The 72089-nt window shown below is 35.5% G+C and overlaps 6 protein-coding genes across 12 annotated transcripts in view; 3 read left to right on the top strand and 3 right to left on the bottom strand.

The window, feature by feature from the left end:
- LOC108976819 (glutamate decarboxylase) overlaps nt 1–20789 on the bottom strand; it is a 41706-nt gene extending 20917 nt beyond the window's left edge. Inside the window, exons 1-2 of one of the 5 annotated variants that reach the window (XM_018946180.1) lie at nt 20717–20789; nt 6090–6158 (exon numbers count right to left, since the gene is read on the bottom strand). In XM_018946180.1, the coding sequence (XP_018801725.1) occupies nt 6090–6150 (61 nt within the window). In that variant the 5' untranslated portion in view covers nt 6151–6158; nt 20717–20789. Of the gene's footprint in view, nt 1–6089; nt 6159–6230; nt 6349–10768; nt 11053–11079; nt 11283–20168; nt 20237–20716 lie in introns of those variants that run through there. The other 4 variants (XM_018946182.1, XM_018946178.1, XM_018946179.1 and 1 more) reach the window with 4 other exon arrangements.
- LOC108976821 lies at nt 18243–33009 on the top strand. Of its 2 annotated transcripts, XR_001993986.1 has the most exons (5): nt 18243–18303; nt 27595–27984; nt 28450–28571; nt 32040–32416; nt 32862–33009. XR_001993986.1 is itself a non-coding variant. In XM_018946183.1 (4 exons), exons 2-4 carry the CDS (start codon nt 27617–27619, stop codon nt 32321–32323), a joined length of 774 nt encoding a protein of 257 aa, XP_018801728.1. In that variant the 5' UTR covers nt 18243–18303; nt 27595–27616; the 3' UTR covers nt 32324–33009. The 2 variants fall into 2 exon arrangements, 1 of the variants encoding a protein (XP_018801728.1); XM_018946183.1 differs by having other exon boundaries at nt 32040–33009.
- A 9153-nt stretch (nt 33010–42162) lies between these two features.
- On the top strand, nt 42163–44322 carry LOC108976718 (fumarylacetoacetase). Its single transcript, XM_018945981.1, has 5 exons — nt 42163–42421; nt 42822–42905; nt 42982–43115; nt 43194–43795; nt 43866–44322. Exons 1-5 carry the CDS (start codon nt 42335–42337, stop codon nt 44204–44206), a joined length of 1248 nt encoding a protein of 415 aa, XP_018801526.1. The 5' UTR covers nt 42163–42334; the 3' UTR covers nt 44207–44322.
- A 1639-nt stretch (nt 44323–45961) lies between these two features.
- LOC108976805 lies at nt 45962–58356 on the top strand. Of its 2 annotated transcripts, none has more exons than XM_018946161.1 (6): nt 45962–46260; nt 52960–53093; nt 53160–53408; nt 53472–53629; nt 53683–54088; nt 54969–58356. In XM_018946161.1, exons 2-6 carry the CDS (start codon nt 53039–53041, stop codon nt 57068–57070), a joined length of 2970 nt encoding a protein of 989 aa, XP_018801706.1. In that variant the 5' UTR covers nt 45962–46260; nt 52960–53038; the 3' UTR covers nt 57071–58356. The 2 variants fall into 2 exon arrangements, with proteins under 2 accessions (XP_018801706.1, XP_018801705.1); XM_018946160.1 differs by having other exon boundaries at nt 52960–53099.
- A 3205-nt stretch (nt 58357–61561) lies between these two features.
- Nucleotides 61562–63779, bottom strand: LOC108976694 (cytochrome P450 302a1, mitochondrial). Its single transcript, XM_018945946.1, has 6 exons — nt 63691–63779; nt 63156–63626; nt 62925–63100; nt 62201–62847; nt 61945–62142; nt 61562–61855 (listed from the first exon to the last, which is right to left on the bottom strand). The coding sequence occupies exons 2-6, from the start codon at nt 63545–63547 to the stop codon at nt 61721–61723; spliced, it is 1548 nt and encodes a 515-aa protein (XP_018801491.1). The 5' UTR covers nt 63548–63626; nt 63691–63779; the 3' UTR covers nt 61562–61720.
- Nucleotides 63780–65149: 1370 nt separating this feature from the next.
- LOC108976690 (UDP-glucuronosyltransferase 2B33) lies at nt 65150–68448 on the bottom strand. The gene is made up of 5 exons (XM_018945940.1): nt 68251–68448; nt 67604–68140; nt 67069–67508; nt 65837–65949; nt 65150–65771 (listed from the first exon to the last, which is right to left on the bottom strand). Exons 1-5 carry the CDS (start codon nt 68367–68369, stop codon nt 65313–65315), a joined length of 1668 nt encoding a protein of 555 aa, XP_018801485.1. The 5' UTR covers nt 68370–68448; the 3' UTR covers nt 65150–65312.
- Nucleotides 68449–72089: the final 3641 nt, after the last annotated feature.

The following is a 72089-nucleotide window of genomic DNA, read 5'->3' as shown; positions in this document are numbered from 1 at the left end:
TCGACCCTTACAAGGTCGTACAGCTGGCGCATAACGGTGATGCGGGAGTGAGAAAAATCATTCATCAAATTTTGGATTTCGCATTCTAAATTAATTTTTTTTGCTAGCTTAAACAGTGGCGAAGTTATTTTAAGAATTTGGTTTCCAACCGATATGCATGCATATGTTTATATATTTGTATGCCTATCATATGCAAAATATTTGTTGAAGTAGTCCAAGTTACACGAAAGGGGACAACAGATTCTATCATAGAGTATATTATCTTTTATTAATAAAGCCAGTTCCGGACTAGGGTTACTTCTCTTTCGAAAATAAATGCTGAGTAATCTAAGACACCAGGAAAACCTTTGTATGGAACTGCTGTTCCTTTTGTAGGACATTTACGGATCAATAGGGATCAACTGCAGCTAATTTTAGTATACGTCTTCTTGCTGGTTGAAAAAGAAAATATATTCTAGTGGCGTTAAATAGCATGATCTTGACGTCCATTTGGCTGGGACATTTCTTGAAATTAACTACTCGGTAAACTTTGCACCCAATGTGTATATGCTTAGACGTAGAACATGAGGCGGGTTGTTGTAAGTAAAGATCGTTCGCGTCATTTTCGCCAAATTCCAGGAAAAAGTTTGCTATATCGTGATGGTAACGACATTTCTTATTTCATTTCGAAAAAATAAGTTCAAGTATATTAGGCGGCACTCAGTTCGTATGATAGACGAGACTTCTCTCTCCCATTAAGTAATACTTAATCCGGTGGTTCCGTGGAAGTAGGTTAGTTTAGCATATTAAAGTTCCGTAATCCGATGTTTGCTCTTACTATAAAAAAGGCCTGATGATGTCGCCATACCACAATCCGCATAAGAGAGTCAAATTTTGATTGACGGGTTTTGTTGGTTGGCGAAACCAATACGCCGGAAATAAGCCTCATCTGAGATGAGATTTTTCATTTTAGAGTAGCCAGCGAAGAACGTGAATTTCTGTAGTAATTTTGGACAATTTCCAATTTAGAGTTAGCTGTAGATCTAGCCTAGATAAAAACACTCTCGCCTTAATTAGCTTTTGAATTTTGGATATTAGATAATAATTGCCGTCAGGATCTTTTACACCAAGTGTTCGAATGGCAGCTTAAGGAATTATTCTTTAAATACCCCATTGACTTCTTAAGTTCAAGATTTTGGTAAGATTTTTGGGTCTGAAAATTTTATTTAGTACAGAAATATCTTAATTTCTTCCTTCTTACAACCTAAGATGCGCTATTGAGCGGTAGATGAGTTAGGTTATATTGGCCAGTTACAACGCCGTACTGGTCTGTAGTAATGTTATATGTAAGGTCAGTTTAATTTGAGGTGAAAAATTCGTTACATATGACGTCAATGTTTTTTATGAACTTTAGGAACAACTTGATGTCTTCGTTTGATACTTCGTAAAGTTCTTTGAACTCCGAAGCTTCTAGATACTTGAGTCGAGTTGGCATTTATGCCAATCCAGCAAGCATGTAATGCTAGTAGGTTGTGACCCGTCAGTCCTTTCGAGATCGTGTGAGTAAGAAGCAAAAAAGTACTCCTAAGGTCGCTTGACCATAATCTTGGCTATTTTGTCTGATTTAAGGCATACCATCTCGTCCTGATTAGCCCTGGTAACAAAGATAAATCTACGTGTGAAATAGAAGTAATTAGAAGATGCTTATTCACAGTTATGTTCAGATTTCTTCACCGCATATCTTTATTTGCGGTATGTATTCGTCCTCTACTAAAACGGTCTAATTCCATGTCGGTCGGGTAATTCCCAAATAATTTCGTAATAAGTAAAAATCGGTTAAGTGACTGATTATGGGTATAATTACCATTCGGTGTGCCATATACACTATTCTTGTCTAGGATAGAGGCAAGATTCTTCTTATTTATTGGCGTAGACACCTCTTACGCGGTTATAGCCGAGTTTAAAACAGTGCGCCAGTCGTTTCTATTTTTTGCAATTTGGCGCCAATTCGAAGTAGAAAGTGATGCCAAGTCCTTTTCCAACTGATCTCTCCAACGAAGTGGAGGTCTTTCTCTTCCTCTGCTTCCCCCGGCGAGTACTATGTCAAATACTCTCAGAGCTCAGTGTTTTCATCCATTCATTGACTAACCCAGCGTAGCGACAGCCTCTTGATTCGCAGTACCATGTCAATGGCGTCATATATCTCGTACAGCACATCGTTCCATAGACTGCGGTATTCGTAGTTCCCAATGAGCAAAGGACCATAAATCCTTCGCAGAACCGTAAATAAATTTTAAAAATTTGTCCAAGGCTCTCGGCAGCTTGTATGTTTTAGAGCCGATCAGAAAAAAAACTGTAAAGTAAGCATCTCCAGGCTTCTCACAGTTTTAAATGTAGAAGTTAGAAAGAAAGTGAAGTCATTTTGATACCAATAAAACTGAATAACGCATTAAAACTTAGTGTTATCGCTGGAATTTCCATTAACATTCTCGAAATGAAATCGCGCACAAAATTAAAATTTCCCTTCACTAATCGACGGCAGTGATGTGTAAATTTAAAACGGTCTACGCACAAGAAATTCCAAGTTTTATACATATACTGAAATGTTTGCATTTGTTTACGCAGCTTTTTAAATTCAATTTAAAGCACGTTGATCGTCGCATTCGTTGCGCCACAACAGACAGAGTCAAGCACACTTACGCACTTATACACTTGTAGATAAGCATCGTTGTGTTGGCAGAAGGAAGAGAGGGCGGAAGGAAGACAGCACCAGCCGCTTAAACACACGTCAGCGACCAGCGGATAGACTGATAAGGCTTTTTGGATTAAAAAAAGCGCTCAACGCAACAAAGTGTAGCAACAAACTGCAATTTGGACGAAACTACCACCAACGCATTCCCACAGCAAAAACAGTATATTTCGAATAAGCGCTGCTCATAACCAGCTCTGCTCAGATGTTACCTTTGTATGCATGTATTAATGTGTATGTGTCAGTACGTCGTGCACGTTAAATAAACGGAATTCCAGTGACATGTAAACGAACGTAATATCCTGTGACTAAACGGTTTATGGCTGGCCGTGTATTGAATTTCAGCCGCACGCACGCACACCACAGCATCGCACGTCAAATGGCAGGAAAGGGGGTGATTTTGACTTCTTGGCCATGCTTTATGTTTGTATGTATGCCTCAACCAGATCTATTGTAGATTCCTCATACATACATACGCACACCCGCACTCATCACACACACGTGTGCTTGTCGAATCACTCAGGCGGAGCAGTGAGCACTGCGTGTCGGGTGTGAGTCGCTGGGCAATTTATCACCTCAGTGGACGAGTGTGTCCGACACCGGCAGCTTCTGGTACACACAACTCTGCAGTTTTTTCTCAATCTTATTCCTATTCTTATATATTTTGTATTTTTCTTGCGTGTAAACAAAGTTACGCATTTTGCCAGACTTTGGTAGATTTGTCATTGTTTGCGCCATTTGTTAAGCCATAAATCGCAAATACTCTTGCTGCATATGTCATTTGCCAAATGTACTTTTGACTGAAGTATTTAACCACTGCTTGAGCATATCAACAACACCCGTTATTTGCTTGAGCTCTCATACTCAGTTTGTGTGCTTGAGAAAAGTTAAAGTTGTTACACTCAGGCTCATAAGTTGAAATTTTTCCACGGAAGTGTGTGTGTATGTGGATATTAAAAATTTTGTTCACTATTTCGCTGGTAATACCAATTTGTAGGATTTAATGTGAAGAATGTAGTATGATGAGTCTTATTTCAGTACTTATGGACTTCCTGATAAGGCTGTTAATGCTTCTGCAGCTGTATATACATACGTATAGAGAACAGAGAGATTTATACCTATACATTCGTATCCGTTGATGAGTTTCTCTTCGAAATGAATATTGGAAACAAACTTCACTGTTTGTAGTTTGTTCAGAGACTGTGACTTTTAACTTTTCTATTAAACGCAGAAGGGCTTACAATTTTTTAGGTAACTCACATCTGTGAGAAAACAGAATTAGACATATACAGAGACTGGGCCGAAAAGCTTTTGGCATGACCGGAAGATCCTATTAATAATAAAACATTTATTTCTTAACTAAAAGTATTATTAACCTTTAATAGTATATTGATAAAGCCTCATGGCATTTTATTGAATCTTTCTTAAGTTATTGGTTTCAATGTTATTTTTATTTACAATGAAACAAATAAGAGCGACTAAGCTCGGTTGCAGCCGAAAATTGTATATTCTTGTAACTTGCAAGGATCAAAGCACAAGAAATATCGTAAGGTGCGAGACGTAAACTAGATGATCGGTATCCAATCAATTATATGCATACATACATAATCCATACACAGTCCGACATATTCAGCATAATGTTTATTAGAACAAGTAAAGAAAGGCTAAGTTCGGGGGCAACTAAACATTTTATATTGGTCGATATTTGGGGTACAAAGTCACCCCTAAATTCGAAATCTTTTTATTAAGTCTATGGAGGTTAAAGGTAATATTAGTCCGATTCCATTTTTGGCATACAGACATACGATTATAGGAGAAGAATTATCCCCTAATTTCAGTTATATACATCACACATTGACCGACATTTTCGATCAAAAGTCAATTGTAATTACCGGAGTTTAAATATTCGGTACCTATGTATGTATTGGCTTGAACAGTTTTTATTGGATATCAACAACTTTTGGTCATTAGGTGGCACACACAAAAGACGTTATACGTGAAAAGTTGTATTCCGTTATATCAATTGCTTCTCGATTTGTGTACTGGAAACTGAATGAATCAAGTGGAATTTTAGGTTGTGCTTTATGGGAAGTAGGGGTGAATGTTGTCCGATTTCCTCCATTTCCACGCGTTACACGTTACATAACAATGTAAGAAAAATATCACGTACGAAATTTTGTCGAAATCGGTTGAGAGATATGTGATTCCTAAAAAAAAGTGGAGCCACGCCCATCGTCCAATTTTCACACCGGGTACCATAAAGCTCTCTCATTTAATGTCTCTGGCGTATTCAGTTACTGATTTATCGCACCTTTAGTAGTTCTCAACAGAACAGTTGTATGAGGAGTGAGCGGGGTTATTCTTAAATGGTTTAGGAGATATGTACATTAAACCTGTTAGAGGGCGCGGCCACGCCTCTTTTTTTAATTTTTGCCCACAATTTTGTTCTCGGTTAATCGCGTTTTGTGGGCGTAGCAGTGGCCCGATTATGCCTACCACGAACTCGTCCTCCGTTTTTTGCCACGGAATACGCCTACCAACTTTCACTAAGATATTGTAATTTTTACTCAAGTTACAGCTTGAACGGCCGGACGAACGGACGGTCAGACAGACAGACAGTCACCCGGATTTCAACGTCTCGTCATCCTGATCATTTWTCTTACTCCATTCGTTTTAGGTGATTAAAACTATTATACTCTGTCCCAATATGGCGCAAGAGTATAAAAACAGGCAGTCGAATTCCTGGGCTGTAGTCGTTATATTGACTGGTATAAAAAACCGATTGATACATGGCCTTTGTCCTGTCTTCGAAAATTAGTTTAAATGTAACTTAAATTCCAATGGCTGCTGTTTTGAAACCAATAAAACGCGTTTTAAAGATAAAAAAAATGGCAACTTTTCTATAGATTTTTGCATCCCAGATTTTGAAGAGGATGAAAACCGCTAAGTAACTGTTGAACTATAGTCTCTGACGCGCTATTGATGATTTTTAATTGATTCGTCTGTCGAATGACATGATCTCCTAGAATGGTACTTATTTACAATACTCATACCTCCAAATAGTTATCGAAGTGATATTTCATAAAATATCGTTCCTAATATACCAACAAGTGATTATATACCAGTTGGTGTGAGACTTGTGTTAGTCTCGGTATTTAGTCAGAATTTCTACTATTGCATACACTCAGAGAAAGTGATTACAAGTAATGCACAGATTACCAATATCTTGGCTATTTTCGAGAGGTAGACAGTTCGTTGAGAGTATTCAAGCAAATTTTGCTTCAGTTAATATATTTAATAATTATATATGTAATATAATTATAAAATTGGATAAAGTTGATTAATATTTTTAAAAACTTACCATATGCCGTTAGACGAGCCGTTTTATCGGACAATTTATACCCGTTTGGATTGATCGACATCTTCTCCTCTGAAATAAAAACGAAAACGAAAATTTGATTAAAAAATTATAACAAATTATATTTCAAATCATTTAATTCACTTGAAAGCAAAGTAAATAACAGCTGCACCGGTATTTATGTATGTACACTCTGTTWATTGTTTACAAAACGCACTAAATTAGAAAACAAACAATTTGCCAATTTTTTCGAAAATATCTGAATACTTAGCAGCGAGTACGAAAATATATCTATCTGCCAATTCTGTGGCGAACTTCTGGCGAAAATATTCGATTAGACAAGCATTTAGTATCTTTGATTGAGGAAGCAACTCAAATTAATTTAGAGAACTTTTAATCATGCTGTGCTTATATGTATATGTGTACATGTTGTTGGAAGAAATAGTTGCCTTTTATCGAGAGATTGATTTCTGATCTACAAAAATCTCTGAGTTTGTAACTTAAACGAATCGAATGTATAATTGTATTTGTTAGTAATTATTATTGATTTTTTGAGTAGAAGAGAGAGTTTGGGTAGAACGCAACATTTCTAAAAAGTTTTGCGCATTTATTGTCCAAATCAGCGCTTGGCTACTTTGGCAATGGGAAAAGGTGTGTATATATTGAAGCTTTTCTGAGTTCTTCTCTCAATGCCAAGGTAATGAAAATTTCTGTTCGCGGTTATTAAGTTCGTCAAAAAGCTTTAACAGGGCTCAGTTAGCAAATAAACTTTGGATTTCTTTAAAAGATATGCCTATCTCCGCCTTAGAGAGCAGATATAACGGTAAAACCGATTCTCATGATGGCTACTTAGGCATTAAGCATTTTCGTGATATCTATATATTATTCCGTGATATATATTTTTTTCTCGAAGTGCCCGATTTCTGTTTATATATTTATATTATGATTTTATCCTTTAGGCACCACATTATTTTCATGAGAGTGTTCGTTTGTGATTAAATAATCGTAATACACATTTTTTGTACATTTGTTTGAAATATTTTCAATCAATTTTAACTATTCAAGAACATGTATACAAGAAGATTCTTTAAAATTCATATTATTTTCGGAGACATAAGTATTTTGCTGGCCTGACACACATAAAATGGTTCTTCCGTGAACTAGAAATATTCCCAATCTTAATTTTTACTATTTTTAAAAAGTTCGAAACAGTCAAAAGATGGGGTCCAAAGTTATGTTCTGAAAAAGAAGTTCAACTTTTACGTTTCTCAATTGCGACATTATTCGAGATTAAAAATTTTTTGTTTTCAGATTGCTAGCAGGGTCGAGAGTATTCTCTTGTGTCAATGTTGCTAACTTTTGACATTTTTGACATTTTTTACTTTTTTAATTTTTTCTATATTTTTGTAATATTAACAAATTGGTAATAAAAAAATATTGGAGCCGTATAGAAATTCAAGCAAGTAAAGAAAATTCCTTGAGCGTTACTTGGGAGTGGCCAGTAACGATTATTTTACATATGGCTCAATAAGCTCACGGCTTTCGGTCTTAGACCAAGTATCGTCTGGGTAAGAATGCTTTTTCTCCACAACTGACGCTTTCAAAGTCGGTGCCCATATCTTTATATAATTCAGTAGTTAACGCTGCGGATAAATTTTTTCTTTTTATAATAACAAGTTTATCAACGTTTTTTCTTCAAAGGAAGGCCATTATTTATCGTTCACATTTTTATTTTTTGATCATCGAGTTATGTGGGACACCGCCAATATTAGAGACTCTCCGGAATAATTGCTGTCATATCCGTATTTTGTAATATTTCTCCATCAAAATTTAACCAAAAATTCTTCAAATGTGATTCTAATTGAAATTGTAATTAAATTCATCTATTGTATGTACATATATTGCTAAGTTGGTAGAACTGTCCTTAATTACTATGCCAAATATGAGTGCGACCTGTCGACCAATTTGTTTACAGCAGCTGTTAAAACGTTACACCTTAGTACTGCGTTGCGATTTTTACAATCGATTTTTTTTCAATTTTTGTATTCAAAACCGAATTTCATTTCTTTAATCGTTGCGAATGTTGGCCAAGGGTTACGTTGTTTCAGTTTTATCAAAACACCGAAGCCTACAAAGACGGTCAAGAGGTCGTTAAAATCATGCCTTATTCTAGCCGACCTTCGACCTCTTCGACTGATGAAGATATTAAAAAGTGAAAGGATATGAAAAATCATCAGACAAGTAATGTTCCACATCTCCCGCGAGTTCGTTCCAATGATTTTGGTGGATATTTTGGGTATGAAACGCGTTCTTGCCTGAGTCTGCCCAATAAAAATGATTTTTTATTTTTTCAAAAAGAGTGCCGTAAATAGGTCTCTTTGGATATGCTTGCTCGAGCGAATTCCGATCCCACATTCATAGAGAACATTATAACTGCCGATCATAAATTTGCTTTGGAGGGACAAACGGTCAACAAGGAGTTTTATTCTGCCCCATTGAGGCATATGCAGTAGAACATATGTATGGCCGGAATTGTGGAAGAACAATTCATGAATTTTACGCGGGGATAAAACACAATCGCATCGATCCACGATTGTGTCGGAATTTAATGTCAAAATGCAATGAATACCATCGATGGAAAACCGTATTCACCAGATTTGGCTCCGTGTGGTTTTTTCTTGTTCCCAAACTGAAATTGTCGCTTCATGAAACCCGCTTTTAGTCGATTGAAGAAATAAATCAAAATTCGTTGAAGGAGCTGAAGGCCAGCCTAAAAAGTGCTTATGAAAAGATTTTCGAGGACTGGAAAAATCTTTGGCATAAATGTATTACATCTGGTGGGGATTACTTTGAAGGCAACAAAATAAATATGGATTAATAACTAAATATTTTGCGCTTTATTTACATTCCGGGTACTTTTATGTCAGTATGTATGATGTATCTTTGGTACATATTAATTGTTTATTCATAATATTGGGTCTCTTCCCCTCTGAAAATGGGTACCATTTTTCTTCCAAAAAACAATTAAATAATAAGAATTTAAATTAGATCGAAAATAAGAAGGTTTTAAAAATTATATATTTGAATAGGATGACAAGTTTTTATTTACAAATATACATATTTCATACATTGTTATGATGGTTAATTTATTTTAAAAGTCTATGATTCGGTTTTTCCGTCATTTATAATATGTGTACTTGTATATACATATATATAATATGTTTGGTTTCGGGTTTGCAAACTGCGCTTTCAAATTGGTTAAGTTTTTGAATTATGTAAGATGATGCTAGGCACCAAACAATTTGTCTATGACATGAAGGGGAAATGCATTAATTTATTTATATACTATATATGTGTTGTTGTTATGTACGTGTATTAAAAGTAAATATAATTAAATGTCAAAATACGAAGCAGACTAATTATACGCAGTTATATATATCTATATTATTTAAAAAATCAATGCAAACGCCTTGAGTTGTGCTGTATTGAAGGATAAATGAAGGACAAGCACGAAATGCGAGGAGGAGACATGCAAAAACGGCTTTAGCGAAATGGAGTGAGATGGAGCGAGTGTCTTTGGAAAATAAAACTTTACGTATTGCAAATGGCAACTGTGGGGCGGCTGGAAGACAAAAGAGGAGTGAGTGGCGTAGATGTGTATGTATAGATATGTATGTGTGTATATGTGATTGTCTATGCGCAAATAAAGAAGGTGTGTGTAATGAAATGACGCCTCGCAACTGCGCATTGGTAGCTGCGTCAAGCCGCTGCTAGCGGAAACTACCGAATTTTCAAATTTTCAAGGTACGGCTTTGAAGGACAACAATGATTATGCAATCGTAAAAATTCAAAAGAAACATGTTCAAGCTAATTTTAGAAGAAATGAAAATTTATCATATTTTACAAATTTTTTTATTACACAAATTTTTGTAATATAATTTTTTTAACAATTTTTTTTGATATTTTTTTTTAAGTTTTATTAATTATTTGGTTATAAAATCTTTTATAGCACTTATTTTATTTTTTATATTTCATAAAAAAATTATATTTACAAAAAATGTATACTGCATTGTAGGACAACGAGGCGAGGAAAATGGTAATACAAAAAATTTGGAACAAAATTGTAAGCCAAGTTTAGAAGAAAGGAAAGTTTATTTCATCTTACAAGATAATTTTTTAATATACAAAATTTTTTTTGAGAAATTTTAATTTTCCATAATTGTGTTTTTTTAATTTCTATTATTATAATTATTTTTTTTTTTTTGATAATTTCTGTTTGTTATACAATTTTTTATATATTTTCTTTTAAATACCGAATTTCAAGGTACTGCATTGAAGGACAACGATGCTAGGGAATTGTTATGCAATCGAAAAAAGTCAAAAGAAAAATTGTAAGCTAATTTTAGAAGAAATGAAAATATATTTTATATTACACTTTTTTTTTATTACACAAGCAAAAAGTTTTTGATAGTTTTTTGAATTTTCATAATTTTTTTTTTGAATTTTCATTAATTTTTTTTGTTACAAATTTTTTTTATTTTTTTTTTATTTTGTATTTTTTCATAAAAGTCTTATATTTACAAAAAATGTATTATGGCTGTCTGAGTAGTTATGTGTTTTTTTTTTACTGTCTGTCTGTGTATGTAATTAGGTTTGTGTGCGCTTTGGTGCAGTCTGCTTACCAATAATCTTGCGGAGGTCTTCGATGTATTGCTTTAGGAGAATCACTTTGACTGTTTAAATTTGATATGGATGGTGATGAAACAAGTGATTAGTGCTGATGACTGTTGGGGTGGATGATGTTTACGGCACGTTAGCTAATTACACTGATGCTACAACGCAGCCTTGGAATGTGTGAAGGTGTATGGCGGCCAACTACAGTGGAACACTTTTCAATATTTTTTTTTCTTTTTTACTTTTTGGTTAATTTTTCTAAGCTTTTACTACTACTAAGCGCTGTGAGTGTTTTCTACATTTGTTTTACTTTTCTTACAAAGTTCTTGCAATGGATAATGCAGCAACTAAGCGTTTACAAACACGACTAACTCGCTTCCGCAAAAAAATGACTGCGACCGAATATTCTGGGTTCTGTAAATTTTTTCCACACTCTTGAAGATTTTCAATTTAGAATTTAGCTGAGCGTTGAAACCACACGTTTAGCCAGCCAGGACGGACAGCACGCGAATGCAGCTTTACTGTTTGGCGATCTGCGGCGCTATGTGCCACAGCAGCCATGCGAGTCGGCTAAGAAGTACAAATTTTCCAAAATGGCTGCGAGGACACTTCGTGGCGACAATCGGAATCCGACAAACGAATGCAATGAAATTATCGATTCTGGTTTTTCTTCATAGCCAAAGCACCAAACCAACCACAGGCAAAGGCTCGGCGACAGCAGCAGTCCTTCGTAACACACACACACACACACATATATATATATGTATATCCCCCTCTCTCATACTCCATTTTCCATTGGGGAGCATTTTAGTTTTTTGCAATGACGTCATAGTTTCCATTTTGCTAGCGTAGGCGGAGCTAAAATGTGGCAGAAAATGGTCGTGTGGCGCTGGTGCTCAAGCTGAAACTTTTTGTGACCCCAAAAAATACGCCTTTTTGTTGTCACAGCACAACGCGCGTTGCGGCTAATGGCTGACATTGCATAACTAGTGGCTTTTCTCGTCCGAAAGGATTTTAAAGTAAAAATTGAAGAATTTCTGTTTTTTGAAGAAAACTTTATTAATCTGGCAGCCACGCAGCCAGCCATGGGAGCGCTTATAATGCCATTGCAATGAAATATTTTCTGTATGCACTGAGTCGTGCGAAATAAATTAGTGCAAGGATTGTTATTGTCAGGTCATCGTTGACCTCAATCAGAACTTAATTTGGACAGTAACGAAAGAATATGTTATGATAAGAAGAAAAAAAAGCTATTTGTGTGTTCTTTTCTGTTGCCTCCACTAGGAAGCTTGTGCAATTTGTGTGCAAAAAGTTTTTATTTGTATTTTTCTTTATCGATGATTCAAATGTCGCAGAGAAACAGTAGATTTGAGATAACCTCTTTTTCGGACACTTCTGACAACAGCAAAAGTTTTTAGTTTAGTTTCTTAGATGCAGTTAAGTGGAAGTAATTAAATGGGTTTGATGTGCTCTTTTTTATAAAAAAAAAAATGCGAAACAATATACTTTTCTAACTCGTGCCTAAATTAAATAACTTTGATTTTTAATATGCGGTCAAATACACATAATATTCGGGCAGCAGTTCCAATAAACTCAAGATTATTTGATAAAGAAAATTTTCTTACTTTAAATTCTCGTTTTCTTTATATACGAGTACTAGGGCCTGGGTAGAAAACGCCTGACTACATGCGGTCGACTTCAAGTAATAGCTCATTGCACTACCAAGAGTTCCGTGAGTAAGACCCAAGGGATTTGAGGAAGACTTCAGGTAATTCCTAAGATTTTTCTACCGCAGCTGCCTAATTTCTTACAGATTGTGACATTGAGAGCCGTAGAAGACATTACGTCTGAACTCGGTTTGTGCTTTTTTCTTGAGATTTTTATGTTAAAGATAGATATATGTTTCCCGTACTACAATTTGTACTACAAGGTCAGGAAATCATATAGCAGCATATACATACATATGGTATTCTGAAAGTTTGCAAAAAAATCAAAATCAACTAAAAAATAATAGAAATATTTAGGAGTGAAATGAAAACAAGTTACTTATATTATTACCTGAGGTGAAAACGGAACTGTTTTACACTATGTCTATGGGCGTTAATACAGGTTAAACAGGTAGGCTAATATGCCACGCATAGACCAGTTTGGTCTTTTGCGATACCTAATGGGGTTCACTTGTTGAGTCCAAGACGAAAAGTTGCCGTTTAGGATGCCTGCGCTTGCTGAGAATTTTAACAGACTCTTCGGCTTCACTGTTGATACCTCCTCCAGTGTATCACACTGTGGGGAAAACAGATGCCTACAGCATGGTCGTGCTAATGCGTAACAAGTGTACAAGAGATATCGGTGTTTGCCCAACCGCCATTACCCACCAAGCTATGCCCGAAGATTTTATATCTAAATTCTCCAGCAACCAGTAGCTGCTCGGAGTTGTTCTTAAAGCTCCAGTGGTGCACAGCGCAGCGAGCTCTAAACCCTTTCCATTGGAATGTCCATAGTAGTACTGTACCGTAGAACAGAATTGGTTTTGCTATAGCTGTGTAGCATCAGTGCGTGAGAGAGGGAGAGAGCACCCAAGTTATTCCGAGCATCTGCCTAGACACATATAAAGCTTTCCTCACTCTTCCTTCCACATTGTGCTTCCACAACAGTTTGCTGTCCGAGATTTCCCCAAGGACAAAAGTTTGAAGCGTTGGGTGTGTTCACTGCAATCCATCGTAGTACATTACACAAGGCCGCATAATTTGCATGGTTTCTTGAACGCTATTGTAGTACAGAACACTGTACTTGTAACAAAAACTTAAAATACGGTTAACGCACATATGATTTCTGTAACATAATACAATATGTAACATATGTCTGTCTCTGGGACTAAATCTTATTCTTCTTTGTTTTAAGTATTCATTCGAAAAGATTGCAAATAATCTGAACTTGGTTGTGGCCGCGAAGATTTTTTCAAATTTTAGTCAGAATATTACGTTTTCATAATCCGCACAGAGTATTCTAAGTTTGCCATGAAGTTTGTGACACCTACAAGAAACCGCGAGAATAAGTATATATTTATATACTATATATATATATATATATATATATATATAAACGATGAGATAGTTGAGCTGAGTCGATTTATCCATGTCTGTCGCTATATATTTGAAGTTGTCGCTCATTTTTTGAGATATCGAGTTGAGATGTCTTTTTCAATCAAAACCGTTTAATATCGGACCATTATCGGACATGGCAGCCATAGATTATTGGCAAAGGCAACACTACGATCTCCGATGGTTTAGAGTGCAAATATTTGTCATACAAATAAACAGCTAAAAATCATGTTCAAGGTGCAGCTGTAAAATAATTTGGATTATGTCTACACGACATGAACTGTTTTTTCCTGTTTTTAGTTTAAAACACTTTGATTCAATAATTGAATATTGTAAAGAAATTTTTATATAAGCTGTCCATAAAATTCAAAAGTAATTCTTCGAGGTGTTTAGAAGCTTAGAATGTTAGATCAGCTCCTTATTCATAACAAATAATTAACAAAATACATGGTATGTCTAACTCACATTGGATAATAATATAAAATTCAGTTGATGATTGACTGAAAATAAATTTAATAAATTAGACCATAACCTCAAAATATAGAAAATGCTTAATTATTCAAGGATTGATTTTATTTCAGAATAATATTGCGAGTGCCTATTCAAGCTTGTCTATAGTATTAATTCACTCAGAAATGAAATTCGTTGTCTTTTTGCCACCATCGGTATGGTCCAAAATTAAGTGGTAATTTATATGTTGCAATAATATTAAGAATTTAATGATCTGTATTACCCAAGAGTGCAGAAAAGTAATCATTTCAAAGAAATGTTCGCCAAAGTTCAAAAGGATTCGTGCGGTACTATTCTCATTCTACTTACTTCAGCAATTGACGAGCATCATACTTATATATGGATATATATAAATGTATAAAATGTTACGATTGAGAACTGATAGTGATGGGATTAACTTATAGGTTTTTTGAATGTAATTTATAAAAATATTCGTGTAACACTTTTCATAGTTAATGGCCTGATCTTAGATGCCGTATATAGTATATATAGTATCCGTAAGTCAAAGAAAGCGAATGGGCCAATTCTAGGGTAACCTGAAATGATTTCTTTTTTTAAATTGATTAGTCCTTTGGATTGTAATAGTGGAAGTAGTATTTATTTTATTTTATTAAAAAATCAGCACTCAAATGTTACTATTGTATTTTAAGCTCCGCTTGTTTGGTACAAAGCCATACTCATATTTAGAGTCACGTGACATACAGGATTTAGTACAGCTCTTATACTATATTTTTTATAATAAACAAAATCAATATATTTTTTAATGCTTATACTAGATAACCATGGGTACACAAGCACCTCTCACTCATAATAGCGCTTCAATATCTCTCCGTATAATCAGTTTAGCAGTTTTACCATCTCTGACACACCATTTTATCTAAACGGAAGCGAAAGTATGTTGAAGTAAATGTGCATATATATAGAAATTAGAGTTTGCAATTTCGATTTATCTAAAACCGTCGAGAGCTTATCGACGCAACTAGCAAGTGTTTCTAATGGTCCGTGGCCTCTACACACGTGGTGGGCAGAAAGCCCACAATTATCACGTAGCAACCAATAATACCTAATATAAATTAAAAAACAAGAAAAAACGTTATCTTCTGCTGCACCGAAGCTAATATACCCTTCACAGGTGAATTTCTTTTAGTAACAATGTGTCCAGTTTGTATGGCAGCTATATGCTATAGTAATCCGATCTGAACAATTTTTGCGGAGATTACATTTTTATCTTAGAAAATAACCTGCGCCAACTTTTGTGAGGATACATTGACAAATGCGAAAGTTTTCTATACAGGCCCTTGATTCCGATTGTTCAGTTTGTATGGCAGCTATATGCTGAAGTTAACCGATTTGAACAATTTCTTCGGAGATTACATTGTTGTCTTAGAAAATAATCTATTCCAAATTTCGTGAAAGTTTTCCATATAAGAACTTGATTCCGATCTCTCGGTTTGTATGGCAGCTATATGCTATAGTAATCCGATCTGAGCAATTTCTTCGGATATTACATTTTTATCTTAGAAAATAACCTGCGCCAACTTTTGTGAGGATACATTGACAAATGCGAAAGTTTTCCATACAATCCCTTGATTCCGATTGGAGTTTGTATGGCTGCTATATGCTATAGTTAACCGATCTAAACAATTTCGTCGGAGATTACATTGTTGCTTTACAAAATAGTCTGTACCAAATTTCGTGAATATATCTTGTCAAATGTGAAAGTTTTCCATACAAGAACTAGATTCCGATCGTTCAGTTTGTATGGCAGCTATATGTTATAGTGGTCCGATATAGGCAGTTCCGACAAATGAGCAGCTTCTTGAAGAGAAAATAACGTTTGCAAAATTTCAAAACGATAACTTCAAAACTTCGTATATATACAGACGGACAGCGGGACAGACAGATAGACGGACATGGCTAAATCGACTCAGCTCAACATACTGATTATTTATATATTATATATGCTTTATAGGGTCCCCGACGGGTTCTTCTGGGTGTTACACATGTTATCAGGGTATAACAAATGTTATCACTGATATAATATTTAATGCCGCTACCAAATGTTATTAACTGGATTTTATGTTCATCCTAATTAATGCATATAAATATGTTTGATTTAGGGTTATAGCCTTTTAGACTTTAATGAAAATTTTGACAAGTTCTATGAGAATTGAATGATAAGCCATTCTAGAGCTCAATCCGAACGTATAGTATATCGCCTTTTAAGTATGAAATTATTTCCTCTCACTGCTTTATATAATATAACCATCTATTATCAGTATTCAAATATATTTTTTGTCTTATATGCTTAAAATGTTTTTAAGAAAGTCGGCAGTTTCAATTATGTATCTCATGATCTCTGATATAATCTGTTATCTGTTATGTTAATATGTATGTAATTGGTATAAATTTCTAACCTCCGATATGAGTTGAAGCGTCTGGCAATTTCTAGACTAATAAAACACCCGGCCCGGACAGGATCCCATCAAAAATCCTGAAAATAATCGCTGCAGAGCGAAAGCTAGTAAATGGAAAACGCTTGCCTTGAGGCCAGAATATTCCTTGAATCCTGGAAAAAACAACGGCTAGTGCTAATTAGTAAGGAAACAGAAGATGCCAACTTGCCGTGAGCATACCTTCGTCTGTGCATGGTTGACACAGCGGGAAAGCTCTATGAAAGGCTACTGACACCCAGACTCGAAGCGACTATTAACGAAGCTGCAGGACTCGCCCCTACACAACATTGCTTTAAACCCGGCAAATCAACTCTAGGAGTTATAAAAAGCGTTATTGAAAGTGTAGAAGCTGCACAGCATGGATGCTATAAATACAAATAATAGTGTTGCTGGCGACTTTAGGTGTCCAATGACTAGTAGCCAGCATGGGGAGCCGCAGCCACGAAAAGAGAAATATGGGCAGCTGTGATTAAAAAGAAATCGGCGTAAACTAGTGGCCAAAGTGGAGCGCACCCCAACCATTACAGTTGCACCGGCCTAGCGAACAGTGTCAGGTGATTCAATGTTGTTCAGTAACAACAAGGTCGTGGAAGAGCTGGTTGGTCCAATAAACGCGTTCAATCTCATCAACGTCATGCTGGAGAGTACAGCAAATCTAGAAATTCGCCTGGGCGCAGATGTAAACCTCTCAATGGGCAGCTGATTAGGGTAGGCGTGCATGAAATGGAAATGGCAAATCATGGGTCGACTTCTAGCTTACCAAAGAAGCAAGCGTTATATCATGGATTATTACATTAATCCAGTAACCTATTACTTAAACGAACAGTTTGTACAAGATATGCTCGAGGTATAGGAATGTATTTAAAAACCACCACTCAAGGCGCTTCAATATTTAATACTACTTATGTTTCAGAACTCTTTAAAATCACTAGGTCATATACCAACAACCTGACATATCTTGGATGCACTGCGTGTGATGAAAAATAAAGCCGTTAGGACTGTGCAGAAGATCGACGCGCTTGTTAAATTGCTGCGCCATGCAAACAGCAGCTTCGTATCCAACATGGCACAGCAAGATGAGAAAAAATTACGAAAATTATGAAGCCACGTTTATCGAAAAGCAATAAAGTGCCAATGGCTGAGAGCACACGTTTCGCGGATAATCGAAATATATAATTAGATCGGACGATATGTCAATTACTTTGGGTGACGCAAATATGTAAATAACATATAATCGCAGTTAATGTGAATTTTGGGTAATTGATGATCTGTTAATAAATTGGAATGTATTCCGAAAACATTTATTAATTTTCTGTTGGTAAACTTTCGTACTGATAAGTAATTTCCACCATGCGGCGGCGGTGATAAGATGCTTAAATATCCGCATCGAGCCAATAAACAAATCAGTCGAAAGAGCAAATTTTCGGAAAGCATTTCGTACGCGCTGAATACGAGTATCAAATACACAAAATAAAGGTAGTAAAAGTATATTTTTTGTATTGTATATAACTTTAATAATATACGCCAGCGATTGCGTGGATATAGTGGATTTGTTGAAATTCAAATGCAAATAAAGTTTAGGTATAAATATACTTAACTAAGCGGTGCATATTGTGGAAAAGTAATTTTTAAAATGAATAAGTAAGGAAGGCCTGAGTTCTGGTGCAACCGAAGATTTTATGTTCTTGCATTTTGTGAGAATCAAATGCCGGGAAATTCCTTAAGGTGGTGGCACAACTTTATACTTAAATATATAGCGAAAGAACTAAACTTAGTTTTATTGCTCGCCTATTTTTTAGTTGACATTAGCTGAAATTACAAATAGAAACATCTTGAAATGACATATGTTTTCGCCGAAAAAAACACGTTTTGTAATTTTCATTGAGATAACTCAAAAATATTGGCCGATATATCGAGTATAAAATCATTCGAAAGTTTGAAAATTTTTATAGTAGATATCAGGGACGAACATAGTAGTCAGGGACGAATTGCCCCGATTCAACACATTTTTGGCATACAGTCATACTGAAGTACAGGCGTTCAAATATTCAGTACCTAGGGGCTTGAACAAGTTTAAGTTTGATCCCGTTACACAAATTCTTTCTTGACTTATGTACTGGAAAGAGAAAGAATCAAGTGTAGTTTAAAATTGTGCTATGGGAAGTAGGCGTGGTCGTTGTCCGATTGCGTCCATTTTGACACTGCAGCATGCAAATGTCACGTACTTGGTTGATATCGGTTCGAGCTGGTTCGAGATATGTTCACCTAAAAGTAGGCGGCGTCGCTTCATCGTCTATTTTTTCCCTCGGCTCCTATTAAGTCTTTTCATACTATGTCTAATGTACGTTTGTATAAGGTTTTCATGCTAAAAAATGACTGTTTTGCGAATTTATTTTTTAAATATGGATTAAGTAATTTTATTTGAAACTTTTGTACATTTGACAATTTTTTTCCTTAAAAATAATCGAGATTAATTCAGAGTTAGATACATTTATACAAAGTGAAAGTAAATTCCAGGATACTGTCTGTCCATCTGTGCGTGCGAGCTCTAACTTGAGTAAATATTAAGATATCTGGACGGAGCTTAGTACATGTGGTAATTTGTGCTTTATATAGCATTTTTGAACCAAGTAGCATCTCTAAAAGGACCAAGAAGAAAAATAACTCATCGTATCCCACTAAACAGAAAAGTTTATTTCTTAAACCGTCAACATCTCAATCAAATTTGGAATGGTACTGCTATGAGTGTCTTGAAGTCTGAATCGAAGGAGCCCCACTTGTATGGCTTTGTATTTATGTGTGGGCAAGAGAGCTCTACATCTTTCCTGAGTTCGTTTTGGTGGTATTTTGAATATGAAACGCGTTCTCGACTCGTCCTAATAAAGATTACGTCGATTTATTCATGTCCGCCAATCTAGTTGTAACATACGCAAAGTTTTTATGGAACTGAAATTTTGCACACGTTGTTTTCTTCCGAAGAGGGTGCTCATTTGTCGGAACCGTCGATATTGAGCCAATACAAATACAAACCGATCGTTCAAAATTAAGCCCTTGTATGGAAAATGTTTTTATTTGACGAGATATCTTCACGATATTTAGTAAAAAGTATTGCCCAACCAGATATCGGACTACTATAACATATAACTGTTATTCCAACTGACCGTTCAAAATGAAATTTAATATCTTTTTTCTATATTCAGTAGGCTTAATTCGACGTCAAGGTTGCTTTTTCTAACTCTGAAAACAAACATTTTGCGCAATTGTATATATCTGAATGTATGTATGTATACTCGTATGTTTACAGTTATTTAAGTATTATATTATTCAGTTTGTTTGATTACCTTGATCTGTACTTAGATAGCGCAGATAGGCTTTGTATCCTAGATAAGCGAAAATATTTGCAACTCTGCGTTTCTACGCGTATCGACAACAACAACAAAAACAGCTACAAGTATGTAAGTAGTGTGTACGCTGTCTCTTATACACATCTAGATGTGTATAAGAGACAGGTACTTAGATAGCGCAGATAGGCTTTGTATCCTAGATAAGCGAAAATATTTGCAACTCTGCGTTTCTACGCGTATCGACAACAACAACAAAAACAGCTACAAGTATGTAAGTAGTGTGTACGTGTATGTATAGCAATCGATAGCGGTATCAGTGATTTCAGTTAGTGATTGATGTACACTTTACGGTAATTAACACTGGATTTTCACGCACGAAAACAACAACAGTTTTGGTTACAACAAAAACAGCCACAATGTATACATTTAGCAACAACAACAATTAWTATATATTGTTATCAGCTATTAACAACAACAATGCAATATTTATCACAATCAATACAATAATAACAACAACAGCACTAAGTCCATGCATATGCACTTACATATGCTTACTAAGTATACAGCAACAATGATTACACAACAAATTAGACGAAAAGCTTGCAAGCGACTGTCGTCTCGTGAGTCCTATTGCTGCTGCTGGTCTTGCTGCCGTTGTAGCTCTTGGCTTAACGGATGTGGCAAATATGTCGCCAGCAACGCATCGCTCCTGGACTTATGTACCTACGGCCGGGCTGTTGGTGGTTTCGCCAACGCCAGTTTGCAACGCTGCTGCTGCTGCTGCTGCTGCTGCTGCTGCGGCGCCCACTTGCCATGCTCGCCACAGCAGTTGGCGTTTTTGTGCAGCAAAGTCATATACGAAATTTCGGCAAAATTGGGGGAGGGATTCTGCTTTTACTATATATGAGTGTGGTATTAAGTACACTGTTTAAGGTTTTTGTGTAGTCAATGTAGTGTTAGTGATAAGGCCAAACACTTTCGCTATTATATACAATTGTGTTGAGCCTGGAGTGGCTAATTCGAACAGAGAAAGCAGGAAAGCACAGTGATCAAGGCTTTATTAAAAGCTTTCATAATAAGAAATTGCATTCATCCTACATGCCGTTTAATTAATATAATAAGTCAAGTCTGTATCTAAATCTGACGTGTCGGCAATGCCATGATAGCTAGAAATCCTATTCCATTTCCACATCTATTCCCACTACTTCACTTACTTAGATGAAGATATGATAGCCAAGGTGTTTTTGTCTTAATCTCATTAGGCTAGAACAGTCATTATTTGAAAAATTGCCAATGGTCTTCGACTAGTGAATAACAAACATTGTTGAGGCAGAGCTCGCTATATCAATTTGATTCCGAACAGAAAGATCTTATAACTTCCAAAGTAATAGTAGTCGATTTGACGAAGTGCAAAAGGACTTGATTGTAAACCTTATAGTGGTTCCGGAACCATTCATTGGAAATTTGGGCAAAAACTCTGGAAGCATCGTTGCAGTGTACGACAATGCATTACTGTGGGGCAAAAGCGAAGAGCTGTCGGCTTATTTTTACGAACAGCTTCGCGCAAACCACGCATAACACTCAAATAGCATTCCTTGTTGACAGTTTAGCTGGTCGGAGAGAATTCGGAGTGCAGCACACCACAATAATCGAAGAAAGCTGTCGACATAACCTCGATTTTTTACGTGCTTTGACGTGATTTTTTTCGGCTTCGGCTCAACTTTGCCAATATATTCGGCCGATTAATAGTCTGTTTCAGGTCGTAACCATAGATTCAAGACTCATCGCCAGTAATAAAACATTTCATGACAACCTGGTAGTCGGAAAGCATTTTTTCATAGATGATGACGCGACGCAGGTTTGCGAAAAAATTGAATTAGAACCAATCGTGGTTTCACTTTTCCTAAGCCCAAATGATCTTTCAAAATGGTTATCCTTGATTCTTCCGATATTCAAACGATGCCAATAAGATCTCTGACTGTTAATCGTGGATTCTCATATACCAATTTTCTTTGTTTTATTGACGTGTTGATCATCAGTTGATGTTGCTGGCCGTGCTGTACTTGGTTCGTCGTCGCCACGTTCACGACTCTCTTTCAATAATTTGTACCAATCAAAAACACTTGCTCGCGACAAAGAATTATCAGCAACATTCGGAATGTTTTGGCATCAGAAATTTGATTCCGCACGCAAAATTTAATGGAACTCCTTTTTTGAATAATTTCACTCCTCGTACAAATCGCCGATTGCACTGTATGTACTTCAGAAAGATGAGCTTATACTAAACATTAATATTTAGTTTGACCAAAACTTTTGGGTTCAGTGAAACAGGCATTTTAATAAGCAATTGTTATTAATAATAGTTTATTAAACCCCAAATATGAAGAAAATATATAGTACTTTATATAGTACTGTATATTTTCTCAATAAAAAAGAAATACCGATAACATACATAGATTCTGTAAATACTGGTCATCAATAAACCTGTCAGTCCTAGAAATAGCTTGGCGCCATTTGTTACATATTTGGACATTCCGTTATTTTACAAATATACTACTAATATTTTGAGATTAATTCACTGTGCCGCATGTGGATATAAACTGCAGCTGCTGCACTTATATTTATATGTATCAGTGAATTTATATATTTTGCTTAGTATATATATTTGTATATATGTATATGTATATAAACACACGAGATATTTGAGCCTTACGAGTATTCCCTGTATGTACCACAGTGTTTTAGGACCTTGTGTATGGATTTTCCGTGCTGACGTTGGCACATTGTGCTATATTTAGCGCTTGTCCTTAAGCAGTCGCTGGAATGAGATATCCTACCAATCTTTCTTACTTCCACGTGCATCTATATTCTCTGTTAAATATACATACGTATAAATTCGGGTACATATTAGGACTAAAAGGCCTCTTGGCGCAAGTTTTAAAATTGAAATTTAATTATGTTGCCGCCTGCATTGTGTTGTTTATACCACTACGAGCGTAGAAATTGCGTAAGGATCTGGTAATTATGTTTTTTTGTTCGGAATTGATTTAACCACTTATGATTATTTTGGCAGACTATTTTTGTTAGGAAATTAAATTAATGAAATTGGCCGAATAATTATCAATTCTACTAAATTATGCAATAAATAAGATGCGTTTGAAATAAATGTTGATTTACTTTCGTGCTATACTCCGAGGAGAATTGTGGCGTAGGAAACAACCGACTTGACGGTCTAAGCTCACTTAGTCCAATCATTTAAGCTTAAATTAGGTAAGAATTTCGAAATTCGAGATAACCTGCTGTAAGTCTGTAAATATTGTATATTGACATCCTAAAAGTTGTCTCAAAACTTACATGTGCTAGATACACCCTACTACACAGCTGGGTATCTCGAATTTCGAGGTGAACTTATTATAATGACTAGATGAAGTTACGGTCGTAGATCAAGTGCTATCAATCGCATTGTATCATACCATATAGCATTGGAAAGGTGGGATTTTAATTAATTTAACCAAAAACAAATTGAATTGGCGGAAATTGATAAAAGTTCATGACAGTTCGTGGAGCACAACAATGATTCGGTCGCTTCCGTTCTGGAAATTTCGAAATTTCGATTTACACTGGTGGCTTAATGTCTCTGGCGGAAAAATGGCAAAAAGAAATCTATGAAAATGGTAAATATTTCTTTATTTATTTATTTTTATAAATATAACAAGTAAGAAAAGGCTAAGTTCGAGTGTAACCGAACATTTTATACCCTTGTAACTTGCATTAACCAAAGCCAGGGAAATACCTTACGATGTAAAACGTCAACCAGAAGATCGTAATCTAAACAACATGTAGGCTGTAATATAATTTAAATATTGGTCGATATATCCAGCTTAAAGTCAACAGGAAGTTCTAAACTCTTTATCTGAAGTATATGTCGGCTCTGGGAAGTATTGACCCGTTTCCCCCCATTTTGGATATACAGAATTACTACTGCAGGAACAGAATTATATTTGAATTTCTATTGCATATCTTGCACATTGATCGATATTTTCGAAAAAAAAAAATCAATTATAGGTACTGGGCTCCACATATACGGTACCTAGGGTCTTGGACAATTTCGGTTGGATTTGAAAAATTTTCTGTGATAAGGTGGCACACAACAAAGACATTTCTTGTGCAAAGTTTAGTTTTACTGGAAACTAAACGAATTAAGTTTAATTTAAAATTGTGCTATATGGGATGTAGGCGTAGTTTTTGTTTGAACAGTACCGTTATATAAGAAGTGTGTATGGGTTTTCAGCCGCTTTCATCCATTTTCACACTATCGGTAGGAATTCCTTTAATATTTATGTTGGGCGAACAATTACGCCCATCTACGAATTCGAATAAAAAATAAATAAAAATAAGTTGAAGTTTGATTAGAAATGCGAAAAGACTTTTTCGACTACCAATGTAACGAAATGCCGGATGGCGAAACAAATATAACCAAAATATGACAAGGCACTAAGAAACTAAAGACTTATTACATTGGTCCAGGAGAAAAGTAAATAGACTTACAGCAAACAAAACGGGGCATTGACCATTTGGAGAAGATGGTCTAAAATTGGGAATGCACTATTAGAATACTAACAATACTCCTAACGATAGAAGTAAGAAAACGGGCTCTTCCACTGTGAGTGTCCTAATATACCACAAACAAGACATCGAACTCTTAGAATCCATCAGATACCAAATTTTGAATTTTTATCTACAAAACGCATAAAGGAATTAAGTAGTTTCATTGTGTGTGAGCTGTACTTCTACCTACCTATATATTACCTTCATAAATAAACTATAATATATTTCAGTTGTATTGTCGATAAGTTGTGGTTTTCAAAAACCAATAAATTTATCTTCGAAAACCTTATAGCTTTTCTAATGTACTGAAATTTTGTAATAATCATAACAGTAAGTACATCTGCATTTTTGCAAAACTTGATAAATAGCAAAAAATATAATATTTTTGGTAAGCTTAATGTGACAAGACTCAGGTGACCTATTAAAGATTTATTATGAATTAATAGAAATAATTCATTATTGCTTATAAAGGTATATATTTGAGTTTGTTGATTATGTATGTATGTACTTATACGTATGTACACATGCAAGCTATTCTGACTCTCCATAACAGTGGTGCATCAATTTGAATTTAGTTCCTTTAGTTTGAGGATAGCGTAAGATAGTAGTAACTGGTTAGACGATTTTGTGGGTAAATAATTTTTTGGTATTACCAGTGAATAAAGACACTTCTTGGCTTTGGGTGCACAGTTAGCGAACTCAAGCCAATATTGCCGCCTTGTTGTGGGAGTGAATACTCACCTACCTGAAATATTTTTCACTTCATAGTGGTACTTCGATCGCCATCTTAATATCTGTGATTTGAGCCTGGTGAACATTACAGTAGTCGTATATCTTCTCCAGCGACTCCTCCCCACCCACATAACAATGATAATTTGAAATTTATCTACTGATCTTAAGTAGCTTTCAATAACTCAAAGATAATGGACCCACAGTCGAAGGGTGAATCCATAACCGGATCAGCCAATAGAAATATTATTTGTAACTTTAAACGGTAAATGGTCTAAATGATGGTGCTGTCTCAGATTATTCTTTGCATATCAACGTTATATTCATATATTCACCGGTTGGACAAAATGTGTGTGCTAGCACTTACAGTAATGGACCTCCATCGCTTCAATTGATTACAAAGTGAGAGCAGAAGTTCGAGATGAAAGCTCAAAACTGAATTTACGACTAAACTGACGATCGTAGGCTTCAAGCCTGAAGAAGTAAAACATTTAATCATGTGATGGCATATGACTTTAACTACTTGAAGGTGGTCTCTTGCAACCGCAGTACTTACAAAAATACATTCGTTCAAAACTTTTAATTTCAAATCAAATTGGAATGAAAACTTTACAGATTTAAGAACTGTTTACGGTCAAGATTGGGTTAGGTTATATAAATACGACGATTTATGGTGAGTCCCACTTGGATAGCTACATACCACTATGAAGAGTGAAGAATAAATCCTTATCACCTTCCTCCAGCAAGTTTCTTTAGCCTTATCACGTTAGTGCCATTGGAACAGTGTTTTTCAGTTAGGACACCTATCCTTGTGGCTATGTGAACCTTCATTCTGGACTATTCGACAACCCAATATACTATTATATGGAAAAAGGAGTGATGGCATAATGACATGGATAACTCATCCCTTATTTCTGACTTAACCTTCTTTTGGTAAACTTCAAAAATAAAGTGTTGGATTAAGGCGATTTCAATGAAATGTGAGGAAAACTCGGAATTCGAAACAATAATAAATCAATATCAATAATATTCGATTTTGTGGAATTGCTTTGCATCTTAAATTTTAAATTGTCAAAATACTGAATATTTGGAAATATCGATCGTTTTTAATATCATTTAAATGCATATATGTTTTTATACATATATATATATTTATATATGTATTTTATACATATTATAAATTTTTCCTTATACATATATTGAAAAATTCCCGCTGCCTAAGGAAACAGCATTAAACGTCCACATACATAATGCCATTAGTCGACAACCCAAATGGCCGCCCGCTTACCCTTCAGTTACTACTACTTACGAGTAAAAAATAACACAAAATATACGATAAATCGTTGCCCACACAAAGTGTTGCAATGTTGCGCAACAGCAGCGCCGCACAATGGCGTCAATTGGTTGGCGCAGCACAAAAGCAACAAAAGCGGCAGCGCCATCATTTGTATGCAACATCGCTCAATAATTGCATTTGAACGCCAATTACGCACAAAAACACATAGCTAGTTTGCCGTACGCGTATATATGTATTATACTTACACATATACGTAAATATTCACCGTAATATGTACGTATGTATGTGTGCTGCCGCTTTCTGCTGCAGCGCGTTTATTATGAGTATATTTTGCTTGTATTGTTAGAAATACACACAAAATTACAAAAAATTATATATACACACATACCCATATGCATATATGTGTATACATACCCACATATACTCATATACATACATATACATATGTGAAACCACACTTGCAAGTACTGTAGCCTCCAGCTAATGTCGCTCATACCACCCGCCTTACCAAAGCTGTTGTTTACAGCACCTATCACACACACACACACACACAAACACATATGTACATACATTTATACGAGCATACGTAGCTGCTTTTGCACCTCACTTCCGCATCCGCTGACAGCCATATTGCTCCAGAAGGTGCCACTTTACCGCCAACAACTCGCACTTCACACTGCCGCATGGGTCTCAACGCCCACAATGCGGTGGCGCCACACATAGCGTTCCCTTTACCACCACATATCGGATGTTTGCATGTTAATTTATCAACGCTACTTTGCTCCACAGTTCGTTTGTATAAAGAAAAAATATGGCGCTAACTCTTTTCCGCACGCTGCTATTGGCTGTTGCCACAATGGGTTTGGCGCAGGCGCGTCATGTGCCTGGCAAAACGGTGGTAAATTACGTTGTGACGTCATCATTGCCCACAATAGGGGTTGCACGCAAAGCAGGCAGTTGCCAAAATGACAACAACTACAACAACAAAAGCTGCATCATTAACAACAACAATGCAAGTAGCATCCTTGACGCTGGCAAGCAGCACGCAAACGCTGAGTATCCAAGCCAAAGAGCATTGAGCCTCGAGGACAACGGCAACGGCGACGCTTTGACTGTCAACATCAGCACGCCGAAGAGTGTAGTTCAGAATTGGAGTTCGGTGTGTCAGCAGCTCTGCGGGTAAGTCAAGTGTTGCAAGCTGCAATAACTTTGAACAAAAGTGGAAAAATTATATTTTTGTTTTTCGTATAAAATTGAAGCAAAAGGAAGTTGTGTGTTGGTGTTGCTTAAGTGCATATATAAATGAGTGTATATATGTATTTATATATGTATATTTGTCTGTGTATATCAAAAAAAAAAAAAAAAAAAATACTCAGCTTAAACTTATGTCATAATTCAATTAGCCGACAGCAAAAGTTTTGCGGCAAGTGATAAGATCTTCATTAAGGTCAAAAGTGGATTAATGCAAAGCGTGTTGTAAAAGCAGCTTAAATGTGTTTTTGTCTTGAGGCATAAGCGCGTTTTTGCGTTTTATAATTTGTGTGCTTAAGCTTAAGTTTTAATGCGTTTTAATATATATTTAATAACAAGTCGAGATATAATATTTGTTAATGCCTTAGCCTTACTTTACTTTGAAAATTGCAGAGCTGGCTTAGGCGGCCCGCCATGTCTTGCCCACTGTGACAGCAGTGACAAGCCGTCGCTTCCATCATACTTTGCAGACAACAAATACGATATATGCAGGGACCTCTGCAAGCTACAGCTCGTTAAGTGCGAAAAATTAATAAAAACAAAAAAATCTCGAAATACTGCTGCACCGAACCTAGAATACCTTTAACAGTTACAAAAGACTCCTTACGAAAGCTTTGATCTATCAGTTTGTAGGGCAGCTTTATGCTATTGTGGCTAATTCCGAGAAATGAGCAACTTCGTGGGGAGAGAAGGATGTGTGCAAATTGATATGCGTAAAACTGAGAGACTAATTAAAGTTTATATAGATTGACAGACATGACTAACTCGACTATATACACATATTTAAGGGTCTCTGATGTCTGCTTGTGAGAGTTATAAAAGTTATTTTCAACAAGTTTAATATACCCTGTTTAGCGTTAAAATGTTATAGAAATAATATGTATACTAGCATAAACCTACAATTTTATTCCTAAACTCGGTAATATAACATCAAAAATTAAAAATTCATTTTATTTGGAGTTTCTATTTTGCTTTAGAGTATTGATCTTTCTGTTAGTCAAATAATTTTTGGTATTACTTTGAAATTTCGTATTTGCTGCAAACTTTATGGATCCCCGCAGATACTCGCAAACTTATAATTTTTTAGAAATTTGCAACTAACCTACCTTTGAACATATATTTTATAAATTTTGGTTAATTACCACAAATAATCATTATGATTTTAAGGGACATGTGTATAAAGAAATCATTATCTTAGAATATTTTTAAACGAATGATAGGAAAATCATTTTTTTTTTTTTGCAAGTATCGGTTTTGAAGTATCGGTTTGTAAGGCAAAAAAAAAAAACAAAGGTGCCAACGGGAATCATTCCATTTTCCATACAGTTTCCGTTTTCGTTCCTAAATCAGTTTGGTAGTTTTGGTTGTTAACAATAACCTTTTTTATCTCTAAAGCAAACCAATCTAAAACTTTAAAAGAATGACTTTTTAATACACAATTTTTCACTCTACAAAAAAGTCTACGCAGTTATGTCAAATGTACTGAGCATTCATATGTATATGTACATAGTACCATATCGAATGAAGTAAAACAGAATAACATGCACTGTGAAAAAAAATCACCCGGAAATTGTAATTAAGTTCCAGGGGTAAATGTTCGACTGCACCGAAACTAATATGCCCTTCACAGGTGCATTTCTGTTAGTAACTATATTTGTCTGAAAGCTTTATGCTATAGTAATCCGATCTGAACAATTTTTTCGGAGATTATATATATCACCTTAAGCAGTAACCCATGTCAAATTTCGTGAAGCCCTTGATTCCAATCGTTCGGTTTGTATGGCAGCTATATGCTATAGTAAGCCGATCTGATCAATTTCTTTCGATATTACATTATTTCTATGAACAATAACTCATACCAAATTTCGTGAAGATATATAATCAAATATAGAAGTTTTCCGTACAAGAACTTGATTCCCATCGTTCAGTTTATATGGCAGCTATATGTTATAGTAATCCGATATCGGTAGTTCCGACAAATAAGCAGCTTCTTGAAGAGAAAATGATGTTTGCAAAATTTCAGAACGATATCTTAAAAACTGTGGGACTAGTTCGTATATATACAGGCAGACGGACATGGCTAAATTGACTCAGCTCAACATACTTATCATTTACATATACTGTTACAAACTTCGTGACAAACTTATATATATACCCTGTTCATTCAAAATCGTCAGACAAGTGTTAGAGAGATGGCAAGAGAGCGAGTCCGAGTTCTTACTCGACTCGTCCCGATAAAGATGATTTTTTTTTTCAAAAAAATGCCGTAAACAGGTCTGTTGTGTTTCGAGGATTGGAAAAATGTTTGGCATAAGTGTACGACATTTGATGGGGGTTTATTTGATGGCGGCAATATAAATATTGATGAATAATTAAATATTTAGCGTTTTATATACAATTTCCGGATACTTGTCACAATATATAAATCCTTCTGAAAATAAAGAAATCCTTTACTTTGGCTCATTATTTAAAAAAAAAACCTGTATTCTAAAGTTTGTTAAAAAACAACACTGGGGAAATAACGGATATAAATAAATAAAATAATTATATTAACGAAGAGGATCCCTTTATGAGTTAAATTACTTTTTGTTGTAGCAACGGTCCCGTAAATAATTCTGAGAAATGCTGTCGAATTAGCTGTGTTTGGCCGCGGATATAAGTTTCCACGTATATGAGACTTCGCATCTGGATTTGTTTTTATAATTCTTCCGACTTCGATCAATTCTACGATTCTATACCTACAATTCATTTTAGTAAATATTTCAAATATAATGTAAATTTATCTACTTTTTCATAAAGGGATTAGCCAAACAATTTCTTATATTATTTTATGGTATAGATTGTCTGTGATAGTCATCCAATCTGTAGTTCCAAAAATTTAATGTCTGCTCTTAACTACGAATCTAGTTTATATTAATATATTTTAGATACAGATAGGAATATTTACTTAACTAAATAAATCACACTTTTATATTACCGGAAAATTTAAGAAAAAAGAAATTACTGGTTACGATATCCTTATTCAAATAGTTTTAAAGACTGCATTACGGAGGCATTACATCGATTTTAACATGATCCTATTTAAAATTTTTGAACTGTAGTTCCCTTAGAGTTAAAAGCGAGTTAACGGAAGGGAACCAGTTTTAGCCTTAGCGATTTCATTTTCTCTCTCATTTTGTTGAAGCCTGGGAAGAGATAAGACGATGAGTTTAAATGAAATTGCTCCTAGTTTCAGTGATTTGAGACATCATGGTGGATGAAAAATATTCGGAATATGTTCCATTGATCTTTATGTATATAGAGTGGCAGTTTTTCAATTTAACTTATGCTCATTCATAATCGTTTTGTAGATTTTTCACAAATTCGGCCGTAATCTGCGGTTGTTCTTTTTGTTGCCCCAGAAACATTCCTGAAGTAATCTCGACCAATCGTGCTGAGTTGATAATCCTTGGCCGCATAAAAATCCGTTACCGTTCCGGTTACTTTGACCCAACTGTCATGGGAACGGGATTCGTAACCTCTTTCTGTTGGTTTTCCTGGTATATTTGTTTTCTTAGGATTAAGTTAATCTGATGGTTGCATTAATGAAATCTAGTTTTCTTCAAAATAACATAAAAACACGCTTAATATTACTAAGCTTGCAGCCGATGTATCGAAGTAAGTAAGTGGTGTCTACATGCGATGTATTGCATCGTACTAGTTTGATTGTCCTTGTTCAATATAATGATATCATTCTGTTTAACATATATAACTACATACATCTTTTGTGAATACAAGCCTTATCCGTTAGGGACAGATTAATTAATCAGTTTTCAAAATGTAGAAGCCCCGTCGACTTTAAAAAAAACTTTCCTAATTTTTCTCAAAAAAATTTAAAAATCTTTAGTTTTATAATCAAAACCCGAAATTTTTGTCACTTTAACCATTAATCAAAAACTCTCTCTCTCTCTGTTTTCTCTCTTTCCCAAATCCCTACCGTATAGGTGATGTTAGTTGCGACTGTCAGCTCGAAGAAGTAACGTTGATTACCTTCTCCAACATGACATTCCAGTATGAATTACGTAACATAGTGTGTGGCAGCTTCTGTGAGCATGGCGGTACAACGCTGATCGGTTGTAGCAGTTGCCAGATGGAGGTCGATAAAAGCAAGATATATAGATCGTCAGATGAGAGCACGACACCAGACTGGAAGGAGCTGTGCGCCACTTTGTGCAAAACCGGCGATGGCGGGTCACTGTGCAATTGTGATTTGGCGCCGTTTTTTTAGAAGTCTAGCAGAGCAGCGAAACGCTATGCCAACCACACGGTCCACACACGTGCAAACAAATTGAAATTGAAATTGAAATGTGGACAGACACAGGTGACAGCTGATGACAGAAGTTGACAGTTGAAGGTGTCAGGTGTCGATGTTGTGCGAAATTTTTGGCTTGGTTTTTACTACTCTGCGCGGTCTCTAAAGTTTAAAATTAATTTTTTGACGACGACAAAAACACCAACAATTTATTGTTGTTGGCAGTTCATTATTGTTTATGACACACACTATACATACATATATTTTCGTACAGACGTTTAAAGTTTATACTTAATTATACAACACACATACATATGTAAGCACGATGTATTTATGTAAATGATTTGTGAAATTTTCAACTTCAAAACTAAAACTGATTTGTATGCTCCAAATAAGAAAGTTTTTCGCAAAACATTTGAGTTTTTATTACACCGTTATTTGTTTATGTTGTTGTTTTATAATGTTTTTGTTTTTTTTTGTTGATTTTGTTGTTTGTTTCTTGTTTCTGTTATAGCTGTTTATGCGCTCAAATTTGTCACATAGGATGGCGGCAAGGCATTGCAAGCGGAGAAGATCTACGAAGCGTGCAAAAAAATAAAGGAAATTAAAAAAAAAAAATCCAAAAAAAAATTTAAAAAATACTCAATCCCTATGCGAATCAATTAATTTGTAATTAATTTGAATTATAGTTAATAAAAAATGTACCGTTAAACTAACGTAAACAAAAATTCACAACTACAAATACAATTATAGGCATAAAGCGAAACGAAGCGAGAAGAAAACGAGAGTGTAAGACACTTACATATATATATAGAGATATATGTATATACTATATAATTATATAGCTATCGAGGTGATGTAGGCCAATATATACATACATATAGACATATATTCACACACATCTGCATACATAATATCTATACATATTGTATAATCTTTAATGCACTAATTCATAGCTCATACTTACATGCATTTGTATGTAGTTAATCACCGTTATCTATAATAATCTTAACGGTTTTCTGTTTCACAGTTATTGTTGCACAATTTTCTTAAAGAAAAAACGTGAATGCAAAATAAGAACAACAAAATCACCAAAGGGCTTCCAGGATGCCAGCATGGCGGCGTGTGGCTTGCCGGCAAGCGATGGCGGGCGCACAAATGCCAGTTGGCATACAAATCTCAGAGTGTAGACTAATTGTAGGTTAAAAAAAAAATAAAAATAAAAAAAAAATGTTAAATAATTAAACGCGTTAATATGAAATATTGTGCAACATTTCGAGTTAGAGGTTGGTTTTGAAAAAAAATTTTTTGGTCTCGTTTTTTAAGCTTTTTTTTGATGGCATAAAATCAAAAAATTATCATTTAAAAAAAAATTAAATATTTTTGAAGAAATGTATTTTTACAATATATAATTTTTTTTTGAGAAATTTAATTTAAAAAATATAACAAAAAAAATTATGAAAAACAAACTTTTTGGTTTTTAAATTAAAGAAGTTGCATAAAAGCTAAGTAGTTTTAATGAAATCCTTATTTAAATTTGCTTGAAGAAATATATTTTTTAATTTTTTTTTTTTACAAAACATAACATTTGAAACAACCTAATTTTTAAAATAAAATTTTTCTAAATAAGCAAATGACAAAAATATTTAAATATGCTAACACAAATACTCTTTTAAATATTTTTTCAATGGGTTTTGTATTACTACTTTTTTTACAATTTTATTTATTTTTTATTTTTGATTTTTTTTAACTTTTTGAATGTTTTGAAAATAAATAACAAAGATATAAAGCAAATAATTAATTAAAATTTCTAAATCTATTTTTACACTTTTTTGACAGATTTTCCAATTTAAATAATTAAAAAAAATTTTAAAATGCAAGGAAAATTTTTGGACTATTTCAAATTTATAAAAAAATCAAAAAAATAAATTTGAAAAAATTAATCTTTTTAAAAATGTTATAAATAATTTAAAATTATTGAAACAAATATACACATACCTAATTGTTGTTTAATATAATATTGGCATATTGTGATATGCGTACGCATGTACGAAAAATCCAAATAAATTTTGAAAGTTTCGTCGAAAAATTATTTTGACGCATTTAAAAATAAAAAAAATTGATAAAACATTTAAAAAAATTTAATATTTTTTAAATATTTCATAAGATTTATATTTAAGAAAAAACCCAAAACTATTTTAAAATTTTTTAAAATTTTAACGGAAAATTATTTTGACCTTAATAATTGAAAATTGTGCTGTGTTAAGAAACGCAATTACAAAATTCTCAAATCAGATTAATTTAAAAAACAAATCTGTATTTAATTGAGTATAAACTTGTGCCATTTAATTAATTAAATAAAAAACTAATTCCTTCTTTTTTTAAGTATTCAATATCTATTATATAATTAATTTCATATATTTTACAAAAATTAATGGTTTTAAAATTTTACTCAATTATATTATATTTATTTTTCGTAAAAAAAGTGAAGTAATTAAAATTTGCAATAGTCCTTATATATTATTTTTGTTAATTTTTTTAGTAAATTTTTTCGCTTTTTTTCAATGAACTCATCTTATTTTGTTTGACTTTCACAAATTAATAATTTCAAAAAATAAATTTTTCGTATTTTTTAGATTTTATTTCTCTTTACAAATATATTTTTTCTTCCTCTGATTTTATTTTTTGCAGATAATTTTTTTATATTGAAAGCATCTTTTTCATCACTGAAGAAAATATAATTTTTATATAAAATAATAAGCTTTCCTTTTCAAATAAAAATTTCAATGCAAGTACAAGAAATAGAATTGCCAAAATAGGTGTATTATTTTTTAGCCAAAACTACGAAATAAATATAGGAATTATAAAAAAAATAGAAATAAATATAAAATACATAAATAAACTCTTTTTGTAGTAATATTAAGCTACTTTGGAAGACAAATGTTAAATAAGCACACATTGTATAGAAAATAATGAATATAATAGAGAAAAACAAAAGACAAAAATCGTTTTGGAAGACATTTTTCATATTCAAGAAATATGAAACCTTTTGAAAATCCGCAAACAGCAAAGGATAAAAAATTTTGGAAGATAACGCTGTACACTTGACCCAAGCGTTAATTACAATAAAAAAAAAATATACATATATATATATAAATATAATAAAAATAAATTATAGAAAATATTTAAATAATGCTTAAGGGGGATTACACAAAGCAGAAATTAGCAGAATTATAAAAAAGAAGTTATAAGATATATAAAACCAATTAATATAAATAATTATAATGAAATGATTTAAGTTAAAAGAATTATTATTTCACTTTGATGAAAGCTCAGACAAAGAGGCACAGCTTTCTACACCTAAAAGAAAGGAGCGAGTGTTTTTTTGTTTGTCATTTTGGCTGAAATCTACGCTGTGACTGACAATAACGGCAAATTCTTAACGCAACCACACGCCAGTGACTAACTGTAGTACGGTGTGGTTGGCGAGAATTTCCACAATGACATAGCGCAAAGTAAATTATGCAATAATTATATAAAAAAAAAATAATAAAAATATGTTTTGGAGGACAAAATAAAGTTAATTTAGTGCGAGTAATACACAAATATAAACAAATATAAATATTAGCGGCATTAATTGAAGCATATCGTAATATAATGTATATGTATGAATGTAAGAAGTTTGTAAAAACAGAAATTGTTAAGACAAACGGATAAAAATTATTACAACGTTTCAAAAATAAACAACTAAAAAAGAAACAAGAAGGAAGAAATAATAGTAATTAAAAAAAAAAACAGCAACAAAAAATAGAAACAGAATTATCAACAGAAATAGTATTAACAACAGAAATAATATAAACAATAGAAACACACAAAATGTATTAGAAAGTTTCAAAACACAAAAAGATATAATAATAATTAAAAAACAACAGCAACAGAAGATGTGCTGACAACATAAATAATATGAACAACAGAAACAGCATTAGTCACAGAAACACTCTTAAACTCAACCATGTAAAATATCAGACATAAAACTCATTTCACGTTTTCTTTTTCTGTTCAAAGTGTTTGTCCAACACTACAAATTTATATGGGAGCAAATTTTCAGAGCACAGCCAAAGTTAAGCAAGAAACCAATTTTGATGTCGACACCATTTTAAGCGTAAAAAAAAACATAATTATTAAATAATCCTCAGCACTTTTAATGTTAACTGAAATTTATGCATATTAAGTGTCGTATTCCAATTTCTTATTGTCTTTAAATGCACCTAATTAATCCAAAAAATGCACGCACCCCCCTCTTCCAAAAGGCAACAATGCAAATTAACAAAAACACACATATTATGGTATTATATAAAATATATAAATGCATATCTCTCCAAATATATATAAATAAAAATTCACTTAGTTTCTTTCGCTAATTACTTGCCTGTTGATTGTATGTATTTGTACTGTTGTAACTGTATTGTATTGTAATCTAGTTGTTAACTGCCATTCGACTTTGTTTTACTTCCACAAAAAAAAAAAAAAAAAAAAAAAATAAGATTACAAAAACAAAGGATTCGTTTAGTATGGATAATGTCACTTAATTACTAACTTTGGCTAACCAAATAATGAAAAAAATATTTCAAATACTTTCAATTACATAATTATCTTAAATAAATGAATAACAAGAATATAAGCACTTTACAATATTCAAACTTTATAAGTGTGTAGCTGAATACCATATATAAAATAACAACAAAAAACGAGAGCATAAATTGTCCTTTTCGTGACTACACAACGGCGAAAACCGAAGCGAACTGCAAAGAGGAATGCCACGAATTGTTTATTTGCTTATCAATATATGTAGCTGGATACATCAATGTACATCAATGCATACGTACATATGTTTATGTATTTTTAATGAAATCTCCAGCATATAACAAATATTTAATGAAATTAATAAACAATTATATAGTTGAATGTTGTGAGGTCAACGTCAATGGAAATTTTTAATATTTTACGACTATAATTGTAAGTATCAGTTTTCATTGGGGTTATAAAGAATTGTAAATGGTATGTAGTATGTGTGTAAAGCGAAATTTTGCGACTTAATCACACTAAAATCTAAAGGGATTGTAAAATAAAAGATCTCCCGAAATTAAAGCAAAATTGTAATTAAATACAGGGTGTGCCAAAATTAATGGAATATTTGTGTAGTAATGTGTTTACAACACCAAGGAAGAACAAGTTAGGAAGGGCTAACTTCGGGTGCAACCGTACATTTTACACTCTTGCAACTTGTAGGAATCAAAGCCTGCGCAATACCTTAGGGTGTAAAACGTCAAGCAAATGAACGGAATTCAAAGAATTTTATACATATCACCGTCACCTAAATTACAAAATAACGTATCATCAAAAATTCGAAATTGAGTGTCTTATTGATTACGAGGCACTACTTCAAATTACATACATAATATTGCATATGTCCAACATTTTCAGGTTCTGCGCTCATATACATATGAACCAGTTTTAACCAATATTAAAAGTTTTTTTCACTCTTGTTCCATTTTATTTCGTGTTTCATTCACGCCACTGTAAATTCGATATATACTATATATAACTCACATACTGACCGACGTATTCGATATAATGTTTGTTAGAAAAATGAAAATTATTGTACATACATATGTAGTAGATGGGATTCGAGGGTTTCGGGTTTGATCTAATTTTGTTTATACTAAGTATTATTAGCGTGCCACATACTAAAAAAAAATGTTCCCTGGGTTTCATTAATGTACCTCACATACCATCTACAATCGTATGGAGTAAACGTAGCCCCGTCATTAGTTATGCTATGTCAAGTTTTCGGCCAATTGTATTCATTTTAGGCTCAAATATATACTGTTTTAGTAAAACACTCATTTTCGATGAGATAACTCACCCACTTGCCGACATATGGGGATATAAATTCAATTGAAGAGGTAAAGAAATTATTGATCCGATTCAGGCGCATACTATTATTAGAAAAGGATTTTAACCGAATTCCTATAATACATATATTTATTTATTTATTTAAAAGAGAACTAATTATAACTAATTAATCCACTTGTAAGAATCAGCACTGGCTACCAGGACCTTCGGCTCAATACATATATTATATCTCACAGAATGACCTGTGTTCGTTAAATGTTATCAACTTTGATCCACATATTCGGTGACTGGAGTCTTTGATAGTTTTGGTCATATGTAAGTTGGCCCACTAAGCGCCTTATTCGGGGCAACGTTTTATCCCGATATATTCATTGGTGCTGGGTTTGCTTTTTGGAAAGTGAAAGTATCAGCTGAAAATTGGACTATAAGGGAAGCAAGCGTGTTCGTAATTCGCATACTTGTAGGACTTTCAAGGTAACAATGTATACCAAATTTGTTCGATATCAATAAAGTGTGTCCTAACATAAGGATTTTCTTCTAAATGTGGGTGGGGCCACGCCCATCGTCTTATTTCGACCCAGGTTATGGAGAGTAGTCAGGGTTATCTTCCGGTTTCATTAATTTTTGGAGTGTTGGTAGGGATGCTTTAGAAATTTGTAATGAGTGAATTTGGTTGTTGTGGGCGTCACGCCCACTTTTTTAAGTTTTAGCTCACCGGTGTTTCTTGATACTGCGATCGACTGTGACAAATTACAATATGTTTTCTTAATTTAGTACGTAGTTATGGTACTTTATAAATTTTTAATAGTATTTTTTGGGCGTGGCAGTGGTCCGATTACACATATCTAAGGACTCGTCCTCTGCTTTTAAGCCAAGGAACATAGGTACCAAGTTCTTTCACAATATCTTAGTATTTACTTCAACTTACAGCTTGTACAGAAGGACGGACGTCATTTATTTACATAAGCCTATGCTTATCTTGAATTATTTTAGCTGATAAAAACAACCGTTTGGTGAAAAAATCTATTACATATACTCTATAGCAGCATATTGCCAGTAGAACTTATGACTTTAAAATTATTATTTTTCACAAGACGTGGAACGTATTGTTTTTCATCTCATACTATAATAATATCGTTTTTCCTTAAATTGAAAATTTTTATTTAAAACTCTATATTCTGTACTTATTTGCATAGTAAATTCTTTGCTTAGAGAACGAGAAATGGTGTAAAACATTAGGACATTGTTTTTGTAAACCGATGCAATTTTGTTTAAATTCGTTCTATTCGCTAACTTACAATCTACCTTTATTTAATCAATAAAAATCTATTCAAATTGAATAATTGCCAATCACATTAATTGAAGATGAAGTAATCCTCATGAGACCAACACGGCGTATACTTAACGCTAATTTCATAAATAATGATATTTATCACTTTTTCCACTGAGACTATATTAGTAGGGCTTAACTACCATATTGCTTACAAATATATGTATATAAAATGTTTTTTTAGTTTTTTCCGTAGATAATCTCCTTAAAATTATTTATGGAACATACAATGTGCTATATAGTAAAATAGCGTATACCACCCCGTTGTTATGGATCAATACGATTTTTTAGGTCTGATTACTGTATGCTAAATTTCATTTCCTCGTATACCAAAAATAAGGACAAATTTATTTCTTTATTAAAGTTTGTTTTTGTAGAGTTATTTTTCGTATTTATTTTATGTTTGCATGAGCTCTATTATTTTAAACCTCGAAGTAAAAGCAAATTTTAAGATCTGAAAATAAAAATCTAAATCAAAATTTAAGCATGAAAAGAGAATTAAAATTTTTTTGTTCACCGGTTTAACCAAGAAGTCTGGCAAACAACATACATAATGAATTTTATAGCAATTGGAGCCAAAGTTTATTTTTGGATATTTCGGAGGCAACTTCTTTCTGTTTTAATAATGGTTTTCAATGCGAATAATTAAGGCTACTAAATAATTTAAGGATTTGATAGGAATTTTGTAATTAAAATATGTTCGTATTTTGGGACAGTTTAAGGGGCCTGTTCGCCAGTCCAACCACATATTTCGCTAAAAAAAATATTTTTCTACATTTTTTCGCTATTGAACTGGTTTTTCTGATTCAGCTGTGTAGAAATGTCACTCATACAAAATAAGATTTTATGCAAATTATTGCAAATCATTCTGCATAAAATTAACTCAAAACTAGTTCGTTTAGATAAACAACGCACCTGGCATTACTCTGGCTCCGACTCTGACTTGTCCGTTATTCGTTTTAATCTATACAAATAAATTAAATTGCGAAGAGTGTTGCTATGCATTTTAGTTGAACCAAATGATAGTTATTAATGAAGTTTAGAATTTGGGATTTCGGAAATAATTTAACCTCATATGGATGAGAGAGAAGGGATATTTCCTTATATATACTTGTAAAATTGCTGATTACTCAGGGTCAATCATGATTTGGTTAGACTTATATCAGCTATATTCCCTGAATTATAAAAAAAAATTAACATAATTGTGAGAAAAGAAATTAAAATTTGTTTTATATAAAAATATTAATCACACTTCTTTTTTTAAAGCTAACATCTTATAGATATCGCTGAAATTTATAATATATACATGTATACATACTGTTTTTTTTTTTTTGGATAGAGGGAAAGCTTTTTACCGGGAAGCATGCCCACTAGGTAATGCTTTTGTGTTGGCATTATGCTCACAATACTTTGACTGATGAGCATGAAAATCTTATTTCCTTTAAACTACAAAAAAATCAGAAATGAATCTGTCAGTTGTCCAAGTAGGTCATGTAATGGGTTCCCTTATAGGTTTCTATAAAGGCGCCACGACCGTCATTTATTTGGATGAATCAGCTTCCTCTGGCAGGTTATACTCAATGCGGAGCCGTATTTGCAAGGTGAGAGAAATATGCGGAATAAATTTATAGAATCGAAACGATTGTTATGGTTATTTGAACTGAAAAAAATATACCTTATATATGTATATACATATATCTTGATATAATCGATATTGGTATTAATTAAAGAGTCTGTGGTTCCGAGCTCACTGTGTGTAAATTCAGAGCCGGTATCGCAACCCATACTTTCTTTGAATTCATACAACTCACATCGTTAGCTTACAATCTGGTATCCTCATGCCAGAGAAGCATTCAAAAGTGTGAAGTTCAGAACAAACATTTTTCAATTTTTTTCAAATTTCTGTTGATATTTTAAAGATATACATACATAAAATACTAAAAAATGTTTTAGAACCTTTTGAAACAGTAGGTCACAGAAAATGAAGCCTTGAGCCGCATTTGTTTTGGAGCGTATTAAAAATAATTAAAACCACTGCTGAAACCCAATATCTATACTTTTTATTCTGCCTTAAAAGTGTACAATGTCGAAAAGTAAGAAGAAAGAGAAGCTATAAATTCGGCTTACTTAAGTTTTCATATTGTTGAAAAGAATAACCCATAATATATACATAAGTGGAGGTGGATCTCAAAATCAATCACTATCTTATAAAAAATATACGCTGGGTATAAAAGATTTGGTTCCGACCGAGACCTCTGACAATTTTCGTCTTATTTAATTATGATAACACATGTGCTCAAACTCTCCCGGTAAGTGTCTTCCTAAGCTCTCTGAAATACTGTATGAACACACCCTGTTATCATCTACAAATGCGCTAGCAGCGAGTATTTATTGGAAGATTTGTAAACATATTTTTATCAACCACAAGCGAATAGGTGAAAAAATGGCAAGAGAGTACGCGATCTGATAAGTAAACACAAACATGAAATATGAAAAGAGATTACCGAATTTGAAGAGAGCAAATAGTAATAGTAGTTAAAAGGCGTTAGACTCGATTACACTTCAGCGCGCATTGAGGTTCAGTATTGTTAGTTGCCGCTGAACTGGCGATCGAGCAGGTTGCTTTCTACGCTTCTGCTACAGCTTTCGTGCTTTGCACAATCACTTTCAGCGACTTCCTAACGCGACGTGCGTATTTAGTAAACACTTTTGATCGACAGCTTATTGTGAAACAAAGCGGAATGATGACCAGTTTTGTTAACATACCAGAAGGAAGCGATTTCCCTTTGGAGAATCTACCATATGGTGTATTCTCAACCAAATCGAATGTGAGTAGATCTAAAAGCGCTTAAGTGATGACACTCTTTTTTATAATTTTGACTTGTGAAATATTTTCTTTTTTTCGTGCTGTAATTTTATATAACGGGTCCAGTTATCGAACTGAAAAGTATCCCATTCTAGTTCAACTGGTTCCCCCATTTAGTATGCGAGTATAGAAATTTAACCAAAACAAAATAAGATTTTATGCAAAACAACACGATTTCGATTTGTATTACCATAAATTAGTGAGAAACTAGTTTGGGCGCTGGGTAAATGGTTCACTTGCCGCTGCTGAGACCGGCTTGAGAGACACTTGTTTGTTGTTATGTGTGTTGACTTGTTATAAACTAACTTACCGAATAAAAAATAAAAACAAAAACGTAATTAAAAATTTATTGATATTTTCAGCCGCGCAAGCGCGTCGGTGTCGGTATTGGCCAACATGTGCTCGATCTCGCCGGCATAGCACAACTTTATCCACCCGAAGTGCAGGTATGCCATCATCAACACTTTATATATAACATTAATTATTAACTGTTAAATTTCCAACGCTTTTCATTCGTTTCAGGATGCGCTTAACTCAGATTCGTTGAATCTGCTGATGAGCCTCGGTCACACAGCGTGGAATGTGGTGCGTACGCGCACACGCGAGCTGTTACTAAAAGGTTCGGTGCTCGAGGAGAATTTGTTGCTGGCGCAAAGGTACATACATATGCACTTTACATTCACTCTCTCTCACACCAAGTTCTTTAATCATTTACTAATATTACTTACTTCCAGCGTTCTCATACCACAAAGCGACTGCGAGCTGCATCTGCCCGCTAACATCGGCGACTACACCGACTTCTATTCATCTATACATCACGCCACCAATGTTGGCATCATGTTCCGCGGTAAGGAGAATGCTCTCATGCCGAATTGGCGTTACATACCGGTGGGCTATCATGGACGCGCCAGCTCTGTGGTGGTCTCGGGCACACCGATACGTCGTCCATTGGGTCAAACATTACCCGTGGATGGTCAGCCGCCAGTTTTTGGCGCTTGTAAGTTATTGGACTTTGAGTTGGAAGTTGCTTTCTTCGTTGGTGGTCCGGGAAATCAATTGGGCGAACGCATCTTAGCTGAAGATGCGTGGAAGAATGTCTTTGGTTTTACGCTGATGAATGATTGGAGCGCACGTGACATTCAAAAATGGGAGTATGTGCCGTTGGGTCCATTCACAGCTAAGAATTTAGGCACCACCATATCGCCATGGGTTGTACCTGTTGCGGCCTTGGAACCCTTCCTGGTAGACAATTTCAAACAAGAACCGGAAGTCTTTCCTTATTTGAAGCACGAACGTCCATTTAACTTTGATATAAACCTCGAAGTTTCTTTGAAACGTAAGTAGCTACATTCCTTTTGTTCCAGTTCTTAAATATTCATTACAATCTCTTCTTTCATCCACTTTAGCCGAAGGTGGCGCTGAGTCCATCATCAGCAAGTCGAACTACAAATATTTGTACTGGACAGCACTACAGCAGATTGCCCATCACACTGTCACAGGCTGCAATGTGCGTCCCGGTGATTTAATGGCATCGGGTACAATTAGCGGTGAGGCAGAGGACTCTTACGGCTCTATGTTGGAACTGAGCTGGCGCGGTTCGAAGAACATCAATTTGGAGGGCGGTGCTACTAGGAAGTTCCTGCAGGATGGTGATGAGTTGATTATTCGTGGCCACTGCGAACGGAATGGTGTGCGTATTGGGTTTGGTAACTGTGCCGGAAAGGTTTTACCCGCTATACCACTTTAAAGTGAATATGACTATTTTACTTTAGTTCGTCTGTATATTGTTTACAAAATACTTTTTATACCATGAAAGAAAGCTATTAGTTATTATGAAGAATATTTAACTCTTCTACAAAAGTGTCGTTTTAAAGTCAAGGAACGAGGATGAAGAAAATTTAATAATAATTACAGTCTGTTGCACTGCAGTAAGTAATAATTTAAGAAATAGGTTTTCGGAAGGAATAATGATCGCTATTTATAAATCGAAGTCATAGAGAATATAGAAGAGACTGCTTTCTATGTTCAAAAATGGGTTCTAAATCTTTGTCTCACTTTTGCTCTTCAGAAGCTCATGCCAAATGATCGAGAAAAATGTTAAAAAATACGATAGCGAAGTTTCAAAATATGTCATGTATATGTATGATGTTTGACGGTTGACGTATAGTGTATTTACGTGTATGAGCTCGAAAGTAAACAGTGGAGATGAACTAATCCAAAAAAATTTTTTCGCGTCCGAAGCATTTCCATGCCTTTAAATACCTGTTTTGTTGGAAACCCCAACCGCCGGAAACAGATTCACCGCGACAATGCGAGTTCTCATTCAACACTGGAAAATTTACATTTTGAGCACTCAAAACTTCGATTTTATGAGTAATCCATCGTACTATAGTGACTGACTTGGCACCGAATGATATCTTTTTTTTTTTCCTGTTCGTAGAAGTTAACTGAGAGGTCAACGTTTTTCAACACCTGAGGAGCCAGTTGCTGCGATTAGAACGCATATTTTGGGAATAACTCAATTTGAGTGGCAAAAGTGCTTCGAAAATTGGTTCAAACTCTTGCAAAGTATATATGATAGATTTTAATAGATAGTTGGTTATGTTAGATGGCTAATCGAAGATAGCAAGTGGACTGGTATACGTATATATTAGCAAAACGCTTAGCAGCCGATACAAGTGTTAAAGTCCTTGATCTTTGAAACGCGGGACAGTCAAGAAGGAAGTGTTGCGTTGTTTCCACCTCATCTTCTTACAGCATGGACACAAATAGTCTCATGGCCTATTAACAGGGAGAGGCTAGCCTTACTGAGGGCGAAGAGAACACTAGACCTTCTGCAGTCAATCTTGGGCCAGTATGATAATTTGACAGAAATATAATATACCGCCTAAAAACTGAAGCTCCACTATCTATGTATGCTCGACCGACTGATATAAATATTTCTTCAAATATATTCAATTGTGGTTTAAAACTATCGAAAACTTAAAAATAATAAGCATTTAAATGCTAAATGATAAAATATAAATGGCCTGAGTACTAGTCTTTGTTTAGTTTGGTCTTAGGTCCTTTTTAATAGCACAGTCTCTTAATATAAACTTTTACAATTCGAACTTATCACTTTGCTTAGTTAAAAAGCTCTAAAGCGCGCTTGTAACTATTGTTTCAACATCTCGCTAACTACAGGGTGAGCACGGTGTATCACATATAACCACCGAGTAAAAAACCTGCCTATTACCATTTGTATCTCAGAGCATTACTAAGTTACTTATCTCATAGATGCTTTCGCAGCGCGCACTTTATGAAGAGCATAAAGCATACAAATACAGAGAGAGCGGAGAGCAAACAATAATACTGCGCCTGCTCACAACACAGCACCACCCTCCGCGTCGCTGCAAGCACCAACCTTTTAGCAATTTACTTGAGCAAAGTAACGAGCGAATTCCGTTGGCTGTTCAACTCCAGCACGAAATCGCTGCTGCCGCAAACAGTTGAAGACGAACAACGTCAACGAGCAGAAGCGAGCAAATTGCAAAAAATCACTGGCGCCGGGTAAAATTGTTATGTCCGACAGCATTAACAATAAATAAATGAAATATTTCCATAAATTGGCAAGCCACGAATAAGCACACAGCAAAGTAATGAATAAATAAACGAATAAAAGACAGCGATGTATATGGTGAAATAGTAGCACAACAACAGCAAGAAAAACACAAAGTTTTCGCATAAATCAATAATAGATGAGTGCGACGCAAATTTGTATGCCGAACGCGCAGCAATAAAACAACAAATCCGTAGCAAAAAGTGAGTGCAAATTGTAGAGAAATGCCTAGCTTTTCCATTTTCCACATAATGATTAACGGTTCTTCGGCACCTGCATAAAATAAATGAAAAAGTGCAAATTTACAATGCGAAGAAGTAAAGAAGTTGCTTTTTGAACGCTTTTGGAAAAATCAATTCTTTGCTACTTCATTCGGTTGCCGAAGTCGGCGCTGCAGTTGGCGACGCAGCCGTTAAGCCACTACAGCTGTCACAAGCAGTGCCAGCGCTGTCGAGGCATTTTGCATTGTAGCAAAGCGAACTGCCAGACGAGAAACCACCCGCCCAAACTGCCAAATACGGCGCTTAGCTGGCCACCCACTCCAGCAAAGCGGACGCGAACCCCCGCGCAAGTTCGTGTCCACGACAACGACATAGAACCTTAACGCCAGCAGACGAAGCAGGTAGCAAGTAGCGGTGATGGCGTAGAAACTCCAAGGAAATCCCCCACGTCGTGCTGGTATTTTCGGCTGAGCCAGCGCGGGCTAACTGCACTGTCAAGTGTGTGGTCGCGTACTGTGTGTGTGCGACTCTTGAGACGAAGTCTGTCACCGCTGAACTCTTGACTCAATCGTCTGGCCAAATGACTGACAGAATGAGGTGTGCTGCTTAGCGGCGATCGACGTACGGGGCTGTTTCGTTTGTGAAGAATACGAAATCATAAGCGAGAAGTGTAAATGTGCAACGAATGATTGGTTGTGGTGGGAAGGGGGGCACAAGCATTCACCATGCAGACGCACCCCACAGTGAATAATACATTTTATGCCATATTACACATGCAATTCCTTACTCGGTGCAGTAGACAGCGAGATAAACAAATGTGACACAAGCCATTTCATTGTTTCTGTTTCTGTCAATGTGTATGAAAGACGACGACGACGACTACGACAACGACAAAGGCAATTAAGCGTCGGCGCCAGAATGAAAGCTTGCTGGCAAATCCATATGTGCATATGTAGCAATGTATGTATATATATACATATGTGCGCATATCGCGCAGCACCGCAGCAGCAGGGGGTTGCATGGGCTAACCAGTTTTTAAATATGGTTTGCTCAAACTTTTAATGCCTAGACTTGCTTTGCAACGTTCAATACAAGCAAACATGTGCAAATATATAAAGATGTATACATATCTACATATGCATAAAAATGAATTGTCGTCAATGCATTTTTTGTTTCGCGTGCTATAATTTCTACTTCTTCGTTTGTGCGGTCTTTTTTTATTTCAATTTTCTGTCCCTACTTCACTCAAACAAACCACCCCATGGATCGGTTCCACCGTCCTTTGCAAAGAGTCGCTAAAACACAGCGAATTCACTGTATTGTGCGGCGAAAAAAGCTAAAATGATAATAAAAACGCCGTGATAATAAATGAAATGCGTAAATGTGGAGCAAAGTGTAGCTATGTATGTGTGTATGCAAGAATTGAAATCAAGCAGTCACCAACAATAAAAACAACAACGAGTGAAAAAAAGAAGAAATAAAAAATTCAAGTGTTATGAAAATGTTTGTGTAGAGAGAGCAGCAAGTACAGCATCTAAAAAAAAAAAATGTTGAAATAAAATCTGTAAACAAAGCAAATTTATTTTTCGGGCAACCGATTCTGCAGAAGCTTTTCACGATTTTGTTGTTATCGAATTCTTTCAAAATTTCTTTTATAAAAGTGTAAAAGATTTGCGAAATAAAAATGATTAGTGAGGATTTTTAATGCTAAAGTGGGGACTAAATGTTTAGTTCATTGAGCTAAATGCTTAAATGAGGCCTTAAATACTTATATCAGTCTTAAGTATTGTACTTTTCACAATGCGACTCTTAAAGGCCTAGGTGCGTCGTTAGACATCCACACTTAACTACCTAAATATTGTACTTAATAAAAACTTAAATTTTTAATTTACCAACCACAAATCGCAACGCCAACGCTCAATTGCTGGGCGCACAGCTCAAAGTAGCAAGTGTTGTGGGAAGAGTCGTCGCTTTCTTAAACGTGTTGATAAATATGTAATTGGTTTAAAAAGTTGCTTATCACTAGTGCAATAAATTATAAATTTAAATAACTGTTTATTTTTAAACTATTTCGCAATATAAAAACAACAAGAAATAACGTTAACTTCGATTGCACTAATCAAATAATACCCTACACAATTAAAAAATATTGTTTGCAAGAACTTTGATCGGTCGGTTAGTATGACAGTTAGAACATTGAAAAGTCCCCGGTCTACCATGGCAAACTCATTTTTTGATTATAGCGGCTATCCAAGTTTTCGATACCATTTTTGTAGTAAGTCGTAACTGATTTGTCCTTCGTTTAAAAATTGGCCTCAGTTTCAGTGATCACATCTTCATTGGGCAAAAATTTTTTTTTTTTACAGCGAGCACTATTTTGAGATCTAAGATTAAGAAATAGTTGATGGGGATCAGAACTGGTGAATAGGGTGGATGCGGAAGCAACTCGAAGCCCAACTCATCGATTTTTCTTCCCTTAGATCGCTCTTTTGAGATCTGAGAATAGCGATTAGTCGCTGGGGGCCAAATCTTGATAATAGTATTGAAGCGAGAGCAATTCGAAGTCCAATTCATCGATTTTTACCATAATTTTGACTGACTTGTTATACGGTGCATTGTCTTGGCGAGACAGCACTCTCTTCTTTTAAATGCGCCCGTTCTACGGCGATTTCGTCTTTCAAACAGTCCAATAACGCTATGTAATAGTCGCTCCTGAGGGTTCATCCTCTTTCAATGTAGTAAATAAAATTTATTCTATGCGCATTCCAAAATACAGGCGCCGTATTCTTGTCAGTTGGCCGTTGCGTTTTACACGCTGTGTAGCATGTTCATCGTGTGAAGTCCACTTGGATGACTGCGGATTGGACTTCGGAATGAAATGATGGAGACATGTTTAATCCATTGTCATATATTGACGCAAAAACTATTACCTATCACGCTTGAACCTCTCCAAACACTGTTCCGAATTATCAACTCGTCGATGTTTTGGTCGACATTCACATTAGGGTCTTCCACTTATTTCACCACGTCTAAAGTTAGCACACACACAAATATTTGATGTTTGAATTTCCTGAAGCAGTGTCCGGAAACTCGTGCTTAAGCCAAATTCTTGCTTCAACTGCATTTTTTTTTTTTTTCAAAAAGTAATATTTTATCAACAGGAGAAATTCCTTTTTATCAATATTTTTCACAATAAAAAGTTGCTTCATTCAAATGATATAATTCACAAACATATGATCCGACAGCTGTCAACAGTGTCAGTGTCAGTAATAGTGATTCGATCGTTATAGTAATCCGATCGGAACAATAATAACTCCTCAAACAAAAAGTTTTTAATACAAAAATTCGATTTGGATCGACCAGGTTGTTATAGCGTTCTTGGGGTGAAAGGACGAGTGCGAAATTTCGGATCTATTCCTCAAAAACTGAGAGATTAGTTCGCTTATATACTGGCATACTTTATTTTATAGGCTCTCCGTTTCTTCCTTTTGAATGCTACAAACTTCATACTAAACTTAATACTGCCAATTCAGGGTATAAAAAACAAAAACACTAAAAAATAGTGAGACATACATGCATACGTTTACAATTGTTCATATACACATATATACCTTTATAAATATGTATATGTACATCTGTATAGCTATCTACTTGTATGTAAGTATGTTGGCTTATCAAGAATCGCAGCCAGCTAATCGAAATAAAAGTACTCGGCTAGTAATCTTGCTAGAGTTCATTGATAAGTTTATAAGTACTTGTGTATGTATGCGTAGATATGTGTATACATGTGTACATAATATTATATATAGACAGAAATTTTTTTAATTTTTAATAAAGATTTGCTTAAATCGATTTGATTAGCCACCTGTATACTTAAGAGTATGTGATAGCGGTCTCGCATATACATATTTTATAATGACAATCGGCACATTATATACCATACACACATATGTACAATGCATACTTTCATAAATTTTTTTTGTGAATTAACAATAATGCGTAATATGCCTTTCATATTAAAAGAAATTATCAGCGAGGAACAGTCATTGAAACAAATTAGAATACTATCGCTGGAAGCGTTTGTATTAAAAAAAAAATCAACTGGGTATAACAGTTTTTAATTAAATGATACACAAATTTGAGCCGATGCAACTTATTTAAGGGGTTAGACCAGTCTAAGTTTTTCAAAAACTCGATTTATTTTGCATAAAGTACACCTCAGTTTCCTTATTCTTACATAAATTAAAATGTCTGTACATAATGTTAATTTTTTGATTAGGATAATTTCTAATATTAATCCATCAGCGAATATATTGATCAATACCATTTTCATTACTCCTAGAATAAATATCCAAATCAAGCCCTTTTATGCGTGCCTTATCGGCCTTATCCCATAAATATTCCATAAACAATTTGAAAAATGCTCTCGAGTTAAGTTGAGTCGGTTACAGAAAAGCAGGTTTGCCCACGGCAAAATTCACTTGGCTCCTTTTGACTGCATCCTCACAAGTGAAACTTTTTTGTTTACCCTTGATGTAAAGGGATGAGCAGGTTGATTAACGTTCTAGCCTTTTATACACGTATATGCAAACCTTAGTTTTTGTAATCTATTTGATACCTGACCAAAGTCACAAAAAAATACTTACCATGCATATTGGGTCAATGTAATGGTTGTCATCATATCTACCATAAGCATGGTAAATATGCCAAGTGAAGCTTTTTCTGTGCTGATACAACCTGAAAGTGTCCAGACTGGGCATCAATGTCTGTAGAGAAAGAAGGGTTACCACTTTAAGCGGTGTATACTGGCCACTGAAGTCTGAAGTATTACATGAATTAAATCGAATTTCGTCCAATGATCGAGCTGTCGATTCCGCGACCATGTATAAAACACGCCGGAGCAAAATGAATAGAGATATCGAAGTGAAGTATTCGAAAAGGCTTAGGTTTCCTTATTTGCCTTATCGTTTAATGAGGTGGTTTAAGTGAAGCGAGGGAACGAGAGACTGAATAGAGTATCTACCTTCCGTTTCACATTATCTTGAGATATTTGATGTGATATTCTAACAACCGATTAGGACCTAAGGATCTCCTAGAAGTCTCTCCGGCATTGGAGACATGTTTTGTTTCACAAATATATTGAATTCATTTATAATAATGAGTTTTTATCATTAGTACAAATAACGGGGTTTTCAATGGGCGCTAGAAAAGTAGACAAATAGGGACGGGAAACGACGCTACATTTTTTCCCAGTCTCTTGACATTTCTCTTCAGTAAGGTGTACCATTTCATAATAGAAAGATATACGATCCAACAATAAGTCGAAATTACTAAAATTTACTACCGAAACTCGAAGTCAGTTCTTCAATTTTAAGAGCGCTACGACCAATTTATGATCGGTATAATTATCCTGTCAGATCAACAATTGAGCTCCCAGTAGGAAAATTTTAATCCACAGGTGCAGTACAAAATGTTCCCTTGCCATTGAGATAAAGAAGTGAACATAGTGTCGAGAATATTGCAGCCGCCAGCGCAACAATTGAGGAAGGCCCAAATCAGTTTCTCACACGTCGTTCTCAAGCATTAGGCATCTCTATGACGTCGTTGTGGCGAATATTTGCAAAAAAATCTTGGACTAAATCCTGAAGTCGCTTGGCTACCAGAATCGTCCTATGTCCGTGAATTGGGCTGAGCAACAACTTGAAAATGAAAATGAAAAATTTCATCAAAAAATCATATACAGCGATGAATCTCATTTCTGTCAATAATAAAAATATGTGTTATTGGTCAGCCAGAAATCCGCACGTACTCCATGAGTCACCATTGCATTCCGAAAAAATTACAGTTTGGTGCGGTTTATGAGTCAGCGAAGTCAATGGGTCATTCTTCTTCCGTGATGATCAAGACCCGCACATTCCTATAAATGGGAATCGCTATTGTTCAATGATAACTGAATTGGATGATATGGACTTGGACAATATGTGATTCCAACAGGACGGCGTCACAAATCACACAGCGAATGTCACAATAGATTTATTGAAAACCAGGTTTAGCGAACGTGTTCTTTCACGAAATTTCCCAGTCAATTGCCTGCCTCGGTCATGCGATTTGAAGTCGTTGGACTATTTCCTGTGGGGCTACGTCAAGTCTATGGTCTGTGCCGACAAGCCAGCGACGATTAATGAACTTTGTACGAATATCAAACGTGAATTTGGAGAAGTATCGGCCGATTTGTGCCTTAGACCCGTCGAAAATTGGGTTCAGCGTCTGGAATTCTGCAAGTGTGCCGTGTCGTGGCCATGCAAAATAAATCGAGTTCCGTCCGTAAATGGCGTCGAATGTACTTAAAAAGATATACAGAATTTCATTGATCTACCAAAATGATTTTATCTTATGCCTTTTAAAACTTTTCAAAAGAGCGCTGCACTTATTGAAAAACTCGTTACTTTCCTTTGATATCTTTCTGTCCTGATTGTTTGTTGAACTACTAAAGTAAACTGAAATGATTAGTCTAGTTGATGAAAGAAAGTACTATTTAGATTTTTTTGTTGGTGTCTATAGTGTGATAAAGCTTCTCTTCCCTTTAATCTCTTCTAATACCAAATAAATCTTCGATTAATTGTGATTATAAATATTTTTTAATATTTTTTTCCTTCATTTCTAAACTCTATATTTTTTTAGCAACACGTACAATGCCTGCGACGCTTTGTTATTAGAAACCACTGGGTCCTCAATAAAAGCAAAAACAACCAGCCATAAAATGTCTCCACTAAGATTAGTCTGCTGTTTGGTGCTTTTCGCCGGTGTTCGAGCGAGTACGCGTAAGCTTAAATATAGTAACCCAAACCGCAGCACCAAATAATATTCTTCTTTATTCCCAGCTGAGCGTCCATTCGCCTGTATGAGTTATATGGAGGACGAGAAGTTCATAAATGATGATGATGACTTTGACGAATATTCAGCAAATGGCGCGCAGATGCAATATAGTGCAGAGAATTTAAATTCACTGGACGTAGAAGATACACCAATTGAACCGGCAGCGCCGCATAGACGCGTCTGCCAAGCTGATTATACTTTCTGCTTCGCGCTGTGGCGGCAATATCCGAATGGCACACGTATCGAGAAACAAGGTGAACGAGAAATTTTTAAAATTTCTGCACTTTTTTCTAATTTAAGATTTTTCATCTTTTAAGGTTGCTGGAAGGAGAGCACCGAACGCAATGCCACTTGCAGTCAGTCGGAGTGCACGAGTTCAGCGCCCACATCACGCAACAATTCTCTCTACTACTGCTGCTGCTCGGGTGATTCTTGTAATAAGAATGTGGCCGTGGTGGAACCAGCGCCGCTGCAGGTATTTCTTAGTACCTGAACCACCGACTTATTAATAATCCACCAACTTTACAGCTCTCCAAACCCATTTATGGTGCTGATAAAAATCTTGCCATGCACTTCAATGATGCTGGCGTAGGCATCATTCTGACAGTGATTGTTGTACTGATTCTTTGCTTATCGGTTAGCGGTTTTGCGGCTTACTGTTATGTGCACAAAATAAAAGACAAAACCATGCCCGAGGAAGCACCGCTGGCTCCTTCCGGTCCTGGTTATAGTTCGAACCTGCGTAATGTGGATAATATTAATTTGATATGCATGCTCGGTAACGGTAAATATGGTACTGTTATGAAGGGCTTACTCCATGATAAAGAAGTGGCTGTGAAGATATTCCCTGAAAGTCATTATCCATATTATATTAATGAACGGAACATTTACTCGCTGCCTATGATGGATAGTCCCTCGTTGCTAACTTATTTTGGTGAGTATGAAAACTGAAGCGTCTAGTGTTCTAGCAAGTAAACGGTTTAAAATGTCCAGTGGCATTTGCAAAACATAAAATAAATTATTTGGTAGGCTCATGTTTCCAATATATTTGAACCAGTTACACGATTTCAAAATTTCCTCAAAACAAATGAATTGGTTAAATATATATATGCGAATTCATATTCAGAAAGCATTTTTCTCTGAAATTAATGAGTTAATTTATATATCATTGAGAAATACATATCCAAAATATTCTGACATAGTCATTCCGATAATTTATTCCATTCCATGGATGACCGAAGAAATGAGGACCAAGCCCCTCAAACTTTGATCTCTCTATATATAAACGATCCAGCAGGAACTGCGAAAATTATTTTCAACCTCGCCCTTCCTTCCTTGACATATTTTGGCCTTTAAGGGTATCAAGGAAGCAGGGTCTGATCAGAGAAAGCATAAATTAGTCCACCTCAATGTAATCCATCCATATCCTTTCAAAAAATTCATCGGTATTAGTCTTTGATATTTCATAATATATATTCGATCCAGAATGTTATGCTAATCTGGTAGGCCAGTAAGCCATACATAGTCCAGTTTGGTCCCTTGTGATACCAGATGGAGTTAATTTGCTATGTCTAAGAGGTGTCATTGTTTAGGAACCTGCGCTTGACGCGAATTTTAACAGACTCTGCGGGCTCACTGTCGCTACTTGCTCTAGGCGGGCCAAGTGCCTTGGATGGTTGGTAACAATGGAACAGGAAATCATAAATATGTCCATATCAATCAAAATCAAAAACCTGAAATTGTTCTACTAGGAAACTATTTTTTTTTACTCGTTCCATATATGTATATATTTCAAAAACTTACTTTTTCTGTAGGTTATGACGAGCGTCATACAATGGACGGTAAAATCGAATATCAGTTGGTGCTGTCACTAGCATCACTTGGCTGTTTGCAGGATTGGCTAATAGCCAACGCTATGAATTTCGAGACCTTCTGTGGCATGGCGAAGTCCATCACACGGGGTCTCTCACATCTACATACTGAGATAAGTCGCGGTGACGAGTATAAGCCATGCGTCGCACATCGGGACTTCAACTCGCGTAATGTGCTCGTCAAAGCCGATCGTACATGCTGCATAGCCGATTTCGGTTTCGCGCTCAAAGTGTTCGGCTCCAAGTATGAGTATCGCGGTGAAGTTGCTGTCGCCGAAACGAAAAGCATTAATGAAGTCGGCACTTTGCGTTACATGGCACCCGAACTTTTAGAGGGCGCTGTCAATTTACGTGACTGTGAGACATCGCTCAAGCAGATGGACGTGTATGCGTTGGGTCTGGTGCTCTGGGAAGTTGCGACACGTTGTACAGACTTTTATGCGCCGGCACAAATGACGCCAGCTTATAAGGCGCCCTACGAACAAGAGGTCGGCACACATCCCACCTTCGATCAGATGCAGGCATTGGTGGTGCGGCATAAAGCCCGACCACTCTTCCCACCCGGTTGGGGTGGTGGCGCTGCAGCTAAGCTAATTAAAGACACATGTGAGGACTGTTGGGATCATGACGCTGAGGCACGTTTAACTTCGCTATGTGCGGAGGAGCGTATGCAAGAAGCAGCTGGTTTGCGACCACGCTACTCACACGCACAATCGCCTAGTCCATTGTTGAGTGCCAACAATTTACTCGCCAGCGATCATGTGGACTCGTCAGCGGTGCGTATATCGATGGAGACGTGCCATTCGGAGACGGCGACAATGCTGCAGCCGCCACCAAATCAAAAGTTATTGCCGCGTGCACACAGTATGGGCAGCGAGTTGGGTGGCTTGCCACCGCAGACAGAGAAAAATCATCTCATACACACGCAACAACAACTGCAACCATATCAGGGACGTAATCCATGTCAGGAGCGTAACTTGGCGCCGGTCGCAACGCGTCCACCACAAATACTGGTTGAGAAGAGTAAGAAGCACAGCTTCCAGACGGGTCAAGAGAATAGTTTCTCATGTCTCGAAGACGATGTTTCAGTAGAGGATTTGATCTCTGGCGGTAGCACGAAGAAGATTAGCAATTTTATGACTGACAATACTTCCAGCATGGGTGAAGGCTTCCCCAAACAGCACAACACCGATCGCAAGCTGCGCGGCTGGCATGGCGTGCGTGCGCTAATACAAAAGAAACTATTTCGTAAGAGTGATGCTGGCGCCGACGTTTATCAGCAACAATTCGGTTATGGCGATGAAAAGTCCAACTTGGTGGATAACCGTTATGCAGCGGTAATCAAGGGGCTTGACAACACCGGCACCGAGAGGCTGGCCAAAGCAGCCACCGTTAGTTACATTGACGATCGACAGCGCTGTAACAATGGCGTAGCGACAACAAAAACCACAATGCTCAGCGATATCTATCCGCATACGAGACGACCCAACAACCTCGACTTGAGCCCGCTTAACGGCGCTGCAGTTCCGGTAGCAGAATGCAGTACGCCGCTCAACAGCGCCACTTACAACAAATCCAACTTAATACAGAGCATAGCGGAGGAGTGTCACGATAGCGTGGCTAAAGTGCGTCTACAGCAATTGGACACGCGCACAAGTACACCCTGTCACGTAGTGCCGCGTTCCCTCTCCACCAGTCTGATAAAAAACATGAACCTTAATAATAATAATCTCAGTAAAAGTGAACTAAACTCTGTGAATGTGGCCAAGTGTCCGAAGGAGCCGACACCGCCAACGGTTGCCAGCTCGGCTGGTCATCTCAGTGCGCCCAATCACGCCGACATACTGTTTCGGCGACAACGCAGCCTTGAAATGTTCCGCGAAGTGTTCAGTGGGCGTGGTAGTACGGAGCGACTGCGCGACCCTAGTCAACGTGTGAAAACACCGGGCGATGTACCGCCTTCAGTGCGTAAAGTGCGCGCCTCCAAGACGCTCAGTCTCTACGACGATCGCATGATGGACTCGTCCACGCTGAATATACTCTAGCATGAGGAAGTTCTGCTGTTGGAATTGTAAGCTGCGCGTAATTCTGTGTTGAGCTTACAATGGCGGCAGACAGAACATTAGTCTTAGAAATGAAAGTGGACGAGGTGCTTTGTTGAAAATACTCGCGTGTTTAGTAGGGCTCAGTGCAGAGAGCAAACGGGGCACGCGCTGAGATTGCAATACAAGATTTCGACTCTATTTTACATGGATGTTTATGTAACTATATGACACAGCTGTATTGTATGTATTTACAAGAAAAACTCTACACATATAAATATGTAGATTTGTATGTGTTTGTAAGTGTAAGTGAAATAACCAAAGTCCTTATAGTGTAATTTTTGAATGTGTTTTTGTACGAGATTTATGTAACGCATTTGGGCGTTGTGTCTGTAAGCTAGCCTTAAGCGTATATACTATACATAGTTAACGTACATATACATATATGTGCTAAGTAGGTGTAAGTTGTGTGTGCATTAGAAAGAAAAAAAAAATCGTGGAAAGGATCGCAGATCAACATTATCAGATATTGTTTGTTGTTACAGACAAAAAGTAGTAAGGAAAAAACTGTATTTTGTAAAACACTTATTGCTAGTAACGTAAGTCAACCACTGTACATCTCTAGGGAATTTTCATAGCTCTTATGGCAGACACCTATTACGTTTGGGTGGTTCTTAAAGGAAGGAAGATACAATTTAGTAGAAACAAATTTCAAAACATGACTAAAAAAAAAAACTAACTAAACTTCAAAAACTAATACAACATTATTATGAACGACGATGACAAAAAAGACAAAAAAAAATTTGGTGCCCATTGGAAGCTGTTAGGGTGTGCATATGCTGAAAAATAATTTTTTTTTTTACTTTGTAGGCACCTAAGTTGTTTGTAAACAATTTAAACTTTTTGTAAAAAACGTTTTCAGTTGGATATTTGATGGTTTTTGGGCGTGTATAAGGAAATAAAAGATACTTAATTTTTAAGAGCCACCCTAATTCGACATATACATACATAGGCGTTAATAAGTAAATGACAAAGAAAGTATGGACGTATAATCAAAAGCTAAGGATTTAGCCTTATGGTAACATTGACGTGTGCTTGTTAAGGTGGATCTGAAAGTACGGAAACTAAATATTTTCATTAAGTTTCGTCAAATATTTTGCTATAGTAAGAATATATTATAAACAAAAATCTTTAGTTATGTTGGGCTACGTAAGGAGTAAGTATAGGAAATATTTAAAAAAAATTTTTTAGCTTACGAATTTCGAGATATTTTAATTAATATATTTTTTGTGAACGTACCAAATTTTAATTTTGTGTACTGTAAAATTAACGAATTTTTGTAATTGGTGCGAAAAAATATATGTACATACATATTTCTAGTATTTTTTTTAAAACTTCCCTAAAATATATATACATATGTATGCACATATTCGAATTTGAAAATATTTCTATTATACATATATTTTACTGTAAAATCATCGAATTTTTGTTTTGAGTACTGAAAAATAACTTTTCCAAAATTTTTCAGAACCACAATAATACCCCGGCAACCGAATTTATCTAATTTAGTTTGCTGTGAAATTATCGAATTTTTGTTTTGGGTACTGAAAAATATATTTCCAAAATATTTCAGAACCACCCTAAYATGTTGATACATATTTGAATTTTAAAATATTTTAATTAATATATTTTACAGTTAAATTATATATATTTTTTTGGTAGCTGAAAAATAGACTTACAATATTTTTAGAACCACCCTAATATGTGTATGTATGGTCTATTAATATTCAAAATCAATAAAACGAAATTTTCAAAGCTAAGAAGCTAAAGGAAGCTCAGCTATAATATTTTCAGAGAAAGTTATGATAAAAAATTATTAAATTAAAAAAATTTGGTGTTTGTTGGCGACGACTAGGGGGTGGTTAAATAGAAAAATTAATTACTTCTTTAATTTTTGTACTACATAGCAGTTTCCGATAAGTTTCGTGAATTTTTATACAAAATTTTTTCTACATTATTACCAATTTTTGAAAATTACACTGAAAAAATTATAATTTTTGAGAGCCACCTTAATGTAAGTACCATATATACATAACTAATGATATGAAAGTCAACAGAAAGTATATATTATAGATGTATCATTCCCGCATAATTTTCATCAAAAACAATACTTTCTTAAAAATATATTTTTTGATTTGTCAATTAACCGCATTTATAGCTATTAAATGTATTAAAAAATAACACATACATATACACAAAAAAAGTCACGCAATATTATATATTTATACTTACATTTCTTTCTAATTACAAATAATAATAATAATTTACTACACACCCTAATACTTGAAATTGAAGCGTTCATGAAGTCGAAAGAATTTTCCAAATGCCTTGTATTTAATTAGAAAACAAAATAGAATTAGTGATTTACGATTTAAAATAGAAAACATGATAAGTTTATTCTTCACAATAATGAAAGCTATAAATATTATAGCCATATAAAAATTATAGCAATGATACTCTAACAAAAAACAATGATCTTAGTGTATTCCAAATTATATATGTAACGTATATAAATACATATGTATATAGGCATATAAGTATGTAAATGAATCTGATTTAGAAAACGTGAAATGTAGTGTGAGAAAGCAACAAAAACAAAAATATTATTTGTATTATCAGGCTCAGCTAACATCACATATACATACATACATACCATTAGCAGAGTTACATACAYACGCAAATATAGATACATATATACGAGTCTAAGTTGTGCAAATAAGTAAATACAAATGTATGTATTTAAATCAATAAATTCCATATATTAAAGAAAAATATATATATAAAATAATAATAATCGGATTTTTAATTGATATTTATTTAAAGTAGATTTGTGTGCGTTTACGTGTTCATGATAGATACACATACATGGTCACTTTTCCACCTATTTCAATTATAATACTATACTTGTACTTGGGCTAAGCATTCATATTGCAGTAGCTATCCAATAAGAGACCCTATGTCCGAGCTATGTAGGCACTATAGGAAAATATAAACACGTATCTGATGTTTGTCAAACCTTGGAAAGTGGCGAACCGAACAAACAATAGGTTACGGATAATAAACTGGTATAATAAAATACCAAATTGACTATATAGTTGGACTTTGGTGAGATCGCATTATAAACGTAACATCTCAATTCTCTATTCTATCGGTCAGAATGGGAAAGGTTTAGGGGTTTCAAAAAATCGATTTCTTTATTATGTTATTAAAGTCCACAACGTCTTTAGAATATTGTACCACTTTCAAATTGATCCGAGTAATAGTTTCGGAGATGCAGTCTTGAGAACTTGTGGGCTCGAGGCTAGCTAGACTAAGTGCGCCGCCTTTAAACGTGTTTTTCTTGAAACTGTGTTTTTGAAGTTGGTTGGCAAGATTTCTCGAGAAATACTCAAACGATCTTCATGAATTTATACACAGGACTTTGAGATACAATTCTTAAAGGTTTGGACGAAGGATTTTTTTTTTTTCGTTTATAACTATTTGAAAAAAAAAATTATGAAAATTTTCATTGAAGTTTTAATTTTATTTTGTAAAAATGTCTGCTAAAAATTCAATTTCCAGTTTTTTTTCCTTCGTCCAAGTTTTGTGAGAATTTGAGATAATAAGCTTTCATGAACGAATCCTTGACAACATATGTACCTAATTCAGAACTAGAATTCCTCTACCCTGTTAGTTGTTCCTCTCGGATTAATATCAAACAATGTTTATATACTATATATGTGGAGAGATTTCAAATAACAGTAACATAATTTCTTAAAAAGAAAAAAAGCGCATACTAATTGCTAACAAATTTCCAATATTTTCTATTTACTGTGAAGTACAATCGTTAAAATTAAGTACTGCATTCTATAACATCCTTCAAATGGCTTCCACGACTTCTTTTGTAGGAATAAAGTCTATGAACACAATTTTCGAATCGTTTTTCCAATAAATGAAGTCGTATGTCACGAATAGGACGTTCAATATTGACTTCTAAAGCTTGAAGAGAGTCTGGTTTAAGTCTAAAGATCAATGATTTCAAATAACACCACAAGAAGTAGTCTAAAGTTAAAATACAACTTCTAGGAGGCCATTCAATGTCACAATTTCTTGAACTAATCGAATCTACAAACTTTTCTCGCAATACAAGCAATACGGCTGTTGCACGTGCTGTACCCCAGGGGGTCAGTCAGACACTTAGTACTCCAGAATCAAGGAAATTTATAAGATGTCCAGTAAGCTCTTGATTCTTAACCGAGCGGCATCATTTTGAGTATGCCGCTAATCCTCAAAATAAAGTACATATGAAATATAGTTTCGCAAAGTATTAACCTATTTAAATCTTAAAAAGTTACGGAACCATAGGTCTCAAACTTAGATCTGAGAACTAAGTTGGGTCTAAAATCTACAATACACTTATGTTCTTTATTATTTATAATCATTTATCACTTTCCATACAAAATACAATTAACTACAAGTACAATCTTCACAAAAATTACAATAAGTATGGTTACATAATTTTACAATATTAAGAGGTATGTAGTTCATCCGAGATACACAAACACAAGTGTTGTAGTTGGCGACAATCGGTAAATCACTTTACTGAATCTGTAATCAATTTTCGTGGCTTGACTCATCGCGTCGCTTTAGCTGTATGCTTACCGGCCGACTGGGCTTGTTGATTAGTAGCGTCCGTACACCCATCTTTTCTTCACCCCCCATCCAAGTTACTTCAAAGTTTCGCAACAACTAGCGAATGAGATGAAAATTTCATGCAAATGAAATACAGGTTCATTTTTAAAAATAGCTTTGCCGCTCAATGCTCATTGGGTACTTACGCGTAACATGAAAACGAGTAATATTTGCTCAGCCATGCGACGGGCTATGCAAGCGCGCATGCCGTGACCAAAGGGCAGCACTAGGTAGGGATGAACGGCTTGATTGCGGTGCAGCCAACGCTCGGGCTTGAAGTCCTGTGCATCCGGGAAGTATTTCTCCAAACGACAGGAGATCATATTTTGTGTTACCACCACGGTCTGTAAAGAAATTTCAGTAAGAAGATGCGTCGCTTTGCTAGCTTTAACCGTAACGCACCCCTTTCGGCACATGATAACCGCTTAGCACCAAATCTCTATTGAGTATGCGTCCGACGCCGACTGAAATCGGATTCAAGCGCAAGACCTCCTTCAGCACGGCGCGTGTATATGGCACCTCGGCGCGCAAAGCATCGGCTGACAGCGGTGTATTCGGTGTGGCCAACACACGACAGGCTTCCGCCTTCAATTTCGCTTGCACTTCTGCATTCCTAGCAATGTGATATACCGCAAATGCTGTCGTATACGAAGTGGTATCGATGCCTGCTAGCAGTAAATCCGCTGCCATGCCAACTACATCACAGAGGTCGAGGTTGGGATTTTTGAGATACTCTTCAATCAATGAGCTGCGTGACATAGTGCCATCATAATTGTCGCCATTGCCGTTCGGTTTACTCTCCTTGAAGTACGCCAACTTTTGAGACACTAAATCGATGGCGACACTCTCCATATATTCTTGCGCCTTGCGTAACCTACGATATTTGGGTGTCTCGAAGTGGCGCCATAACTGCAAACCTTGATCGGTGGGCAATATGATGCTGTTTGTTGTTTCCGCAGCGCGCATGAGTTTGGTAGAGCGTGAGTTAGGTAGCTGTTCGTCGGGTGAGAAGCCATTTAGACGCTCATCGAAAGTCATTAGGCAGGTGACTAGGATGGAGGTTGCAATTAGACGTAATAATGTTGGGTGCATTATAAGTTTAGCCACTTAAATTATGTAGACTTACGTTCCAAATTCAAGCGCGCCAACTTCGGTAATATGTCGAAGCTGCAATCCATTGGCAAATATTCGAGGAACTCTTGTGTGACCAAATCCAAGTCAGCAAGGAAGCTGCGTACGCTCTTCGGTGCGCTGATCTCTTTTTGCAGCTCAGAGCGTAGGTGCCACCATTCCGCGCCGTTGCTATATGTAGAAGAAAATTATGAACCAATTGAAATCACTTTTCACATATACTAACGTGGGCAGCAAGCCGGCTGAGCGATAAATGTGCGGCCGATCTTTGCGATACTTCTCCAGCGCTAGATGACTGCGTCGCTGTGGATAATCCCGCTCATTTAGCAGCGTCGCAATATCGTTCGGATCATATAACCACACTATATCCTCGCCCGGTATCATGGTCTCACGCACGATCGGTCCATATTGCTCGTACTTATCGCGTCCCGCCTTATGCAGCTCCAACCATGAGTAACGTCCAATCAGCGGCAAGTACTGATACAATATACCGAGTCCGAAGGGTCCACGCGGACCTGGTATATCCTTGTAGGGTTTAGCAAATGCTTTTGACGTTGAACGCGCGGCCGTAGACGAGAGATATCTCTTTGTAAGTGCGCTGCTGATTATTCCAGCCATATTGCTTTGCTCAAGCACAGCAAGCACATCCAAAATCGCAGCTTTTTGCGGTGCCGATCAAGATCAAGACCGCTTAACACTAGAGCGTCACAGTATAAATGAATTTCGGTTAACGAAAACATTGCCGAATAGCGCAAAAATACCATTGTTTCTATATATTGCTTCACTTATAGAATGATTGATCCACAAATTATTGGATGTGTGTATCCAAGTTTGAGCTCATAAATAAATGCAAACCGTAGCGAAGTAAAGGAGTTAAGAATCGACGTAAATATATAAATGTATTTACATATATTTCACAGTCTTAGATAAACATGAGAGCTAGCATCTGTTTCCACAATGGTTCTCAATTTGTTTATTTGTGGAACTTAGCGTTGATTTAAGCTTAGTTTAGCACCCACTAAAGCGAGCAACAGCACATATCAGCTGTGGAGATTACTCAAAGCTTACGGTATGTATGTATGTATTGTGTTCCAGTTAGAGCATATTTAAAGATTTAGAATTTCATCGGCAGTCACGAAGTTTTAATACCCTACATTTAAAGGTGAATTCTGGATAACACTATGCGGGTAATCGGTTCAAATATGCAATAAACTGTCATATACAAAGATGTTCAACGATAAAAAAGAGAGATATTTTAGTAATAAAGGCAGCAATTAATGACCAACAAACGGTTCAGTATACTTTTAAAGCAACTGAGTTCTACAACGCTATTCCAACGCTATACTCGGACCAGCCATCACCAACACTCTCCAAATAGTTTTGAAAAATGTTTTACCCCTAAAACAACAGCAGTCATCACTTGTATGAGAACATCGATGAACAGTATCAAATATGAGAGTCTTAGAAGCTTTGCGAATTCAATTTAATGAATGAACCAGATGTATGTATACCAAGCATGTGTAGTACTTATTGTAATTTATCATCCTCGAAATTGTCATTCAGTATTTCTTCTAAATTGGAAAAATCTACAAATGTTTTTTAACTAACGTTTAACGTTCTGGACGATCTTTGACCTCTTTAATTGTTGAAAATATTAAAAAAGTGAAGGACATGGTGTTTGAAATTCAACCAAGTATTAAGGTTCGTTCGAATGATCGGATATGTTGGCAATAAAATGCGTTATTGCTCGACTCGTCCCGATAAAGCTGATATTTTTTCCAAAAAGGGTATCGTAAACAGGTCTCTTTGGACATAGTTGATCGTGCGAATTCCGATAAATTTTGGAAACGAGCTGAAAGCAATAAAAACCACACCAAAGCCGCTGACAAATCAAGGTGATGGTGATTCTTTTTTTCAACATTCGTGGTGTATCATAAATTTGTTCCGGGGGACCAGACGCTTAATAAGGAGTTCTGTTTGGCCGTATTGAGGCGTTTGCATGAGGACATCCAAGTTGTGCAAGAAAAATTAATAGATCCGTGTGATTATTTCTCGTTCCCTCAACCTCCCCGATCGAAGAGATAAAATAAAATTCGATGAAGGAGCTGAAGGCCGTCTTCTTAAAATTAACTTAAGTATAACTAAGCTTTAGCTACAAGTGAGTTACTCTTAAATAAATTATTTTCCAATTTCCGATAGATGAATAATTACGATCTCAGCTTCAGTGGACTAAGACTTTATTTTGAAATTTCTCCTTCATTTGGGCACAAATCTTTAAATAACGCACATTTCATTTAAAGTGCGGATATTTTATTATTCCATTAATTTATTAAAGTAATTAAATATTTATTTCTAAATTTTTTTTTTTTGGTTTTAGCCTACCTCACTGCACCTTCTTCTTATTGTTATTTGTTTTCTTCGTTTTACGTTTCAGAATTTTTTCCTTATCTACGCCGTTCATCGCCGTCTTCTTGCCCTTAGCCTGACATTGCTCTCTCAGCTGTTTAAGCACAATAAATGTATTCACCAAGAACATTACCAACATGAAGAGCAACACAGACATGGCGTCCAAGGAATGCAAAGCAAAGAAGCTCGTTTCGACAACTGCCTGCGAGTGAAGACAGTCACTTTCTTTGGGGTGCTCCATGACGTGCTCAATCCACCAGAGTGCCTCTTCGAGAGGATTTTGTGGCCGATTACGAAAAGCTACCTGACGAGACTTTACATTCTCGGTGAATTGTGGTTTCGTAGCCAATGCTGAGATGGCGCTCTGCAGTTTCTCAGCGCCGGACTTTAAATCTACTCTTAGGCCGATGCCCAAAGACTGCACACGTGTCGCGATCTGTATTGTAAAGAAGATCAGAATTATCATTACTGAAGTTGGTGTTACTTTCAATGCGGTCTCACACTTGGTGGCTGTAAGGTATTAGTAACTGCAATAATTGGTACGCCGTGGTAGATAGCCTCCTGCACTTCCATATGGCTGCCGCTCGTAATTACGCCTATCACCTTGTTTTGTGCTGTTAAAGATGGATGTAAGTTAAAGGTTTTGGAAATGAAAATTTAAGATCTTTGAAACTCTAGTACTAAATTAATAACTTTAAAGCGCTGCCAAACTGACTGAAATTAATTTTGGAGATATCGAACTAAATATTCCGTAAATTTTTCAGTCGATCTAGTTAAAGATCGTATCAAACTTTCAATGCTCATTGAACCATGGAATATGTAAAAAAAAATAATCTGTAAGAGATTTATGGGTTTCAAGTCCTTATGATCATCAGCCATTCATTAGAACTATGAAGTTGCTAATTGAAAATAGGTTAGAAAAAGTTGACAAGTGTTTCCATGGCAGATATCTCAAAACAAAAAAAAAAAAAAAAAAAAAAAAAAAAAAAAAAAAAAAAATATTAAAAAAAAAAAAAAAAAAAAAAAAAATATATACGTTCTTAGAGTATAGTCGCGGAAGCTGGTAAACCAGTATGTCTCCTTGGTTGGTCAGATTTCATTGCATTTTGATAAAGCAATCGTCAAACCAAAGTTTTAGGGTCGAAATAATGACACTGAAATCTTGAAACCACACCAGATTCATGGACTTAAGATTCATGGGCTTAAGAAGACATGAAAAATCCTGAGCTATAAAGAGTTCTGGAGATGTTCTCAAGATCTGATATTGACAGTCCAAGAAAATAAGTATATATAATACTAATTGATACGTCATCGATACTATGAAACTTTTGAATTAAGGATAAGACAGTTCTCTAGTGATTGCCGTATCAAATAGACGATTCCACACGCAGCAGTATTTATTCCAAAGACTGTCGAGTCTATAAAACTGATACGAACCCGCATTCAAATCACTCCGAAAGCCGTGAAATAGCAGCAATAATCCTAAAAAAACTTCTTTGACTCCTTACTTTTCTTCAACAACATTCAAAATCGGTATCGACTAAGAGAAGTGATTAGAGTAATACTTCAAAACCGCTGTCAAATTATTTGGTGTTTCGAAATATTACAACAACATTGGCGAGATTACTGAGATCCAGCATTAAACTACATACTTGTACATAAATCCGAGAAAAATTTTTTGTTTGCTAGAAATTACAACTAAAGAAATCACAATTTCGAAATTTCATACTCACCCAAAATATTGCTCTTCTTCAACCATTTTCCCACATACAGATTTTTCCTGCCAGTCGACGGTATCATAATCTTTTTTACACCCCACACGAAACCAAATTCTGGAAATTTATCTACCACACTCAGTACCTGTTCGATGAGCACTGGTGTCAAGAGCTCAGCGCCAATGGTGATAACGAAGACACCCTCAATGGAGTCATCAATGAACGTTTGCATCTCCACCAACAGCGGCCGATTGATGTTATCGAATTGCAAGCCAGCGACTTGAATTACATTCGGCGGCAACGAGTGCACATAGTCAAACGCCGGATGGCTGTTAACCAACGCGACTTTAACACGATCGTGTACGCTCTCAAAAGTGGGTTTTACGTGAGCTGCTTGCAATGCCTCGTGCCGAGCCAAGAGAGCCTCTTGTACGCGCAACACCGTGAATTGACGAAAGCTGCAAGCAAAAGAGAATGTCAATACAAAATATTTGTGTACTGGATTTGTATGTATGTATGTCTGAGTACACTGGCACTCAACGCAGTGACTCACAATTGGGCTGCGGCATAAACTAGTGTGTTGTGTAGACGTGCGAAAAAATTCATGTGTTCGTCGTGTGTGCTAGTGAAATGCGGCACAATGGCAGGTTGCAGCTGCGTGCCAGGCACAACTTGCAACAAATCAGGTGTGATATGCGAGGCACTGACTGCCACAATGGGCACATGCTCGAAGAGCTGCGTCAACGCCAGCAAACAGGAGTGACCGTAGGTGGCATCGAAGATGATTACGTCGAATGGCGCCTCCATGCCAGAGCCTCTGGAGAGCGCGATAAGCTCATGCAGGCCAGTAGACGAGAGCACAGCTTGGCAGACTTTCATCTGTTTGTTGTACCAATGGTAGATGCGCTCGAAGGGATTCAACCAGGCATTGACCAAACGGCTGTGTCGATTAATGGTGGTGTCCAAGGCTTCTTTCACCTGCTCCAAATGAATTTGTGTGAGGTGCGGCGACTTCGAGTGCATTGTACTGCCGCTGACTAGCGTAACTTTGTGACCGCTTTCAATTAGACCCCTGATAACGGCATCGTGCCTACGAGTGTGCGCCGAAGTGAAAAAATGCAGAAATTAGACATACACACGAACACATATAAGCACAAGATATAATTAATGTAAACTCGCTTGTTTTGCATTAAAATGTACCAAATTTGTTGATCCGGCGCTAATACCTCGACTAAACTAAGTATATTTGCGCTTTCTGCGCCGTTAAGCGCGTGGCAGAGCGTCACGAGCAATGCGATTGCAAAATTTGTGAATTTCATTACTTTTGCGTTGCGCACGAACCGCTGCCAAATATGCACTTTCTGTGGGACTCGTTTAACTACTGAATTGTTTATCACGCAGCGCCGGTACTTGGAGCACCGGTGTGGAATTGCACAAACACCAGAGTGTCAGAGTCGCCGTGTTAGATAAGGAGAGCCTATCTTATCGGTTTTTATGTGGATTAATGGCTTTTGTTGTTGTGATAAGAATTGGACTTGTGGATCGTGTATGTAAAATTAAGAGAATTTGTAGTTTTATAGGTAAAAAAGAGCGCTCCAAAGAGCGAGACTAAAATGTGGAGTGTAAAATATGAAACGCGAGGTGAAATGGAGAAGCGTGGGATTTACACGCTACATTATATTTATGTGTACAAATGTAGATCAATATTCTTAGTAAAGGTAAATTATTACTAAACAACATACGTGATCTAGTTTTTTCTACCGTTTGTTACAGGAACGTTCGGGGTTATTTTTCTGGCGAGTACTTTTAGTACGAAGAAGAAAATATTATCAACAAGTTGGCTTTTAATTAATGTAGATCGAGCTTATCTCATATTTAAACGTCATCCGCCATATGGGAATTCCCAGAAGTTCTAAGCTGCCTGTAGACGACGGTAATTTTATGTGAAATACTTAAATACATAAAACTAGAAAGAGGAGCGTTTCAAGTATTTCGTTCATACCCTGAACAGCATGTGCTATGTAAAACTGAGAATGAAACGTCCGAGTCCCTATAATTTATATGTACATAAGTATGTCTCTATATAAATGTCACTATATAAATTGACAAGCTGAGTGGATTTAGCCTTTCTGTCTGCCAGTTTTTGAGATATCGATATGCAACTTTGCACATGTTCTCTTTGCCTAAAAAGTTACTTATTTGTCGGATCGGTGGCTAAACTATTAAGCTGCCATACAAACTGATCGAGCGATATCAAGTGTTTATATGAAAAATCTTCTCAGTAGACGAGATGTCTTCACAAAATTTGGCAAAAAAATTGTTCATATCATATACATACATACATATGTACATATAAACGATGCAACATAATTGTATCGCTTACTCCGATCGCTGAAAATTAAAAGTCACCCCTTTCACTTACCAAAGCGACGAAGAATTCTTCGATGCCAAAGTCAATAGGAGAATAGAAAAAATTGCATATTATTATTATTTTTTTTTGCTTTATTTATAAAAGTGCTTGTATGTATTTAACTATGAAAAAAAGTAGTTTTGTATAAAAAGGAATGGTTTCTTTTAATTTTGTGGCTGAGTTTCTCTTCATTTTTTTCCAAGCAGCGATACCTGAAGAACGGCCTTTGGGGAGTTTGATGCTTTCTTTAATTTGGTGAGCATACTTCGATTCGGCGAAGCCTTCTACTTCAATGAAAAAAAAAAAAAAACACGAAAAACTTACCAAATAGTAACGCATTAAAGTGTTTAAGTTCCTTTAATGATTTTTTGCCCTTCACACCGAAGTATTTATATTCCAGCAAAACCACAATTTACCGCATCCTCTTCAGAATCACTTTCAGCATTTTTGTTTTCAGCCATTCCGTAAAATACATTTTCTTCATTTTTTCTGCTCATGTGCCTTTCCGAGAAGATTTTATTTGATTTTTCTTTTCGATTCGATTTCTTTATTCAAAGTTTAAACATAAAAATATACAAAATTTTTAATTAAAATGGCAGCTTACCTAAACACAACCAACTTTGTGCAAATTTGCTTTACGACGATTTGACGAAATAATGAAAATATTTACTTATACATTTTATTCCATCAATTTGTATTTGTAGTATATATTATATTGTATTGTAACGTTTTTCATGTACTTACTTGATAATAAATATGAACACAGTAGAATTTAGCAGCATATCTTACTTTTATGCATTACCTGGTATCGAAGAATTCTACATAGAATTTTCTTCAAAGCATTATCAAAGAAAAATGTAAGCGTTGAATCACTATCCCACTAGCTTTGTATGGCAGATGAGTTCATAAGCTGAGAACTATGTATGTATATTCGCATTGACACTAGTTTCCATTATACTATGTGGTTTTATAACAATTCAGATCAAAATTGACTTATATTGACAAAAAAATGTCATGTATTTTATTACAATTTCCTATTATTGTCTTCAAAATAAGCTCCTCAGCCAATACAAGCATGCCAATGCTTAATCTAATATTAATCACACTGTTATAACCCTTGACTCTTTTTTCTTGTTTCAGGTAATTTTCGGATCAACATTCAATGAATTGTTGACCAGTTTTGACGTAATATTCATAAACCCAGGTGTCTTCACCAGTAATGCGTTTGGTCCTGTATAAGTAGAGTCCTCAGCTACATTGACTATAGCTCTTTTGGAACCACTGCCCGACGCTGGTTTTGGAAAAGATTCAAGTTTTTTATTATGAATCCAGTATAGACACGCTTCATACCTAAAATCGTAACTATCGATCCATGAGGGATGGTGAGATGCTTTGACGACAAGCATGAGGCAACTTTTCGATGAATTTGCTGAGTTTGTACATTTATAAGTAAAAAACATAAAGTATTACGATTGGGCTTCAATTTTTTGCTGGTCTTAATACTGACTTTGCCCTTAACAGATTATTCATGAAATTTTAGGATAATCTGTTTTTGCAAGAGCAGGGCTATATGGAGGATGCACCGAAAGTTCCCAGGCAAGGTCTCCCAGTTTTTGTCGAGTCCAATCCCTTTCTGTTGATCAGTTCTGGCCATTTTTTTCGATTACTTGCTTCAATATCATCAGTTGTTGATAGTAAAATGTAGAATGTAGAATCGTTCGACCAGACTGGAGCAGCTCATGGTGGAGGGTACCTTTCCAATCCCTATAAACGCTCAGCATGTACTTGTGACCATTTGTTGTTGTAATTTCACACAATTTCAAGCTTAATGGATGGTGCCTTTTTGAAGAGTATGACAGTGGTTACACATCTTAACCTTAAACTTCAAGCCCAAATGACCTATGACTGCACGGAAAAGCCACAATCAGGCTGAGTCTATTATGTGATATGTAGGCAGCTTCAATGATTTCTGGGTACACTAACATACAAACCATCAAGCATAAGTAAAATAATAATCTTAGTTATTGTATATACATTGTACGTAGGTTTCATAATTCAACAATTACATCTAAAGTATTTATTTTGAAAATATGTTCCTGCATTTATTGATTTTGTAATCATGATTTTATCCAATTTCATCCATCCTTAAACAATTTTTCTCTTACTACACTTTCATTTCCTTCCATAGCACTTACCTCTATTGCAATGAAAATTAAAAAGGAAATATGAAGACTTTATTGCTTTTTAATTACACAATATTTTTTTAATAGCTTTTACATATATATATATAATATTTCGCTTGCAGCATTTGCTCATAACAAAGACAGTTTCCCGGCAACGGATGTTCATTAAACATTTACATAAAACTACAAACATACAGACATATGACATAATAAGTTATCTTATTAAATGATTTAATTTAATTTGTGAGTTAATCGGCTGTTAATGAGCGACGCTTATTAAAAATCTACGATAAAGAAATTATAATAAACAACTATTGACCAGGAATTGCAGTGAAAAAATGTCTGCATATACATATGAATATATATACATATTATTAGTATGTACACATTTAGGGAAATTATGTGCATAATTACAAAAACACAATAGTCACACAGTTTTTAAACGT

Source organism: Bactrocera latifrons, unplaced genomic scaffold (assembly GCF_001853355.1).
Source record: "Bactrocera latifrons isolate USDA-ARS-PBARC rearing strain unplaced genomic scaffold, ASM185335v1 scaffold_8, whole genome shotgun sequence".
In the NCBI taxonomy this organism is placed as follows: Eukaryota; Metazoa; Arthropoda; class Insecta; order Diptera; family Tephritidae; genus Bactrocera; species Bactrocera latifrons.
This window is presented reverse-complemented; position numbering and strand designations above follow the sequence as displayed.

Bases quoted from the DNA above. Each gene is read 5' to 3' on its own strand.
- LOC108976805 (XM_018946160.1), top strand. From the start codon at position 53,039: ATGTCTCCACTAAGATTAGTCTGCTGTTTGGTGCTTTTCGCCGGTGTT. The intron at 53,100-53,159 runs GTAAGCTTAAAT...CTTTATTCCCAG, and splicing joins CGGTGTTCGAGCGAGTACGC to CTGAGCGTCCATTCGCCTGT. The intron at 53,409-53,471 runs GTGAACGAGAAA...TCATCTTTTAAG, and splicing joins CACACGTATCGAGAAACAAG to GTTGCTGGAAGGAGAGCACC.
- LOC108976690 (XM_018945940.1), bottom strand. From the start codon at position 68,369: ATGAAATTCACAAATTTTGCAATCGCATTGCTCGTGACGCTCTGCCAC. The intron at 68,141-68,250 runs GTACATTTTAAT...GCACACTCGTAG, and splicing joins GCGCCGGATCAACAAATTTG to GCACGATGCCGTTATCAGGG. The intron at 67,509-67,603 runs GTGAGTCACTGC...TTTTGCTTGCAG, and splicing joins GTTTATGCCGCAGCCCAATT to CTTTCGTCAATTCACGGTGT.
- LOC108976718 (XM_018945981.1), top strand. From the start codon at position 42,335: ATGATGACCAGTTTTGTTAACATACCAGAAGGAAGCGATTTCCCTTTG. The intron at 42,422-42,821 runs GTGAGTAGATCT...TGATATTTTCAG, and splicing joins TATTCTCAACCAAATCGAAT to CCGCGCAAGCGCGTCGGTGT. The intron at 43,796-43,865 runs GTAAGTAGCTAC...CATCCACTTTAG, and splicing joins CCTCGAAGTTTCTTTGAAAC to CCGAAGGTGGCGCTGAGTCC.
- LOC108976821 (XM_018946183.1), top strand. From the start codon at position 27,617: ATGGCGCTAACTCTTTTCCGCACGCTGCTATTGGCTGTTGCCACAATG. The intron at 27,985-28,449 runs GTAAGTCAAGTG...TGAAAATTGCAG, and splicing joins GTGTGTCAGCAGCTCTGCGG to AGCTGGCTTAGGCGGCCCGC. The intron at 28,572-32,039 runs TTAAGTGCGAAA...CCTACCGTATAG, and splicing joins CCTCTGCAAGCTACAGCTCG to GTGATGTTAGTTGCGACTGT.
- LOC108976694 (XM_018945946.1), bottom strand. From the start codon at position 63,547: ATGGCTGGAATAATCAGCAGCGCACTTACAAAGAGATATCTCTCGTCT. The intron at 63,101-63,155 runs GTTAGTATATGT...TTCTACATATAG, and splicing joins TCAGCCGGCTTGCTGCCCAC to CAACGGCGCGGAATGGTGGC. The intron at 61,856-61,944 runs GTAAGTACCCAA...CTCATTCGCTAG, and splicing joins TACTCGTTTTCATGTTACGC to TTGTTGCGAAACTTTGAAGT.